This window comes from Rhipicephalus microplus, unplaced genomic scaffold, assembly GCF_043290135.1.
Source record: "Rhipicephalus microplus isolate Deutch F79 unplaced genomic scaffold, USDA_Rmic scaffold_17, whole genome shotgun sequence".
Lineage (NCBI taxonomy): Eukaryota > Metazoa > Arthropoda > Arachnida > Ixodida > Ixodidae > Rhipicephalus > Rhipicephalus microplus.
Window position 1 is genome coordinate 15,701,667 of NW_027464590.1, and position 72,089 is coordinate 15,773,755.

Genomic DNA, 72,089 nt, shown 5'->3' on the forward strand with positions numbered 1-72,089 from the left:
GCGACCTAGTGAAGTAGCGGTTACGGGGCTCGGCTGCGGGTCCAGGGTTCGATTCTGGCTGCGGTGATCACATGTTCTATTGAGATGAAATGGTGGATGGTCAGTGATAATCAATATTTCCAGAGCCCTCTCTCATAATTATCGTCGTTTTTTTATGTGAACTCTCGGATAATAACACTCAGTAGAGATACCTACAGTGTTTTGCGATGATGTACGTTCCCTGCTGCTGACTGTAACTTCCAAGTCATATCAGACTGGAAATATCTCGGATCGGTTCGTTCCATGTTTTTTCACTCCTTTCTTTTTATGCCTTAGTGCTTTTCAAGACATTCTGATGCATTCCAGGTGTAATTTTTGTGCAGCTGTAATTACAATCCAGCACTGACTCAGTCTATTTGTTGTTTCTTGTCTTTGCAACAACACTCTGGGCAGCTGCTACAAAATTTAACTTTTTATGTGACAAAGATTGATTTAAAAACCATTCCCATAGCTTTTACTGAAGCTGGGGCTAATGGCTACATCAAGGATAAGCAACATATGGTATTAAATGTAACAGCACAGAATACCAGGGTCATTTTACAGATTGTATTGATTCGAAAACAAAGAGTAGTGTTCCTGGAATGTAAGGTAATCTTCCACACTAAGGTGATCCTTCTAGAATGTTGATTATGAGTGCAAAGAAACAAGTCATGGTGGCAGAAAATATGAGTACTTTATCATTTTTGCATCACTTTTGCGTCGCCCCGCCGCGGTGGTCTAGTGGCTAAGGTACTCGGCTGCTGACCCGCAGGGCGCGGGTTCAAATCCCGGCTGCGGCGGCTGCATTTCCGATGGAGGCGGAAATGTTGTAGGCCCGTGTGCTCAGATTTGGGTGCAAGTTAAAAAACCCCAGGTGGTCTAAATTTCCGGAGCCCTCCACTACGGCGTCTCTCATAATCATATAGTGGTTTTGGGACGTTAAACCCCAGATATCAATCAATCAATCACTTTTGCGTCTTCTATAGTCCTTTGGTAAGCCCCATGATACAGAGTACCGGCTAGCCCAGCGGTCCTTTTAGTGGTTAAGTGAAGCTAAAGGAAAACTGATTTTGTGAGAAATCGATGCAGTGAAACTTTTGTATGATAAAGTGAGACAGGCAATGTTTGGTATTTGAACAACAGGCTTTCTTCGACAAATGTCAAGTGGCCGGAACCATATGGTATCAAACTGTGATTGTATTGTTCGGGTGACAGTCAATACGTGCAGCTCTTGCAACCACCCTTTTCCATCCCTTTTCATCAGTATGCCAAGGGATGCAAGCAACTTGAATGGCCAATGATCGACTGCTCTGCTTGGTAAAAACAATAAACGGGGCTCGTTTTAAGTTGCCATTGTAATGCATAGACCGAACCCAAGCTATGTGCCAGGAAGGAAAACGGACAATCTTGTCACATTGGCGATGCATGTTCGAAAAGCACCAACTGAGTGCATTGGACCTGTCTATTCTGTATATACATACTTTTGTGGTATTGATGCGCAGTGTGCGGTGCATGCCTCCTGTACTGTGTACTCGCCCCAAGATCAGAGTACAAGCGGCAGCACCAGCATCACACTAGTGTGGATAGGTGGTGCGCATTTTGTGAGCGGTGCAAGCTGACTGTTGGAGAATAAAATGCGTTGACTGCAGCCTACTTGTAATATGTATGTTGCCCATTACCGAATGAATGTACAAAGCTTGCCAAGTGTTAGGAACACAATCTGTCATTGAAAGCGATATTCGCACGTGACCACTGTAGTGGGACTGAATTCGTCATTTGTTTCATTCTTGGTCAATGAGGTAAAGTAACCACGAATATGACAATACAAAAAGGTAACAACATACAGCTTTGTTCAATCGATTATTTACACACAGTGATGCAACAATGTTTGGTTATTTGATAAGACAAAGGTTTTTTTCAAGTGAGTCAACCTATAACAATGCCACAAAAGCACTCAAAATAATGTAAAAAAAGACTGTGTTTTGCGGGACATTATATGATATAACCTAGGCATGCCATCTGGATCAATTTTTTTTACCATCTCGATTCCTTAAAGTGAACTCAAATCGAAGCAGACGAGTGGGCTCGCACAATGTTCAAAATGCGCCTGGTGACTCATGTTGAACTATGGCCATGTACTTCTATTCTTTTTAAAGGACAATGTAAATACTGAAGTGGCAGAATTTACTTGACACAAATATTTCATTGTAATGGGACCGTGCAATGCAAAAAGTATCTCTAGTAAAATCAAAGCTTATGGCATCATCAAATAGCACAACAGCGCCGCACTTACAATAAGCAAGATTTGGTCAACCTGCCTTCTTCGTCCTTGTTAATACTGACTCACTAATATGTTATCTAATATTCCTTATGTTTAGGATGACGCCAAGGGCACTTCAGTACAAAGTGCTTCAATGACAGAGTGGTATGTAAATCATCATAATATAACATGAATAAAGAAAACTTACACACAGAATAGACATCGCATGTGTGGTTCTGCAGCTCCATTTTGTCTTTTCGCGTAAATACTATGATTGTTAGGAAGCACCAACTCCCTCAAGACATTCGACAAAGCGAGACCTTTACCGACATGACCCTGGCAAATGGAAGGTACGACAACACCCAGTACTCGGCGAGGGCACATACTGGTCTTACTGCAGTGCATATACAGGCGAGCAAGTCGAAATGCTGGCATAGATAGTGCTAGGCAAACGTGCAAGCAGTTGAGCTTGTGCTAACATAGCGGGATGAGCCGCCCTTTGAGGATGAACATATTGTGCACACATATGCTAGCCTTACATGGCTAGCAGACAATGCAAAGACCAATCCACACAAGGCACGCTTTAACCAGTGGCCACCTGATGTTGACACATTTCGATCTTGGGGCGAATACATCTAGGAAAACTGTTGCACAATCAAGATAATTGCCAGTTAGCACTTGTCCTGTCCGTGTGTTTGTCTGTTTCATACCAAATTACATACGCTGAAGTTTATCGCTGTGTAAAGATTAACTGGTACAGCCAGTACAGTTGGGAAGCATGTGTGCTTGATCATTGTGGCTAATGTTGATGTGAAATTCATAATGCCATTTGGGTACTTTTTCTGCTTGTGAATTGTGTATTACAGGCAGTTTCTGTGTCTTGCACTCAGTCCTTGGAACACCACAAGTTCCCTGACGATGCCATCATACCGCAAGCCACCTACGAACAACGATCCTAGCATGGGAGGTGATGAGCAGAAAGCTGAGGCTAGCGAGGGGCCCCAGAGATCTGGAATTTCTGGGCTCTTCCACCCAGTGCCCAGATGTCACAGCTTTGGTGAATGCCACCCCTTGCAACAGCCAAAACAAGACGTGCCACTGAACCCTCCCTTGCGACGGCCAAGGGAAGACCTGCCACTGAACCCTCCACTTGTGCCCGGGACCACTACACCCTTGATGTTGTTCCAAGATGCATTTGCAGTCCTGAATGACTTCTGGTAAGCTTCTTTTTTACCGTCGGGAATATGTCCTGCATGACATGTGGTCCGCCGTCTTTTCAGCAACTAGGCCTGTATCGCTGGTGTTGTATGTGTCTCAGTTTTGTTATAGTTGCATCCACAACAAAGCTAACAGGGTGTGCATAAAAAGTTTGTTGTAGTGAAATTTCTTGTATAGACCACAAGTTTTGGGAATGACTTGTTCTCTGGGTCCAGAAAGCGACTGCATTATTTTTTACATCACTCTCACTGACTTATGCTTATTTGGCTGCACTGAAGGTGCCGTATTTTATCGCCTATAAGTTTGAACAAAGTATACAGACAATGGGTAGCCAAAGTTGGTTTGCAGCTTATGCGCTGATTTTAGTGCATAAGTTGGCTTCACTGCACAGGTTCACGGTAGTGTAAAGCCTTCATGTCGATTTGCAGGCATCGTTTTTCTATAATTTTTGTTCTATGGTTTGTAGGGGAGGGTAATACGAAAAAAAGATACAGCAATGAGACGACTCCCAAGTGAATGCCTGCTTTAAAGCTTCGAGGGTGGCAGGAAGCTACAAAAGCTACGAGCTGAAGTATGAACCACCATAGTTTGAAGTGAAGGACAGGAAAGCACTTTGTGCCTTTTTACAACTTTCGATACCTTAAGAGCTGTGTGGTAGGTATAGATGATCATGATAGTAGCAATGATGGAAGTGCTGCTCCAACTGCTCTAAACTGCTCTAAAAGAGAAATGCTGCTTCATGCAGCTTCAAAGTGCAATAATTGCTAGTAACTGCTCCAAACCTGCTTTGAAAGGATGTTGGCAAACTAAAAAGAATGATAAAGTTTAACCATGGGACCATCCCATGAGCCTAAGCGAAACCATAGGCAAGCTGTATACACTATCATCCTAGTATGTTACTCGGTGGCGTAAACCCAGAAAAACCTCAAGGGGTGACACATATCAGGCCATGGTGTCCATTTCATATTTTTAATATGTGTTGTATTTATATATATATAGGAATTAAATCCTGCTTTCAAATAAAATTAAAAGAAAAATGAGCATGGGGTTCGAGCTCGAGCAATTGCATTTTTCAATTCAATCTCTTTCTTTTTTCACCTTTTTTTCAATTTCCATAGTTCACACAGCTAAGGGGCACTTAACACAGGCACGCACTAAAAGATAAAAAGCCATTTTAAAAGCCTATTGTGCTATACTTAACTGTTAACTCGGTTATATCACGTGCTAAAGCTAAATCTCAAGTGGGACACTTGCTAGGGGTGTCCTCCTTAGCCTGAACATCAAAAAAGTCCGGACTCTCTTGACCCCATTTTCTCCGCCTATGATTTACGCCAACTATACTGCTTGTATACTAGCTGCATACCAGCATACTGCATGTTTATTTATACAGTTAAACCGCTTTATAAGAGACATGCTCTGGGCAGCAATTCTCGTCTCTTATATGAGATGTGTCTTATAAGCAGGGCACCTGGTATTCATTTTCTTCTCAGAATCAGAAATGATTTTATTAGGTCATCAGGAGCATTACAAATTGTTAGTATAACAACCTGTATTTTATTGTAGGCATACTTGTGTCGCTCATACTTGTTTGTTTCTTGTATCAGTGTCTCTTTTAAAAGGGTTCAGCTATAAATATGAATATTTATTAGATGCTTAAGTGATGTTTTAGACTTGAGGAGTTGTCAGGAACATGCATCTGCTCCAAAAACACCAATAGAAACCCTAATCTGTAGCATTTTTTTTGCTCAAGACACTTGAGGCTGCTCCAAAGCACCATTTTTTCTGCTCCAGAATCTTCTCCAAAAAAGAAAATGTCGCTTTCATCACTGTAGTAAGGAACCATGGTTTTGTTTGCAGTGGTCAGTTAGTTCAATCTTGGTGCGCTGGCCACACATGTGCCATCAGAACAGCTTCTATGACTGTGTCTACTGCAGTTTTGTTGGCAGAGGTCATGGCAGAATATAGTTTTGTTTGGTTCTCATGCCTCCTTCAAAGGCCTTGGTTGTTATGCCCAGTGGCAGAAACGTAGTCAAAGTGTGCCAGATGGGTGTTGCAATGCGCTGCTTGAGAAGTTTTTGTGAGGATATACAGCAATCACAGGCCTTTTCTTCACAAGATAGCACTTGCAAAATTTTCCAAGGTGGTAGGTAGCAACGTTACTGAAAGTTTTTTTTTTCCAACTTGGCTTTAGATCTTCCATTTTCACTGCTTCACAAGCCTGTTCGAAGGCCCGCAGTTGGTCACTGACATTAGTTTGAAAAATCAATTATATTCCTTGAGTGAGCCTCACTTAGCAGGGTGTCTACTACCAACCTGGAAAAGTCACGGAATTTCTGAAAAACTTAGTCAGGTCATGGAAACTGATTGCAGTCTGTGGGTTTGTTACAAAAATAAGCATTACCATTGATCAAAGCTTAAAAAGTCGCTCCTTCTAGAAGAGGTGGGAAATAAAGGCAGTGTATAACTGTCACCTCTTAGTGCAAACTCAAAAGGATACACCACTAAAAAAAAGTTTACTGAAATTTCGGCACCTCATGTGAGAGGCTTGTTCACAATAAAAGCCATAAGAAAGGCACAGCGTATTTAAAAAGATATTAAAGAGCAAAACTGTTTTTTGCATGTTAGGATAGTACAATTTCACAATCTCTAAAACACCATTCTTACCATGGCAGAAGGTTTGGTAAGCGAGAATGTGCACCACGAAAAAAGCGGGGGAAGACGCCACCTTAAGATTACTGTCCCAAGCGCGCTGTGATGTCATAGATTTTGAAGATGTACTGGGTCCTACATAACTGCTACCTAATAAAAATGAAGCACATTATCATCTGTAGGTGCCATATATCTAGCATACGAAGTTGCAGAAAATTTCCTTAGGCCAATGTCATGAAAAGACAAACAGTGCATTTTGAAATAGGTCTTCATGTGCAGATATTTATGAACAAAATTTAAGAATGAAACTTCAACTTTTATTTTCTTCTTATGATAGTGAAAAAAAAGGCATCAAAGTTCTCAGAATGTAGTTTGTTAATCTAAACCACGTCATTATTTCTAGCTATTTAGTGTCCCTTTAAGTACGCCTAAGTACATGACATAAGCTTTGAGAGTACATTATCAAAAGTGTCCCATCACTCCTCCTGTTCAGCATGTGGGAAGTTGTCTGTATGTGCAGGGATTCCACGGGCAGGCATGTTGCTGGCTTAACTTTTTTTTTTACTACAGCATGTGCGCTTGACCAGTCAGTTTGATGGCTTGTAGATTCTACATGTTCAGCAAGGGCGTTTGAGCCCCTGTGTCATTTGGTGACATCAAGTTCATGTTGTTTAACTCTTCTTGAACTCGCCAATTTCACCGTTACACAAGTTTTCATAATCGTGGGAGCCTATGGTGTGAAGAAGAACGAGGACATTTTTTTCCTTCACATTGACTACAGCATTTTTTAGCTTCCATATTGGTACATGAACTATTTGAATGTCGGCTGCATACACAGCATGTCTGAATTTGGAACCTGTACATTACTCATGTAGGTAAATTTGTGCATGCTTGGCTTAGTCGCGACTTCGGCCAGGCTTGAAGGTCTGGTTATGCTAGAACTGCCATCAGCAGAAGCTTGCCGGGGTATGTCGTGCCTCTTATTATTGTTATTATATAAGGATTGTTATTATTGGCGATGCAATGGCAAACGTCCTCACCTATGCACTCATTGCTGGTATCTGTGTATTTTCGACTAAATTTCTCATTTAAGTTTTTTGAGATTGTGTCCTTAAATCTGTGATTATTTTTTAGCGTCACGTTCATATAAGAGTACATAAACGAAAGTTCTTTTACCTTCCTCTTACCTTCCAAAGTTGCAGCGCTCCGGGGTGTTCTATTTTTTTACCTGGATATCTTTGACGTCGACAACCGTCCCCTGGGCCGCACAAGTGCTGTAACCTACTGCATCGGCACTTGCGATGCCAGTCCACTCCACAAACGCCCTTGTCGCCTGTCACATGCTGAGCACCAAGTTATACAGACGAAGGTCGCGAAAATGCTAAGTGAAGACGTCATTGAGCATTCATCGAGTCCTTGGGCATCCCCTGTGGTCTTAGTTAAAAAGAAGGACAACACTTGGCGCTTTTGCGTCGACTATCGCTACCTGAATCGAATCACCAAGAAGGAAGTTTATCCTTTACCCCGAATCGATGATGCGCTCCACTGCCTCCACGGCACCAACTATTTCTCGTCCCTTGACCTTTGATCCGGATAATGGCAAATTTGCGTCAACAACCGCGACCGCGAGAAGACAGCATTCATCACACCCCACGGCCTTTACCAATTCAAGGTCATGCCTTTTGGATTGTGCAATGCCCCGGCTACTTTTGAACGTATGGTGGACTATCTTCTTCGCGGTTCCAAATGGTCGACCTGCCTTTGCTATCTGGATGATGTAATCGTTTTCTCGCCCTCCTTCAAAGCCATCTGTCTCGTCTCTCGGCAACTCTTGACGTTTTTCGTTCCGTTGGTCTCCAACTGAATTGGTCGAAATGCTCATTTGGATGCCGGTAGATTAAACTACTCGGCCACCTTGTTGACGCCACTGGTGTTTAACCCGACCCCGACAAAGTCCGTGCAGTCTGAGAATTCCTGGTTCCGCGTTCTACACAAGAAGTTTGCAGTTTTATTGGGCTCTGCTCATACTTCCGCCGCTTTGTCTTCAACTTTGCAGATATTGCTAGGCTCCTCACGGATCTCCTCAAAAAGAATGTGGCCTTTTCTTGGGGAAGGGACCAAGAACATTTTTTTGCGTCGCTAATTACCACCCTCACATCACCACCTGCTCTGGCTCATTTTGATCCAGCGGCTCGAACAGAGCTTCGCACCGATGCAAGCGGCCATGGCATTGGTGCTATACTCACTCAGATACAGAATGGCACCAACCGTGTGATAGCCTACGCTAGCCGCCTTTTGTCGCAAGCGGAACAAAATTATTCCATCACTGAGTGGGAATGCTTAGCCCTCGTTTGGGCTGTTGCGAAATTCCGTCCGTACTTATACGAACGTCCGTTCACAGTCATCACGGAGCATCATGCGCTTTGCTGGCTGTCAAGGCTTAAGGACCCCACAGGAAGACTCGGCCGATGGGCACTTCGATTACAGGAGTACACGTTCTCGGTTGTTTACAAATCTGGAAAGCTGCACAGCGATGCTGACTGCTTATCCTGGCACCCCGTTGATCCACCCAGCTCCACTGATTTGGAATCCCATGCCTGCGCTTTAGCCATCACTGATTTTCTGAACGTGGCCGATGAACAGCGCCGAGATCCATCGCTGCTCACCATCATTGACCGCCTTCAATCGCATTATGCTGACCCTTCTCTTAGCGGATACCTGCTTCAAGACAACGTTTTGTACCGCCGCAACTTACACCCTGACGGCGCGGAACTTTTACTCGTCGTACCGCATCGCCTGCGAAAGAACGTTCTGCAACAATTCCACGATGCTCCAACATCTGGACATCTAGGAGTCTCCAGAACTTACGACCGCATTCGACGGCTATTCCGGAAGGGTCTCTACTGCTCTGTTCGATGTTACGTCGCATCTTGCGACTTCTGCCAGCGCCGAAAGAAGCGTACGACTCCCCCTGCCGGTCTTCTTCAACCTAGTGAAGTTCCAACCGAGCCATTTTATCGAGTGGGGTTGGACTTGCAAGATCCCTTTCCTACTTCTGCAACTGGAAATAAATGGATTACAGTGGCCACAGACTATGCCACTCGGTATGCAACCACTCGAGCGCTTCCAACCAGCTGCGCAACCGACGTTGCCGACTTCCTGCTGTACGACATTATTTTCCAGCATGGCGCTCCGTCTCACCTGCTTATAGACCGTGGTCACTACTTTCTATGTTGTGTGGTTGATGATCTACTCCGATCTTGTGCTACCCGTCACAACTTCACCACATCTTACCACCCGCCTTATGGAGCGCCTAAACTGCACATTGACAGACATGCTTTCCATGTACATATCTACCAACCACACTGATTGGGACATAGCTCTTCCGTTTGTAACCTTCGCCTATAACTCGTCGCGTCATGAAACAGCGGGCTGCTCCCTTTTTTATCTACTCTTCGGACATCTCTTACTGCCCTTTGACACACTGCTTTTATCAGACCACCCATCGTCCTCCGAGGGCGTGCGGTAATTGTTGTCGCAGACAGCACAGAAGTCCCTTTATGACCGTCGACATAGAGATGCCGTTTTTTCTGTGGGATCTCTTGTTCTCCTGTGGCTCCCATCTCAACGTGTTGGCCTCAGCGAGAAACTACTATTGCGATACGCTGGGCCCTACCAAGTCATTCGTCAGGTCACACCTGTGACCTACGAAATTGCCGCTACCACAAACTCATTAGCTGCTGCACCCAGACCGGAAATAGTCCACGTTTCTCGTCTCAAGCCCTACAACGGCGACTCGCTCATTTAACAGGCACCGACACGGCGCCTAATGGGCCGGAGTGATGATACGTGTATGGAACTGTCGCCCCGACACAGCTGAATTGGCACCCAAATGAAGAAGACGACAACGTGGTTGTTGTGGGTTGGACTCTCAAGCTTCTCCCGTTGGCCTGCATGACTGTGTGCTATTTAAGCCGTTGGCAAGACCAGCTCTTGGTGAATAAATCTTCTTCGTAACAATATTTTTCAAATGTCAGTTCTTCAAACGTTACTCCCAGTTTTTTCTTGCAGGCATTTGAGAACTTCCATCGGGATCCAAGCGCCAAAGTCCAAAGAATTAAAACACCAACATGCATGTGCTCGTTGGGGGAAAAAAGATAGATTTTGCAGTACCCCGAGACATGCTCGTAAACTTTCTGTGCTACTATAACCTCTGCTTCGCGTTTAGATAACTGACAGTGTAAAAACCGCTTCAGCGATTGGAGTGGTGTTTGTCTCTTTAGCCAGCGCTCACCTGAGTTATGCGACGTAGTGTCCAAAAGATACCATTTGTTAGTTTCACTAGGCTCTTTGCAAGAAATGCTATACCCAACAGTCTGTTCGCATTGAGAGTACCCGATAGAAGGATATAACAGACGTCTTTAATGCCTGCCGAATTAGCACGAGTGCCAGTAATCACACCCAAAGTTCTTAATTAACAAAGCCCCCCTCTCCTTGTGTTCCTAGTTCCTTCTTGCTTTTTGAAGATGGTTTGCGCGTTCCTCTCTGCTTTAGTAACAATCGATGGCACGCCTGGCACACGGGGTGATGCTATCACATCTGCACTCTGTGCAAAGGTGGAAGGTCAGCTCTTTTATTCAATTGTATGGGCAGTCTTCACTTGTTTTTTGCCGCCACCGCTGCTGTAAGTATCTGTATATGTTTACAGATCTACCGCCCGTGCTCGGCGCCCAGCTTGTCACGATGCGCCAACGAGCGCTTATCTTCTACTAGATGCTTCTGTGAGTGTGCTTATCCTTCGGTGGGAAAAATTGTGTGCCTTCGGCTTTCACCGGAACAATTGGGTTAGTTGCTGGGCCCAAGACAAAGGTCACTTCGCTGGCTGCACATGCCCCGTTTGTGAAAAGAGCATGCTTTTCATCCACAGTGAAGTATAACCACTGGGACATTTGTTAGTTTGCACTCGTCTGTACTTGTGACTACATTTCGAGCACTGTTTTTGTTTCAAACAGCGTTTTAAGTGTCGTGAGGTAAACGGTTTGCTATCATTCTGTGTATGTTGTTTTCGTGCTTTGTTTGTGCGTGAGGAGCACGCTGCACGTTCTGATCTGCTTGCCGTTTTCAGCGTAACATTCCAAGTTGTTGCTATCGCATTGATTGCTTTGTCCTTGTGAAGAAGAACATAAACTTTATTTGTCGAATCTAGGCGATTCAAGTCCGGCGTTTTTTAGTGGGCCTGGGCAACCACCGCGGATGCGGTTCCGAGACCTTGTCTCGAAGCGGCTTCCTCGGCACGCTGGACGGCCCAGAGTTGTGCTGTCAGGTTCGAGCTGAGCAGTGTGGCCTTCCAACGCGAGCGGAGGCTGGCGGTGGAATAGTGAGATGAATCGGCACTGTTGGAATTGTTTATTAGGCCCTGACACTCCCGCAGCATGTGACTAAGGGTGGCAACCTCGCCACATGACGTGCATCTGTTTGTAGTGTATATGTCTGGATACATGGCGTGCATGAGTCTAGGGTTTCTGTATGAATCTGTTTGTAATTGTCTGAAGTGTACCGCTTGCGTTCTGTTTAGCCTTTCGTGAGGAGATGGGTATTTGCGTCTTTGTCACTGGTAATGTGTGGTGATGTCGTGAAACCTGGTCATACGATCCTCCCATGCCCAGATGTCTGCAGTTCCCCGCGGGGGAACAGTTTCGTCCTTGTGACGAAACTGACTTTTTTATCTCTGCTTTATCTGCGTTCATTACCCCTGCTCCCTCACTTATCGGATGTAATCGATTGGGATATTACACAAAACATGAGAGCAACGGGGCCAGTGGCATAGCCAGGCGGGGCGTGGGGAGCTAACCGGTGATGTGCCCCCCCCCCCCCCCTTGAAATGTTTTTTTGGCATGGCATATATATAGCCCAATATTACCATTTGCATGCCCACCCTTCAGATCAAGGTGCACTCCACCCTTCCCCTCCCAAAAATTTACCTACGCCCCTGGCGATGGCAAATACCGGTGGAAAATGTTCTTGTAATTGCTATCGCAATAAAAACTAAGAGACTCTCGCCTTCTAGTCGTCTTACGCGCATGCATATGGTACACTGTGAGGTTCTTTTTTTTATGCACTGCTTTCTAGAACACTGCAGGGGAATTTCGGAGTATTGACGGAATGCCTCAGACACTTAAAACATTGTTTCAAAAGGAAAACAAAGTTTTTTGAATCGTGTAATTACAGCACAGACAGATGGAGGCCGGAGGAGGTTGGCTTTGTGAGACTAGACAAATTATGCAATGTTAAGCCCAGCCGTATAATTGGTTCTGAAAAATAATAAATATATATCCTTGGAGTCGTCTAAGGGAAATGCAGTTGCGACTATGTATGTCTAGTGTTGTACGTCATAGCGCTTGTCTACCATATATACTGATAACCACATAGGTGCATAGAATGTTATTTGATGAAGTACAGTTTCATTCAACCAGTACTTTGTTTATTTTCTTCAATAATAATCACTGAACTAGTTTTTTCAGTGTGGCCAACATAATTATGCCATTATTTTAGCATGATCAACTAAAATAGGGAGTGCTCCTAAAAAGACTGGCTTCATGAGATTTGAAGTGAAGGGAAATATTTCAAGCTCTTCATAGGAAACAACACCACCAAAATAATTATTCATGCCCTCGAATGTAAACTCAACTTGGTTCTTCTCCTGGACGTGAAGTTAGCTGCTCCAAATTGCTCCAAAATGAAAATTTTACTGTTACAATGTGCTCCAAAATCGAAACTTTTGCTTCTCCCAAGTGCTCCAACATGAAAATTTTGCTGCTCCATAAAGTGATCCAAATCAAAAGACCTAGGTGGCATCACAGAACTATGCCTACAGTTTTCCAGCTCCCAAGTTAAACAAAATATTGGTTTCATCGTGATTGAGAGGTCATTATTGTGGAAGTATTTTGGTGCCTCAATGCTGTCATGATGCACTCATCATTACGTGCTGCTGCGGCGTCAGCTTCTCTGATGATGCTTCCGTCGTCAGCTACTGCTCAGAATATGCAACTTGCAAAAACATGATGGGTATGATGGGTTGTACCATTGTCTTTCGTCTCGCACCTTTTTTGAAAGAGTGCCTTCAGTTGGAAATGAGTCAAGCGTGCTACCTCAATGATATTTCTTTAGGGATTCTCAGTCTGAGCGTGAAGAAAAGTTGCTATGCATTCAAACGAAAAACAAACGACATTATGAGCGCTCACACTCTCATCTGTTTTTTCCCCTTCTTGACTGAATAGCATCTTTTCTTCATGCTCAGACTGAGCTGCCCTAAAGCGGTATCGTTTTGTGGTTTAAAGTAAAAAACTCTGAGGTACTGTGCTGATCAAAGTAAAAGTTTAAAAACAAAAAAAACACTGAAAAAAGACGTTTCATTTTTTATCATGCAATAACTCGCCCAGTCAGCAGTATGTGCTATCTTGTTCGTCATGGCATTTGATAAATCATTGAATAAGGTTGCACAAAAGGAGCGACTGGACGTGTTAGTTCGCATTTAGGCAGATGCATAGGAATGCGTGAAAACTCGCTACATGACATGATTTTTTAGGCGCACTCTTGCTGAAGAATTGGTGTTTGCATTTAAAAGCTCCACAGAAGGACTCTCACGATCGAAAATCGTAGATATCAATGGAAAGGCCAAATGTCGACATGAAGTTTCTACGCGAGATCAAGCAAGAGGTTCGTAAAGCGAAAAACTGCTGCCGAATCCTCGACATTTGTAGCTGTGGCCTTCACGTTGTAAACGGCGCATGCAAAATAGGACACATGGCAACAGGGTGTCAAGTCGTGGAATTTCTGCGGGCCATTTACAATATGTTCAATTGTGTACCTGCCCGACGCACTGAATATGCACACATCACTGGGAGCAACATTTCTTCTTTACTCGCTGAAGTTTTGCGTGTCCGGTATCTTTTTCGACCCTGCATTTGAAGTTTTGTGCCATAATCATGGATGCTTACTAGGAGGTTCTATTACCTCCTAGGAACCACAAGAGGTGTTCCGAGTTGCGCTATATTCTTGCGAAAATAAGCAGAACTGCGGAAGTAATACAGTTTATTGATTGTTGATTGGCTTACCGCAGTGATAACCAGTTCTCATTGCTGCTGCCCTGCCCACGCTTTGCTAAACATATTTTTATGCACTTCTGTTATAAACTTATTCGTATCTGATGACATTGAGTTGAATCCCGGTCCGTCTGGTAAAGATCTGCTGGTGCAGCTATTAGCCGGCCAAAATAAAATTAGTGCTACCGTAGAAAAAATATCCAAGCCAACCAAAAGAAATTTGAAAGTAAGATTAATTACTACCTTAGCTGAAAAGATTAACTGGATAGGTCAGCAGCTTTCCAGTCTCAGGAAATAATAACTGAAGTAAATGACATGGAGAAGGTTATTTCACAACAGCATGCTCAGTCAAGAAGTAGAGGACGTAGAGAACAGATTTCGCAGAAATAACTTCTAGTGGGGAGCTATAAAAGCAAGTTGTAGAAGGTATCTTCTTGGAAAGACTGGAAATACCAACTCCAGCTATAGAAAGAATTCATAGGCTCGGCCTCAAAGGTGAAAAAACTCTGCCTGTAATCCTGAGATTTTTGAATTATTGTGAACAGTAAACCACTCTGAGAAAATGCTATAAACTAAAACGCAGATCACTCTCTCTTTCTCAGGATTTCTCCAAGCGAGTGTGAGAGACACGAGAAAGTTTTCGGGACAGTGCAACATAAGATAGAGCAAGGGGTGCTAAACTCATTCATGACAAACTTGTGTCGATGGTACTTTTTACACGTGGAATGACTAGAAAATTAACACTGTCTTCAAAATAAAGCACCTCGTAGGTGACTAGTAATGCGCCCTTGGCCCCCCATTTCAATTTTAAACATGAACTGCCGCAGTATATTAAATGTACTGAGCTGGAAGGTATTATACTTGCTCACGATCCCTGTGCGATCCCTGTACTAAAAAAACTTCGGCGGCTTCGAGCGTGTCCGTCCGTCCGTCTAGCCGCTTGTTTTGATGCTCTCGTTGTCACCCACTTAACTTGGCGTGAACCAAAATTTGCATGGGAGGGTAAAATGGTTTGACGAATATTGTCACGATCCTGGTCGTGTAAGGCATCAGACAGTGGCACATACCCATGGGCGGGTATGTGTTGCTGGTATGTGGGTATGTGCCACAGATGATTGACACCCAGGAATGACTAGGACACACATGGGCTATTTTAACATTGGAGAGTTATGAAATACCAGACATTGGCGGCGTCGACCCAACAAATGGAAAGAATAAATGTCAGGGTCCCAGCTGGAATCGAACCCAAGCATTGTGCATGGCAATGAAGCATTTTACCATAAAGCTACGCTAGGTCTCCGAACTACTTTTCAAATAGACGCTAATTTTCATTAAACTTTTATAGTGGTCACAGAACTGCCTATTCAAATTTGTGAACATTACATATGAACTTCTTGGCCACAGCCATCACGTCGGGTTAACATCAATTGTGGTTAGTTGCCATGCGCTGAAGTTCATTAATGTAGCGGTGTCGCGGGCCAGCATCCCCGTGAGCATCAGCGCTTCATAGCAGCATCTGGTGTCGCTAATATGCATGCTACAGTTGGCATCGTTGCGCAAGGGCAAACAATTATTTAGATAAACATTGGCAACTCTTCAACTTACGTTTGTACGTGTAATATTTGTACATATATTTAGCCTCATTTCATGGCGCGTCGCCCAATAAAAAAAAATTTGCAACATGGTAGCCTTCCCTCCGCATGCTTTGCATAACGTCGATTCCCAGGTACGCGGGATCTGTCAAATTTTTTTCTATTCACTGAAGCTTGGCTAAATGATTCGATCTTCGACAGCAAATTTGTCCCAGCTGATTACAATGTGTTCAGGAAAGATCGCAGAGCAAGAAAAAGGAGAAGGTGGCTCTTCGAAAATTCCTTGAACATTATGATACACCTAACGTTAAAGCTCTTTTCTGCTAAACTTATATCACGGAAATGTTAAATACGTTATTGGCATTATTTACAGGCCACTCTCCTCTGAACGCAACAATTTAATCGAATTACAGTTTCATGACCATTCACATAAAACAAGAAGATAAAGGTATTTTGGCTGCTGAGTTTAAAGCACCAAACATTGATTGGAACTTGCTGACTACCAGGAAGCAAAACAACAAAATAGGTGAAGCAATTATAGAGTTCATATTTGCATTTGAGTTATTGCAAATTGTTGATGATTTCACTAGGATACAAGGTCAAACTATATCCATGCATCACTTGTTTTTCATTCGTGGCTGTCCTGCATCTTGTGTTGCATCTGAAATTCATCCTGGCATTTCTTATCACGAATTGGTATTACTAACTCTCTCCGGTGTATCAATGAACAAACATTGATCAATTCGTAACTTTCCAAATTTTTTCAGGGCAGATGATGTTTCAATAATGTATCCATTGTCTTTTCGCTTCAACACCTCTGCAAGCAGTGATGCTAGCGTAAACAACCTCTGGCACCGCAGAAAAGGTATTATTATAGAATGCATGGACCGTTTTGCACCACGTATTGTCAAGAAACCAAAAAATAGAAACCCCTCGATTACTCGGCTTACACTAGAGCTCAAAAGAAAGCTTTAAAGATTGAAGAAGGGCTCTTCAACAGATAGTTAAAATCAAGAAATGTCTCTTTTAATTTTTTAACTTCAAAGTAAGGTTTCATTACATAAACAAAACTACCATAATGTACTACTGCCATGCTTTATCTCCACATCCTCAGACAAATTCTGGCGATCGATTTACCCTTCGTCTCGTTCTTCCACGTCTCCTGAAGTTAATAGTTTCATTACTCATGGCATCTTGAAGATAGCGAACGCATTCAATGATCAATTTCAATTTGTTTTCATCTATGATAACAATTTAATGCCCAATTTAATCTGCCAGTACCAGAAATTGTCGTTAGCGAAGAGGGAGTACTCAACTTGCTCTTATATATATATATATATATATATATATATATATATATATATATATATATATATATATATATATATATATATATATATATATATATATGTGTGTGTGTGTGTGTGTGTGTGTGTGTAGATATAAAAAAATCGTGCGGTCCCGATGACATTCCCAACGAATTTTAAGGCTATTTTCGGAATGGATGACTAAGTACCTTCATGTATTCTTTTCAAAATTTTTGCAGGAGGGCGAGGTCACTCTGGATTGGAAAATAGCTAAGATTATACCGCTACACAAAAACAGGATCAAATCTCCAGTTGAAAATTACTGTCCCATATGACTAATTTCAACAGCTTGCAAACTGATGGAACATGTAATGCATAACACATTTCAGTATTTCTCAAAAAACAAAACTTCTTCGACGAGCTTCCACAGAGTTCTTTGAGAGGCTTCTACACAAACTCAACTAGTAGAAAATATACACGATGTGCAACATCTATTTGGTCATCAAACTGACGCTATTGTTCTAGACTTTTGCAAAGCATTTCATATGATTTCTCATAAAAAGCTGCTTTATTAATTAAACTTAGTACTTCAAAACCTTGGGCTAACATCTTGGATTTCACGATACATAACTGGTCGTCTACAACTGGCTTCATTTAATCGACGCTGCTTGGCTAGAGATTCAGCATCGTCTGGTGTCCCGCAGTGTTTGATACTTGGACCACTTTTCTTCCATATTTTCATAAATGATCATCATCATCATATATTAACCCTTAAGGGCCCTTGATGGGGCATTACATAAGGGGGAGGGAAGTTGCGAAATATATGTAAAAGGTCACATTTACCAAGAAAAAAGGGCATGTCGGCTCTGTACACTGCTACGAAACCGGAAGGTAAAACAAAAAAAAAGACACATTTAAAGTGTTTCTGCAAGTGTTCATAAAGTATTTTCGTTGTGGTTTCAGAAGCATGAAACAAAAAAAATATAATAAACATCATAGTTCTAAGTGTTAACATTCTTATGGAGGCCCCGACCATGAAATCGTAATACTTTGGCGGTACTATATTGGAAGAAAAAGAATGAAAATTAAGAGGTACAGGGCAAAATAGTTATACACTAGGAAAAGGAGCAGCTCATAGAGAGCTTCCAGTTTCATGTCCGAGTTGAAACCTGAAATAATGCATTTAAATATTCTTTTTTCCCCAGAACGGTGAATGATTAGAATTTATTAACAAATGAGCAAGTGTCGTAGTCTTCACTGGCAAATTTTGCTTCTTGTGTCAGTGTTCATGAACCTGGTCCTTATTTATATTTAGTTTATATTTACTCATGTGTAGTTAGTACGTGTGCACATTTATTCTTGACACGTCTGTTATTTTATTTACCTGCACTCGGTACTTTGTTCCTATGTGCCAATAACTCCGTGTGCTGAGATTTGGGTTCACGTTAAGGTACCCCAGGTGGTCGAAATTTTTGGCGCCCTCCACTACGGCTGCGGCGTGTCTCATAATCATATGGTGGTTTTCGGACGTTAAACCTCACATATCAATCAATCAGTCATGTGTGCATAGCTGCATTGAGGATTGCTATATATGTATTTGCATACATGTGCACGTGTAAGTTCGAATGTGTAACCGCGTTTTATTTGTTAAGTCACTTTCTGTTTTAGGTCATGCGAATTATGGGACATGTTATGAAGTCACTTTCCGTTTTAGGTCATGCGAATTATGGGACATGGTTATGCCTACCACTTGTTTCACACATTTTGTTGTACCAGAACGTGCACTCTTCTTCTTTCTGCCCTACCAAGGTCCCAACTAAGGATTGTTGTATAAATAAATAAATAAATAAATAAATAAGTAAATAAATAAATAAATAAATAAATAAATAAAAACTGATTCCTAGCATGTCGCGCGGTCGGCAGTAGCGCCGATGGCCCTGTCATGGTTTTGGTTGCCCCGCGTGATCGCAACGGATAAGTGCGCGACACTTGGTTTTTCTCTTTATCGTACGCTTTTGCAGGGGCGGTGGAAGCCGATTTTCATCTTTATTGGGGCAGCTTTTAGCTCATTTATCATCGGCGCTCACGAGGTATTCTCTTTCTCCTTGATTATTGAGGTTACTCTGCCTAAGGCAGCCACACGCAGAGGTGCCCATGTGTGCCAATGCAACTCGTTGCTCCAAAAGAACAAACACATTTTATTTGTGTGGACTGTGAGGAGGCGCTCTGCGTTGACCCATGTTTCAAGCAATATCAAGTTCTGAAATACTATAGGTTCACATGAGATCATCCGCAGGGGCTGCTGGTGCGGCAGCCGCTGTAGTGTAGTCGCACACGCTGGTCATTGTATGACGACCGAGGTGCTTGGCTGCGTGGCGCCACCCCTGGCGCTAGTTGTTGTGATACCTTTTCTCATCTCTTCATATGAAATCAGAACATCATGCAATCAATCGCTGAAGAACCACAGCAGTGTTGGTCGAAGATAGGTACCCAGTCAAAAAAGTTCAAGTGGTTCAATTGGAAAAATACCAATTAACATCAATTGGTTTTCAACCCATTGGGATTTGGCCACCAGTTGGAAACATACCAATTATATATTATTGGTGAACCGATTCATATTCAATTAGTTATAATCATTTAGACAGAACTGGTAGATAATTGGTTGACCAATTGATGTAGGGGGGGACCAATTGGTGATCCAATTAAAGCTAACTGGGATCCAAATGGCTAACCAGTTAAAGTGAACTGGTGTGCAACTGGTAATCCAGTTAATCCTAAATGGTCCTCCAGTTGAAACTAGGTGGTGTTCAATTGGTTGATCAATTCAAATAGATGTAGTCATCCAATTGAAACTAGCTGGCTTCTAAAGGGTTTGTGGGTTGAAGAGAATTTGTGTCCAACTAGAAGGTCAGTCGAAGGTATGTGGTACTCAATTGGTTAAGCAATTGAATAGATGTGGTCATTCAATTAAAGGTAACAGGTGCTCAACTGGTCACCCTGTTAAAATAGACTGGTTTCCAACTGGTTAACCAGCTATGTGCAAATGGTCATCAAATTAAAGCAAACTGGTGCTCAACACGAAGAGGCTTTATTAGACGACAATAGTTCGGCAAAAATGTCTTGTACAGAGCGAGATTTATAGTACAACTCCCAATTCCTGCTAGCAAGGGCATATGTAGTTGAACTGCTGCTCGTTCTGCTGCAGTTTTTGGAAAGGGGGTCGTTGATATATTGTTGTTGCTCAGAGTTATTTCTTTGTTCCGCATTGCATCAGCAATCATGCAGCCAGGCTACATGAAAGAAAAATATGATGAGACATAGATAAAATAGACTACATGGCTGCAGTAAAGAGGTTAACACACCAGTCTAAAACTCTGTAACTGCACGCTCTGGCACTTTCCAGATTGGGTAGTTCGAGATAGTCCACTGGTGAGCATTCGTCCTAAGCAGCCATGCATTCCAACATCGATGTTGCGATTCAGAGTGCGTCATTAGAGTGTTCCAGACCAGTGTGGTTACCTCTGCACAAAGTATGGAAATGTTACCGATGTAACTAGACTTACCGTGTACAGTAGCTCCCACACTTCATGCTAGCTACGCCCGTGCACCGTGTCCGCTGCAGTCGCGAGCCAACACTAGTTAGTGTAACGAACAAAATGTTCAAAAGATAACAATACAGGTGTTAAGGTGGTTCAAAAGTAAAATACTTGCCTTTATTGTAAATAAAAAGGGCTGAATCAATGGATCATGCCAGCATAATTACTGCAAAGAGGCTGGGTATAAAACACGTCGGTGAACATTGCGACTTGTGCCCGCTGCGGCGGTCCATTAGTGATGACGATCCTGATGGCACGTGCTGCAGCGCTTTCACTGTGAGTGCATGCTCTTTTATGAAAATCTAGACTACACAAAGATTGCTTTCGTCGAAAAGCAATACAAAATTTTGTAATGAGAAATTAATTTGGAAAGTTCATTTTGACCTCACTTTATCGCTTCAAGTGCAGCGGTTTTGGAAGGGTTGTTAGTACTAAACCAATGCTTGCTCAACCGCTTTCTCAATGTGTTCTTGTATGATTGAACTGGGGTGGCTACTCGTGTCATAAAGATGTGAAGTGTAAAGAAACATTTGTAGCAGATATAGTACTATAGTAAGGTGTTTTATGATTTTGGGAAAAAATATTGCAAAATTTTACCACCTCACTCATTGCCAACTTCACAGAACTTGCACAAGGCACTCCATAGGGTTGACCAGTCAAAGAGAACTGGTCTTCAGTTGGTCAGCCAGTTGTAATTAAATGGTTTCTACCAGGTCAACCAGTTGAACACTTACAACACTCTTTACAACTAGAATATTTCCAATAAAGGGTCTCCTCCGATTGGAAAGTATTTTCCCATGCGGGTGTGCACATTCAATTGAACTAACAAGCATTCCAATTGGGAGGCCAATGGGAATTCACTGTTCCAATGGTTTACTAATTGGGATGTGTGCAACCAATTGGACTGACAAGCATTTCAATTGGGAGACCAATCGGAAAGTGGTGTACCTATATGAATGATCAATCGCAACTGCGTGGTCCGATTGGTCATCCGCATTGAAGCACCACGTCCCAGTTGCTTTCCAATTCATTCCATTTAGGACCAATTGCTATGAACTGGTATGACCAATTGAACCAATTCACTTTTTTTTGACTGGGTAAAGATGTAAGCCTATGGTGCAGTTTGCAGTCATAAATGATGCCGACACCAAAATACTGTTGCTGATGTTTTTAATAGAATTTTTCTATTGTACACATTTGGCCCATTCAAAATCTGCATTGAAGTAATTAGAAATTTTGGAAAGCTTAGAAAAATGTTGCACGAAATGTTACACATGCTTACTAGACAGTGACAGCATTGGGTGGCATGGTACCTTCTTGTATTGACGTGGCAGAAAGTTGTGTGCCACTCAGGGAATTTCGCAAAAATACTCTGGGAAAACCCGGAAATCTCGGGGAATTTCAAAATGCTGACTTGGTAGACACCCTGTCATAGTGTGTGATATTACGACTGGTTTGGGTGTGTGTGCGGCTACAGTTGTCTGAGGGCCAACAGCTGTGCCTTTTTCATCCATCATCTTCCTAGGCCTAGGGAAGGGTAGGTAGGTCAGTTAGCGGGCCTTGGTGAATTCGTTGCAGCTTGGCAAGTGTTCTTTGAGCTTTAGTGCTGTCCCATGGGCGATAGTCGCCGGCGTGAGCTAGCGCACCTTGGTATGCGCCATATGATTTAGGTTGTCTCTGATACTGCTCTCATGAGAGCGGCAAACCAACAGATTTTGGTTTGAAATCTATCTCCCACTGGACCTGGCTGTTGTGCAGGACTTGGACCGAATCAGGAAAATTATTGGTTTTAATGAGATGTTTTCTGAAAGCCATGGCACAAATCTCGTAGCAGTTTTCGACTTGTTCGCAGTCAGCTCAACAATTATTCATCTGTGCTTGTCTTCTTTGCAATGTCGTGATTATCTTGCAAGGATTAAAATATATTTCAAACGTTCTTGTGATAGAAAATGTTGGGCCGTCCTCTTTCGTTTTGCAGTGGAAATCTTTGCACCAAGATACCGTCCGTCCACCGGCATATGTACCCCTACTACAAGAGAGCTGTATGCAACTCTGAGGACTTGCTTGCGACGTTCGAAACCGTCGTTCGTGTGGCGGATTACATGGCTGTGTAAGTGCTTTTACATGACACCTTAAGCTTCCTTCCCGATTTTGGAAAAAGCTTTTAGGGTAACGGGATCTTGCAAAGGATTGCTTATGGTTGAGGAGATGTATATTGGCTGGCCTTGTATATTGGCTGGCCTTGTATATTGGCTGGCCTCCAGAAGACGTAGACAACTTGCGCATTTTCTGCGACAGATAGTGTGATACGTTTTAGGCCATGCAGTTGGGTGTTGCTGGCTTGCTTTGGACTTATGAGGAAAGGGTAATTCAAGTATATTACAAGTGATAAAATGGGCTCTAGAGCTTTTTTTTTTTTTGAGGCACAGGTGATCGACTTGACTGCTCATGCTGTGAAAAACGAAGTGAATGTGGGTGTGTATATACAAGAGCACTGCACAGGCTACGATTCTCGGCCTGGGTTCAGAAATTGTTTAAGTTTACCAACCCAAACCTGGCCTAGTGACCGAAATGTGAAACATGGGCCTGGTCCAAGCTTGAGAAAGAATTTAACCTGCTGGGTCCAGCCCGGCTTGACCCAACTGCTGTTGAGGCCCGGCAGGAACCCGAGCCTATAATCTAGGTGTTGTTGTTTGAACAGGGAATTGACAGTAAGTTGTTTTAAATGCCAAATATCTATGCTGTGTTGGTGTGTGCTTTGCATATGAGGATGCTTTAACCTTCTTGTCAATTGTGGCTCACGGTGGGAAAACTTGAGCAGACACGATGAACGTTTGTGCAAGGCACTGCATCTATTTTTTTCTGCAAATAGAAGGAGGGTCATCAATGACATTTTGCAGCAGATATTGTAGCTCTGAAAGTAGTTTGCATCATGAGTTCTGTTTCATTAGGCAACAGAAAGAGAGGAGCCAAAGAACATAATTCTGTCTTTATTTTGATTGAACTAATGCTCTAATGATCAAGTCAATCATATACCCTTTGGATATGTAGCACCAGTCTTCAGCAGTGCCTTGCCAACACAAGATAAACAGAAGAAAATAAGCCAAATTTGTGACTTTTGTTAATGAACTAACCTGACGGAATGCACTATGTGCAGTTTTTAGGAATACATATAAGCAGGAATAAGAAAGAAAAAACTGTTTTACTGTAGTTTTACTGTATTTTTAAAGTTAATTAAGCAGCCTTATCTGCGATGAGTGTGTATAGACAGTTCGGTGAGGAGACGACATGGGGCAGATGATTACATGTGGAGGGGCTAATCGACCTTTCTATTGGCTGAGGGGCCCTGTAGCCTCCACAGTGCTGAAGGATAATTTTGAAACAGAGTGTAGATTGGCCTGTACCTAAGCAGACTTCTGGCACCACAAGTAAGGCTGCTCAGTTTCCAGGCATTTGCACACTGCCATAATGACTGTGAGAAAAAAAAATTGAAAAGGCAGCTTGAAGCCAGAATTGTTGTCAACTTTCGAAGAGCAACCAAAAAATGCTGTCATGTGCGAGAAGCCATCAATGAAACAAGCAGTGATTGATATAACATTTTGTTGCATAAATTTTAAGTACAGTAGGCTCATTGAACAGAACATGAAAGGACCAGGTAAACGTGTTTCGTTTAACAAGAGTCTCATTTACTGAGAGATGAACAGGAGTGTAGAATGCTTGTGTGAAACCAATCACACCAAGAGCAATTGTTCGTTTAACAGGTGTTCATTTACTGAGAGCCCGCTTCATGTCAGAAAAGTCTTCTGCTTTTTCGGTAACTGGCAACAAGTCGGTCAATGATTTCGACGCGTGCAATTGCCGTGATGCCTTCGCAGGTATTAAAAAAAAAGCTAAGGCAAGGTGGGCGGCCAGTGCTGAATGCACCATTATGCCTCATTGTCGACAGTCTTGTCATGATCATCACCAGCTGTGTGCCTTGAACGCAACACAAGAGCACAATGCTGCCGTTTGCTGGTGTTAGGTTGCTTTCCAGGGTGCTCCACTTTGTGGACAAAAGCTGGCTGGCGCCCAACTGAGTAGCATGGGCACTGAGAAACTTCAATCCAGCGACCATACTGCATGCTTTATAGGTGACAATCGAAGTGAGTCACACCTTACTGTGTAAAGCTCGTCTTGCTGCTTGCTGATTCCCGAAGTGTGGATGCAACGTGCAGTGACTTTATCAAAGGATAGTTTAATATAACTATGGATACATGGTATACAGTTCATCAGCCCTAAGCACTTGTGGAATCCTAAAATTTTCTTCTTCGGTGGAACCTTCGTTTTAGAACACTTGCTGGCCTCTTGTGCCATGACCAGCATCGAGCTGACATATTGTGTATGTTTTGCAGCCATAATGAAAATCTATTGCAGTTAAGCCTGCCAATAGGGTTGCAATGCATGATGTTCATTTTTTGTGCATTTGCACTTGCTACTTGTGTTTCGCAATCATTATACCATTATTTGTACAGCTGTTCATGTTTATTAATGGGTAATTAGTCACACAAGATTGGCTGGTGACTGTGTACTGTGCAATTGCCTTTGCAAACTAGGGGTTCTCGTTTGCAACCATTTTTAATGGCTATATTGCGGGCTTTCTGAATACTTGGCCATTGTTGACATCTTCAACCTCACGAGGTGCAACAGAGATGTCGGTCTCAATGGATGATGTCAACATTTTGGAATGACCCAAACTCACTTCTGTAAGCAGGCTGTTGTGCGGGCACAACAACCATTGCCAGAGTGAAGCAGGGGAAGCTGCCACCCAGCATGTGTCAATAGCAGCATCCTGTCTAGGTGTTCGAGCTGATGATGCCTCGCTCATGAAGTGCATTCATTCATGCTCAAGTTGCTGTGCCCAGGGAGAACTTCTCCTTTTGCTCCAACATATTCCTCTGAAAGCTTTCCTGCTGTCATCCAAGCCATTGCATTACTTCCATATGGAGTCGGGCACCTTTCTTTAAAGCACCCTGGGTTCGCATACTGGCAAGCAGTGGAAGTTCTTGGCTTCCTCTTGCAATAATGCTTCAGAGGCAACCTAAAAGTTTCCTTTGCATGCTTCCCACAAGCATTGTCTTTGCCCTTCGAAACAAGCGCTCTATTAAACAGTACTTTGCAAAAGAGTGTCGACTTGTGTACGTTTGTAGTTTAGAGCTTTCTGGTAGGATTTTCCTTTCTAATTGTGAGCGTGCGCGCAATGCGAATGAGAGGGCACATTCGTGCTGTTTACCCCTTTTTTTTGCTCAAAAGACATTAGTTCAGTTAAGGGGGGCTTTGCTGATTCGATAGACTTGGCGGCTTGAACATGACTGGTCATTCAACAGGTTATCATTCATAACTCCTTCCAAATGTCTCATGTGACAATTACCCCTGGCAGCCAGTATTGTGGATTGGGCGCCTTTGTTCTGTTCCAATCACATTCCGGGGAATTGAAACTTGTAATTCTATTCTCTCATTAGAATGAAGAAAACCCTAGTTCATTCTGACCTTGGGAATGACCGGGCAGATCAACTCCATTCCTACATTTTCTCAACGTAGGAAAGGCATGCTTTGATTTTGATAGCTCTGTCGAGCTAAGAATGATTGTAACAACATAAAGCTGCTGTTGTCAAATTCATTAGGAATTGCAGAAGTATACAAAACACTGGTGGAGGGACAGTAGCTCGGTGACTTATCTCGGGTAGTACAACCACATTACTACCTTTGATGGGGCAGTTCTCTCGCTACCTATAGTATTTGCATGGTCAGCACAATCTTGAAAAGAAAAGTAAGTAAACAGTTGGCAATGCATCTATTGACTTCTTTCGAGCGTATTTTACTACCTTCGTGGCATTTCTTTACTCTAGCCAGCAGCTAGTAAAGCTTCAAACTTTTGCCGTTACTAACCAGGGATGCTTTCTCAGTCTTAACGAAGTAACTACCAAGCCACATATGTTGCTCGATCCTTGCAGTAATTGTGGCACTCTTTTATTTTGCCGATTACCTTGAAATAAAAATTTCGTGCTAAGTGATGACATACATATGTGCAAATAGAAGCCAGATGATCATGTATACAAATTGTTTGTTATTTTTCTAAATTCTATGAATGTTAACCAGTACACAGTGTGCTATTCCAAACTATATAGTAGCGTAAATATTCTCAAACGGCTTCTACAGTACGTACCGGCTAATCTTGACATTCTATATGCGCGTTTTCTTGTATTTCCTAGTCAGTGATTCGTTCATGCCCAATGTATGTTGCTGTGATGCATACTTGTCATGGTAATTGCATGAAGTAATTAGTGGCCACTAATTAATCTATGTGAACAATTTCACTTCGTTTATTCTCCTACATATTTTTCTGTAATAGAAGTATCTTGTTGTGGTATTGTAAATGCATATATCATCATCATCATCATCAGCCTGACTACGTCCACTGCAGGACAAAGGCCTCTCCCATGTTCCGCCAGTTAACCCGGTCCTGTGCTTGCTGCTGCCAATTTATACCTGCAAGCTTCTTAATCTCATCTGCCCACCTGACCTTCTGTCTCCCCCTAACCCACTTGCCTTCTCTGGGAATCCAGTTAGTTACCCTTAACGACCAGCGGTTATCCTGTCTACGTGCTACATGCCCCGCCCATGTCCATTTCTTCTTCTTGATTTCAGCTATGATATCCTTAACCCCAGGCCTCGTTATGCAGTTCCATCACCATGCGGATTTTTTATCCGGTTGGGAACTGCGCGGCACTGGGATTTGAACCACGGACCTTTTGCATGCGAGGCGGATGCTCTAATCACTACGCCATCGCTGCTAAATGCATGTATAGACGAGGGTAATTAAAAATTTAGTAGCGTTAATAATTGTTCCAGTCAGCATTATTCAGGAACTACTTAGCCGACTAGCAAGTTTCACTAATCTGCATTTTACTATTTTCACTTACTAGGAGATTAGTGTTTTTTGTGATAAGTTAATGGTTAGTATTTAGTTAGTGAACATGCAAACCTTTTTTTTCAAGAGTGCATGTTTGAACAAATGGTGATGTCTCGATATTGTTTAAGCTTGAATGCGTTAATGCTAAAACGACGACATGTTGTAGTCTTTTGTAAGGATTTGGGGAGGTGCCACCTTGGTTACGTGTGATTGCCTGTTTTGGCTACTCGCACCACTGCTTTCAAAAGTCTATTCTATACTGTATCTCTCTGTATGGTTAATCTAGTTGTAACAATTCGTGTACGAATGTGTGCTGTGCTAACCTGCAGACCTTTGCGATAGAATTCCTGGCAAAGGCGCTCATGTGTGTAGTTAGGGGGGAAAATATTGCAAAAAAAAATAGAGCGGGGGATAATATGGGATGAGACGGTGCGCAAGCTGGTATAGGAAAGCTTCCAGTAAACACAAGCATCGCACCAGCGTCAATACACATTATAACTTAGAGAAGCGGAAGGGTTTTTTGAAGGGCCAATCGGTACAAGATACTGAGGGGAACAGTGCAAAAGCGGGACGGAGAAAGATTGAACACACGACACAAGCGCTGATGGACAACTGTGTGTAAATTTATTACACCTGGAAATATGTAGCTGGAAACAAGAACAAAAATCATCACGTGCACGTATGAGTGAAAGGCAAAAAAGAGATAATGTTTTTGAGTAGTTAACTTGTTCTTTTCGACTCGTGGCAGATTCTTTTTTGCCTTTGGTTTTTCTTTTTTGTGTGACATTTTTTGTTCTTGTTTTCAGCTGTATGTTTCCACGTATAATAAATTTACCCACAGTTATTCGTCAGCGCTTGTGTCGTGTGTTCAATCTTTCTCCGTCCCGTTTTTTGCGCTGTTCCCTTCAGTGTTAGATAAGCGCTTTTTCCAATCTGTATCCAAGTCACCGATGGTGGCTCAAGCAAAAACAAAGTGAAGGATGGGGAGACAGCAGGCAGCTGTTTGCCACCGAGGGGGAAAGAATCTCATAGTGTAATGTGAGTATGCTGCCGCCGTTGTTCCGCATGACGAATACCATGGCATAGAGCCATGGTTATGCGAGGTATAGAGGGAAACATCAGAGCAACACAGTCTCTATAAGGACAGAATTACAGTAGGTGTGTTGCTTTACTATGCTTGTAATAGGCCAAGATATTTCAAATTACTATTTTGTTGTTCAATTGAAGGGTCTTGCTTACTAATGTTTGAAGTTTGAAAATCAGCTCGTCGTCAAAACTGGGCTATTTTTTGAAAAACATAATTTCATTCCCATTCTATTCCGAGCAAAATGTGCTTAGTTCCATTCTCATTTCATTCCTCGAAGCTTTATCGCCATTCCATTCTCATGCCACTTTGGGGTCGCAAAAATGTGGAACAATTCTGGATTAATTCCGATTGAGGAGTGGCAACTTCGCAAGACTGCTGGCAGCACGCTGTTTACTCGCCCTTCCCTGGCATATAGAGTTGCGTAGGTTTGGCACTGGCACTTATAATAGCCAGTGTATGATGCCTTATCTGCCCATCTATTGTAAATAATAAATGACAGCAGAATGGAACAAACAGACAGCAGATACTTTAGAAGAGGAGGAGCTGGGCAGCAGTCGACAGCCGGCTCAGTTGGAGCTGTCGCCTGGGTTCAAAAAGAGGGAAGTGCAACTGGGCCAGATAGAAAATTTAGTTGGGTGATGATGAACTGGAATGTGCTTGTGTAGGGTTGGGTGCAGCGGAGATCATCGGGAGAGGCCTTCTTCACTGCATAAAGAAAAAATACCTAGAAGGGGTGACGACTAGCGTACAAGCGTGTACATGGAGTTTGTGCTTTGGACTCGTGTCTGAAAGTTCTTCAGTGCATTCTAAACTGGTTCGAGGGGGCATGTGACTATAAATGTCTGATTGTGCATTTGAGAGTTTATAATCATGTTCTCTCTGCAGTGTGGAGAAGATGTTTGATTGCAGCCGGGACGACATGGTGGACGTTGCTGAAGCATTGATTGTGGCACTGATGAAGCTCCTAGAGAAACTGCGCCATGAGGTATGGCTGATATCTGCCACTTGAACATTGTCTCATTGTACAGGGCTGAGCTCATGCACAGTAAATACTGTATCTATTCGCATAATAAACACACCCCCTATATTCATCCGCTACAGTCCTTCTAACCGACATCTGGCATCTCCTTGATCGTTGGATCTCTTCCGTTTTTTATTATTATGCCAACCCCTCTCGGCAACCGCGGCTTGCTCCCTTTGCCCGCTGCCGCCGCCATATTGTTCCTTCTGCGCGTCGCACGTCCAGCCTTTTTTTTTTTATTATCCATGCGCCACAGCGGCGTTCACGAATGGGGCGAGTGTAGAGACTTAGCAGCTGATAAACCCACAGCAAGCGAAGGTCACGAAACTTAACGCGCAAACTGACGGCCGCTTTCTGCAAGTACGAAACTTTAAGGCCTACTTACATACCCGTGATTTCCGAGCGATAATGACAAAGTTTGCTGTCGCCATGGCTAGCCATAACTTAGGTGAAGGGCCATTCGTCGCCATCGCGTAGCAGGTTTGTGGTCAAGCAGGAAAAATTCCAGAAAAGATCGCGATGATTTTCGCAACCTAATAGAACTCCCAATTTCCGCTTCAATTGTAATACCGTATTTACTCGATTCTACCGCGCCCTCGATTGTAACGCGCACCCGATTTCCACCGCGAAAAAAAAACAAAAAACGTAAGACATCGATTGCAACGCGCACCCATTTTTCTCGCTGGCCCGCACGATCACACCACTCGAAAAAACGACTCCTTTCGGGAGCGTCTTCCATTTAAATATGTGGTACGGGCGAAGCTTGTGCCCATCTGACGTGTAACAGAGCATTGCAGTCACTGTAGTTTTACCGTGGACCGATGTCAGCACGCGAACTTGCTTCGCCCCCTTCTTCTCGATGGTTGTGGTGCCAGGCATGTCGAAGTAAAGAAGCGTCTGATCGGCATTCCCGATTTGCCCAAACAGGTAGCCGTTGTTGCGCCGCAAGTTTAGGACGAACCTCTGAAAACTGTGAAGCTTTTCATCGTACTCCTCCGCAAAACTTTTCGCATATGCATGTTCCTCTTTGGAGGGAAAAGCCTTTCCTCTTCATAAAGTTAGTTAGCCAGCACCTGCTCGCTTTAAACTGGCTCTGCATTAGACCTTTTTCTAAGACTAATTGCATAGCCTGCACTTGGAGCAGTTCTGTCGTCACGGGCCGCTGTGCCGCTCGCTGCTCAAGCACATACTTGCCGAGCAGCTCTTTAATTTGCGAAAACCAACCCTGCTGTGGTTCACTGAAACCTTTGCATGAAGCTTTGCTGTCGACAATCTTCTGCTTTTGTTTCCGCCGGTCCCGCACGCACGTTTCGGGAACTCCGAACGACCGCGCTGCGGCCCGATTTCCGTCCGCTTCTGCACACGCGATGACTTTTCTTTTAAAAGCGGCATCGTGGTGCACTCGAGTTTTTGGAGTCGGCCCTTCCACGCCGTTGATGCTAATGCACTACTAGATGACGAACTCCTCAGCACACGTACGAAGTGCCGCACATGGGAAACACATAGGCAGAAATGGCCGACGCGCCATGCCGACGCACGTAGCAACGTTACTAGATACTTTTCCAGTTGTCAAACTCCGCCGCGGCGCGTGACGCTTTTCCATTGAGCGCCGCGTGGGGGCGCGCGCGACACGATTGGCCCGGTTCGGTGAGAGGTGTAACCGCGAAGGAACCGGCCTGCGAGCGCAGAAGGCGACCGCATCGTTCTGCTCGAGTTGTTGTGCGCGTTTGCTTTTGTTTCCCGTGTATAGACGTAAAATGTCGATGACTGCTGTGACTGTGTAGTGAGAAGCAATGCCCCGTTGCTTTGTGACCGGCTGCAAAAGCGGCTACGACTCTGCGAAGAGCGCAGCTGAGAAGAGACACTTTTTCAAACCGCCCAACGAAACTTCGAGGCTTCAAGAATGGCAACACGCGATCCCAAGGAGTGACAGGGAGCTCACGAGCTCTTGTGTTGTGTGCGACCTTCACTTTCAGGAAGCAGACCTTGTGAAAAACTTCGTGCACAACATCCGCGGTGACGTCGTCGTCATACCGCGAGACAAGTGGAGCCTCAAAGATGATGCCGTACCCTGCTTGTTTCCCAACTGTCCGAAATATCTTTCGAAGCCTTTGCGGAAACGCAAAGCTCCTGCCGTGAGGTCACCCCTCCAACCGAAGCGTCGGAATGTTCAGGACGACGCCGAACAAGAAAACACAGCGCCGAACACCTTCGACTATGGGGAGAGAGACGGCTCTGTGTCAGGCAGCGTCACACTCGATAGTACCCAGTCCTTGTTCGAGGAGCTATCGACAATGGCGCAAGAGGGACGGCGGCTGCAAGGCTGGTCGACTGAACTCGTTGATTCTGTTGTCGTGCTCTACAAACTTGAAGTAGAAAACTCAGTTCCCCGAGTCGGCAAAGCAGTGACGTTGTCAAGCGACCTTTGTCTCTCAGTCAGTGCGAATGGGCGGCTTGTACCGTCAACTGTGTACACAGGATGTTCGCACCTGGAGGTGAAGTCATTGAATGACCTAACATGCTTGCTGGGCTATGTGGAAAAGCTAAAGCCATGTCAGGGCTTTCCTGCCAAGCTTTACCCACAAATATCATCCTCGTCGGTAGCAAGTAAAGAGGGTGAGACTTGGCGACGCAAAACATGCACCACGCTGAGCTTGGATGCCACCTGCACAGAATGCAAAACGTTGGGTAGACGGTTTTTGATGCGCACGAAGAACTCCCAAGTGCGCAAACCCAGACCCAAGAGTAAGTGCATGAAAACGCTGCGCCGTAAAGTGATCCGAGCAACGCTCAAGAGAGAGAGGCTGAGCAAAGAGCTGGCTTCTATGAAAAAGCAACTTTGTAACGGGACTGAAGCTAAAATTGAAAGTGTGCTTCATGTTCTTCCTGCAAAGCAGCAACTTGCTTTTAAAACGGCGGTAATGGCAGCAAAGGCAAAAATGAAAAACGGAAGGCGTTATGACGACGAATGGCTGATGACATGCCTGTTGTTGCAAATTTCCAGCCCAAAAGCTTACACCTTGATATCAGACATGCAACTGTTGCCCCTTCCCACTAAAGCCCGCTTGCGTCAAATAATCAGTGGCATCCCATGCACGTACGGGTACAATGAAGTTGCGCTAAGTACAATTAAGGCGCACTTCCAGGGCAAGAGTCACATCAGAAGGTGCGGCGTTCTACTGCTGGACGAGATCAAACTAAAGCAGTCGGTTGCTTTAACAAGGCGTCGTGCAAAATGGACGGCTTCGTCGACTATGGCGACGTAACATCCACAGCGACTGATAAGCTTGCTGATCATGGCCTAGTCCTCATGTTTGTGCCGCTGTTTGAGGACTGGGTGCAGCCCATAGCAAGCTTCGCCACAAAGGGAGCAGCCCCTGGGAAGGTACTTTCGGAACTCGTGCTGAGCGCTGTGCTTGAACTGCACAAAAGCAACGCCTCTGTGCTTGCTATAATAAGTGATGGAGCCGGGAACAACCGCTCAATGTGGACCCAGCTCGGTATATCGGGCAAGCTGGACTCGTCGTGCCATCACATCGAACACCCTTGGGAGCCTTCACAGAGGATTTATTTCATTTGTGATGTGCCGCACATAATCAAGTGCATCAGAAATCATCTGAAGAAACATATCTATGGATTGATAAGAAAAAAAGTGCAAATGTTCAGAGTTAGAATTTAATCGTTCTTTTTCTTACTTCCAGGCACGTGACCATAAGATCAACTTTGGTCACTATGTTACACTGTTCGACACAGAAAAGGACAAACACCTACGAGTCGTACCAAAACTGACGCGAGCCCATGTTGCACCTGATAACCTTCAGAAGATGAGTGTCAGGCTTGCCACCCAGGTATTTTGACTGCTATAGTCTGTGTGTTACTCGTTGCACGTTGTTTGTTTTCGTGTACCTTTACACCGAATGCACTTCTTTAACAGCTGTTCAGCCGTAGCACAGCAGTTGGCATCAAGCTGTACAGAGAAGCCAAGGTGCCAGGCATGGAAGACTCCGAAGGCACAGAAACATTCACCAGGATGGTGAATGATCTTTTTGATGCCTTAAACATCAAGCTACCATCGAGAGGAGTGAGGCGCCACTCGAAAGAAATACAGGTGACTGCTAGACCCCTTTTCATTTCGATTTAGCCTTGTATGTTCTTGAGCACTCACTTTGTTCAGCATGTTAACACCATGACACTAATATTTTCAGATCCTGAAAGACTTCCTGGAAATGCTCAACACGACGGAGCGAAATGCAGTCAAAGAGAACCTGAAGCTTTTTGCGTCACAGCAAACAACAGAGTCTTTACGAGTGACTTTGCTGTCCACCATAGACGTCATTGCATTTTTGCTGGCTCAAGGTGCTAACTATGTCCTTACAGCAAAGTTAAACCAGGACCCTTTGGAGGTAAGCATGCTGTTCTTGTTTTTGCTTGGTGCATTTTGTTAGCACATTTCAGTGCAGTTCAAAGCCATGTCTTTTTCAGCGACACTTTGGACTGGCACGGTCATTTGGAGGTGACGAATCTCATCCAACGGTTGTCAACTTCAGTCAGATATTCCGCCTCCTCAGCCTCTACACACCGGTAAAGACAGCTTTGCGTGGCAGTGTGCAAGGCACACCCTGTTCTGTGCTCGTTAGTGTGACTGACAAGCCGCCCAGTCTGCGTTTTCTGGTTTTCTGTATAATAGCAGGCAACTTGCCTCAAATAGAAGGAAAATTTTAGCCGAAAACGCATGCAGAACCTATGAACAGCACCCGCTACTGCGCTGAACTGCAGGGGAAAGTTGCCTGTTCAGCTGCGCGCCGACGCGCTCGATCGGGCCGACCGTGGCGCGAGCGCCCCTGGCGGCAGTAAACAGAGAGGGGTCAAGTTTGTGCGGCGGTCCAGGCGGAGTTTGACAACTGGAAAAGTATCTAGTAACGTTGGCACGTAGGGGGCGGCCATTTTGGACTTGCCGATGGCAATAGATTGACCATAATTTTTTTTTGTTCGTACTCGATTCTAACGCGCATGCAATTTATGAACTCGCTTAACCGGAAAAAAAGGTGCGCGTTAGATTCGAGTAATTACGGTAGGTGGATGGCTAAATTGTGGCTCACGCAGAGGATTGTGGGCTACGGGGCTCGTCTGTATCGACTTCCGGTTCGAGATGCCGTTCCGTCGTATGGTACATCTTGCCAGGACTGTCGCTTTCTGTGGGTTCCACCAAGCAGCTGCGGTGCCTTTTTCTCACAAATTGTTTCATAATACCTTGTAGAGCTATGCAGATTAATTGAATCATGAGTATAATGAAAAAGACTATATTGAAAAAAAAAGTAATACGTCATTTACTCACGTAATCCTCGCACTCTCATAATTCTCGCACCCCTCCACATTGCCCAACAAAACTAAGATTTTTTTTTTCCTCGAGTAATTATCGCACCCCCGAAAATTGCCGCAATAATGTAGTCTGCTATTTCAGCCTTGATGACGATAGCGTGTGCCATCTGGTGCCCTCTCTTGAGCAGCAAGCGTACTAATATTGCATAGAGATTCAATCAAATTCAAGCCAAACCAAAGGGGTAAGTGCGCGTTGCAGTGTGTTTTGTATGTTGTGTCGGTAATCTTGTCACGTAACAGGGCGATACTGAAGCTACACAGCTGCTTTCAAGTTTGAAGTGATTGATCATGCACTAATCAAGGACAACAGGGCCGCCGGTAGGCCTTTCGGAGTCGACGAGTTTTGTGTTCGCTACTGGTGACGGCAGCTGAAAGCCACCAAGACGCGTTGGGCCTGCGTTGTGCCTAAGACTGGGATTGATGGTAAACTTTATTTCTTCAGAAGGAAACTGCGGACCATTCTGTTAAATTGGCATCAGCCTTATACTTGCATCCCACACTTACCTTTTGAGGGCTCCTTTGAGCAACAAATGCTACCGCTATGCCCGCAACGTCCACAAGCTTTGCGTATGGTATTCTAAGTCATGACTATTTGCTTTCACTTTTCGTGTCTCAAATAATTATTGCCTTGTGTTGAGCCTCTGCTTTTAGGTTGAGGTAAATTTTTATTAGTACTTCTCAAAGCTTGCTGTTAGTTGCTGGTGTGGGAATCTCAATTTGCGGCCGTTTTGTTTTCTTTTTCGCCCTGTATGCTTTCATGAAAAATTTTCCCCGCGTAATTCTCGCACCCTCCATCTTTGCATCGGTTTTCTGCCGAAAAAAAATGGGAGAATTGTGCAAGTAAATGCGGTGCTGCGACAGATAAATTGATAACTCCTTACAATTACCTATCAGGAAAATGCAGTAGTTGCCATGCTTTTCGTAGCAAATCGGACCAACAAGGAAATTTCATTTCATGACACTTTTTCACGCATCCCCTGAATTTTGTTGTGGGATTCATCACACGACTCAAAAAGGCTCCCTTTTGCAGTTGCAGGCAGTAAGATCATGCACTCATACCACTTTGTAGAAGCTTTGTTGGACCTAAAGGTCTGCCGTCTACCAGGCTGTTATGCAGGACAAGAGACGGCCCGTGTGAAAGAAATGCTCTTTCATGGAATAATGAAAAGAAACAGATGGCTTTGTGCCACTCTAGCAAGCAGCAGCTTGAGAGGAGCACTGGCAATAATGATGAACGGCGTCTGCTTCGTTGGTGAACTACAGAAGCGAAGCAACAACACCAACTTCCTTCATGACATCTAATTTTGCTGTTGGCAGCAAAAATTGTGTGTGGTAGTCATCAGTGTGGACTGATTAAACAGAAGTCTTGCAAGTGAGTTTTATTCGGCCCATCTACATGACCTTATGAAGTGATGCCTCAGGGGAATCAGTAGGCTGCTCAAATGCAATATTTTGTGGCATGAACAAGCAGTGCATCTGCGGTCATTTTCTTGAGCAAGTCATGGATAGCTTCTTTCTATTGTGTGATATCCCAAAACAAGTGACAATGCCCTATTTCTTCCTTAGGGTGATCACTTGCAAAAAGCTAGGCTTGTTGATGAGGCGGCATTTATTTTTTCTCAAGGCTGCTTTCGAGATAACTATGAAGGCCTTCTATTTCAGACTACCACACTTGTCCTCCCCTGTCACACAATTTTAAAGGTGGGCGTACACAAACGAAAACAAAACTGCATACGCAGTAGTTTGACATCTAATGCTTATAGTAGATTAACTTCTTTTAATTAAGAAGTAAACTGAAGTGTTTGTGATTAGTTTAGAGCATGGATAAGTGTGTTTGCTTATAGTGAGACAATTTTATATGCTAATTTGTGTGTACAAAAGTATTTTTTATGTGCACAAAATTATTATAAGTTCTGTATTTCCTTATGTACTGAGGTCTAACTGTAACTGTACTGTATTTTGGTATATATTGAGGTCTAACTGTGCTTTTTCTGGAAGCAATACTCTTTGTGCTATGAACAGGCATTCAATTCGGTAGATATATTTAGGGGTGATAGTAACGCGAGGTAGTTTAATTACTATACTGGCCAGCCTATATTTAATCACCTCTCTTTCATTTGGGGACACATGATGTAGATGTTGGCAGTGGGGCTGTGCCGACTCTTTGGTAACAATGCAGAGTTTCATAACGGCATAGTTCTGACCTTTCTATGCTATGGAGAAGCCCGAAATTTCTGTGGCTTGGCAGCCATAGGATTTGTGGGTCTTTTGTGGTTCTTGCAAGTCATGATTAACGTGAATGGGGTTGCCCTAGTCAGCACAAGTTTTTGTATCCAGTGAAATCATCTGCAATCTGCTGATGTCAAAAAAGTCTGCGATCTTGCTGAGAAAATCGACAGTGGTTCCTCTAGGGATGTGCTGAAACTTATTGCTGAAGTTGGTCAGCAGAACTTGGGAGCATTTATTCTGTAACAGAACAAAGCCTTCAGCTATGCAGATCTTTCTTTTGAATAAAAGCGGGCAGGTTATTTGCCTCTGCAATGCCCTCATAGTCATCGAATTCATCAAAATGTTGCAGGTTACTAATGTGAACACACCACTCTTCCGTAGTAACAGTCGTCTGGATGTGGCGTGTGCAGTGAAAAATGTCACCTGCAACTCTCGCAAGTTCATCACTACTCAGTAATCCTGGAGAAAGTCCCGTTCGAGAATTAGGTCTTTTGAGGAACTTTGGAGTATTATGAAATCTTCGGGATATATAAACACTTGAATGCTAACTCGTGTCGTGCATTGTTCCACCGGAGTTAAAAAATTACCTCCTGCTGTGCGGGTCTTGGACCTAGTCCACTGGGTAGAAACCTTAATCAGTTTTTCTGGAAAGATCCGCTCATACCGGTCATTCGAAGCACTCGCTTTTAAACAAGGGAAAGATTTGCAAACCCATGCAGAGGATTTCGCAGACGTGTACACATCTGGCAGATTAGCAGGAGCGGTGATTCCTCTGTCACCCCAGTTTTTCACACGATGGATACGCCATTCACTTTTCGAGAGCTGGATATGGCACTTAGCAAATTAAGAAGACGCTGTGCCGTGGGTCCGGATTTGATCAGCAATCAAATGCTGACAAATCTGCCATATGAGCAAAAAAGGGCCCTTTTGGACATATTTATTCATGTCTGGAGCACGGGAGAGATCCCACTTGTTTGGAAAACAGCATGGGTGGTGCCAGTCCTAAAGTCCGGAAAGAACCCTGCGAGCTTTGCATCATATTGACCGGTATCTCTTACATCATGCGTATCTAAGTTGATGGAAAGATTAATGTGTACAAGATTAACTTGGTACGTTGAACAAGGAAGGCGATGGCCATCGTGTATGATGGGATTTCGCCCATGACCGAGTGCCCAGGATAGTGTTTTGGACCTATTAAGCCACATCGACCACCACTATGTCAGTGGACTATCGACACTCACCGTCTTCATGGACATTGCCAAGGCGTATGATTGTGTGCTTAAGGCAGGCATCGTGAATGAGCTCCAAGCCATGGGTGTGTCGGGAAGTGCTCTTCGGTTCCTACACGAATTTCTCAGAGATTGCTGTGTCCGGGTTAAGCTTGGAAATGTAACGAGCGAAGAGGGACGCGTTTCTCTTGGCGTCCCACAATGGAGTGTTCTATCTCTCTTGCTTTTTAACGCTGCCATGGCCAGCCTTCCTGACACTCTGCACTTAGCTCTGAAAGAAGTCAATATATCCATCTACGCCGATGACATCTGCATTTCGATCTCAGGGTACCAGCACAAACGTTTGGCCTGGATAGCACAGAGCGCTATTTCAATCATTGAGCGACACTTGTTGACACTTGGCCTGTCTTTATCAGCGGAAAAATTGGCCTTCATGCTCTTCCTGGGAGTGAGACGGAAGTCAACGCGTCTGTCGCTGAATATTCGAGGCCACTTTATTCGTTGTGCAACAAGTTTCCGTTTCTTGGGCATTACCATCGACAACAAGCTATTATGGCGACATGCGGTTGATGGTATAGTCACTGCATCAGTGCAAAGGATCAACGCTCTTCGTAGCATGGCAGGGGTACGTCGGGGAACAATCCTATGTCCATGCTTAAATTGAATGCTACGCTTATAACAAGCCGCTTTCTTTATCTGCTGCCACTGATATCACCATCACCGAGCCAGTTCAAACACCTAGAGGCAGTGCACAGAAAGGGTCTTCGCAAACGCCTAGAGGCAGTGCACAGAAAGGGTCTTCGCTTGGCGATAAGAGTTCCTCAGGCGGCTTCAAACATGAAGGTCACCAATGAAGCCGAGTCTCTTCCACTTCGCATTTTGGTGTCTCAGGCCTTATTGACGCAGCTGTCAAGACTGGGCCAGTTCTTCGCAGGCATGGCGCTTCTCCGGCGGCTAAGAGCAAGGACTGGCTCACATTTCAATGGGGCACTGAACACATTTCGATATTTAGGCTTGAAACTGCCAAAACGGCACCCTATGGACCCGCCATGGTCTTTTGTGAATGTTGCGTGTAACTTCGGCATACCCAAGCTACCAGCGAAGCACACCATTCCAGCCGCAGAAGCAAAATTTTTTATGCTGAACCACTTGAGTACGATGTACCGCAGCCACCTACAAGTGTACACCGATGGATCAGTGTGCACGGATAGCTGTGCAGCGGCTTTCTGCATACCCTGCCTTGGCGTGTCATGGTCAGACCGCCTGGATCGCGTGGTTTCATCCACAATAGTAGAAAGCACTGCAATCACGGCGGCTTAGTGAAAATTGTGATCCTTTTCTGCACGAGATGTTGTAGTGCTGGCGGACTCCAAATCGGCGTTACAAAGACTGCATGGTGACCTACCTCAAGAAAAGTTCACCAGGCAATGTCTGGCACAAATTAAACACCTAATTGGCAAGAGCTTTAATATAAAGTTTCAGTGGATCCTATCCACGTTGGCATTGAAGACAATGAAAGGCTGATGCTCTTGCATGCGAAGCATGACATCTGTTCCAAAAGTAATAACTCCCAAGACTTACCAGAACAACAAAGATGTGATACGCAAATATTTCAAGGCGATCTACAAGTTTCCACACCAAGCATGTGTAATTCATGAACTTTCTCGTGAACAAGCGACGCTGTTGTACCACATAAGAACCGACTCCGCATACACCCCGGACGGGTCATTCAAGACTGAGAGATACGCTTCCTCATTCTGTGCCTTCTGCGGTGACATCGGAGATATTGAACATTACATTTGGCTTTGCCCACAGTTTGATGTGCAAAGAACAGCAATGATCCGCACCTTGCAAAAAGGCTGTCATAGGCACTGGACAGTTGATGACGTCATCTTTCCTGAAGGACCCGCGGCAACTAGGAGCAACATGCAATGAATTTTGTTGGTCTTCCTGCGAGACACTGGGCTGTCTGACACGTGGTGACAATTTCGAAATTCAGAATATGCTCAGGTGAAACAATTGCTGGCCATGCAGGCCAGGATAATCCTGCCTGCTGCAACACCACCTTCACCACCACCTTCGTCAGCTTGCAGGCGAGGCCCGTGCTCATAATGGAGGTGTCTGCTTTATTGTCAATTAGTGCCAATACTCTGTCATCCAAAACGTTTGACGTCACCACCCTTCGTATCAATTTTGACTGCGTCTGTATATTTCCCTGCTGTCCTCACTGTTGCAGGGATGGAAGTGCTGCTCCAATTGGTCCAAAGTGCTCCAAAGGAAAAATGCCGCTCCATGCTGCTCCAAAGTGCAATATTTCCTAGTCACTGCTCCAAACCTTCTCCGAAAGGATGTTGGCAAACTAAAAAGAATAAAGTTCAACCATGGGACCATCCTGTGAGCCTCAGCGAAACCAAAAGCAATCTGTATACACTATCATCCTAGTATGCTACACAGTGGTGGGAATCCAGAAAAATCTCAAGGAGGGACACATATCAGGCCGTGGTGTCTAACTCGTATTTCTAATTTGGGTTGTATTTTTTATATATCGGGAAAAAATCATGCTTTCAAATAAAATTAAAAAAAACGAGCATGGGGTTCGAGCTCGAGAAATTGCATAGTTCTATGCCGTTTCTTTTTTTAACCTTTTTTCGATTTTCATAGTTCACACAGCTGAGGGGCATTTAGCACGGGTAATAAAAAGCCTTTGATTGCAGTATACTTCACTCTTTCATTACCAAGCCTATGATCGACGCTTTTGAATCGTCGATATTGGCATGTTAGTTTTGTTTTCCGTGCACCCAGCATTTTCTAGTAGTGCTTAGTCCAGCCACTCAACCTTCAGAATCAATTTGAATTCGCCCGTTTTGTCAACATAGTAATTTTTGACGGACCTTTGAGCAAACCAATGTGCGTGTATTGTTGGAAAAGTGCAGTTAGCTGGCGAACTTGACAGAAGTGCGTGCCCCTCGTGATTATGCTACAGTAACATCAAATTTATGTAATCAAAAGAACTTTTGCAAGCCAAATATTCAATAAAGTGTCAGCTTCGCAATTTCACAACATTAAGCATTTGTTATTGCCAGAAGTTTATGCCAGCTATTCAATAGAGATCTGTTCGTAGGAGTCCAGGAAGATTTGTTCTACAAAAAATATTTATGAAGGTCTGCAGCATGTTTGAAGTGTCGAGGTGCCCTTCTCTGGCAGTTTCCAGCAACTTTGGTTTTGCTTGCATATATCAGGCACAGGGTCTCATCTAGTGTCACTAGTTGGTCCTACTATGTCTTTGTCCCGCGCGTAAGTACGCACCAGTTCTGTAAAACAAATGCGCTGCTCAAAACTGTCTGGCAACCCCACCTGGATTAAGTGAGGGCGAGCTTAGAGTTCGAGGATGACCGCACCTCAGCTTCAAGTTTTATGGCTACGATGTTTCACGTCAGCCTGAGACATCTGCAGCCGTTCATGGGTTTGTTTTGTTTACATCCTCAAGTCGTCTCCTCCATGGCAAGTGCGTATAGCTTCTGACCTTTGTGCGCAATCTTAAAGCTACTCCGGTTACGTGCGAGGACTACACTTCGCTGGGGCGTGGTGCGCTGGCGCCAGCTGTAGGCCTTCTCCAAACGAGAAGAAGGTTCCCAAAGCACATTTTGGCCCTGACTACAAAGTAGTGTGGAATGTTTTAGAACTGCGCGTAAGGTTGTCTTTTCTTTTTAATACGATATGCTCAAAAATGCAAAGAATTGTGCTTGGATGCATATATTAGAAAGCCAACCTATGCGAATTGAGGTGGCTCATGGAAAGAGGTGACGCTAGATAAGATAACGAAGTTCATTGGACATCGTATTTAATGAGGGATCATTCACTTCACGGGCATCCATCTATGTTAGAACACCTGGAGACTTTTACCGCAACACAAAAAATATTTTCTGAGAAAAGTGTACGGGTTCACTTGTGCCTCACGAAAAACCATGCCATGCTTTACCGCATGGCACGAGCAATGAAGCAGCACCTTGGTTTAGATTTTCTTATTTCATTATTTCTTATTCATTATTTTTATACTGTTCCTGGGTCAATCATATACAAAATGTATATTCTGAATTTTTCTTGTTATGAATTTTGTTGCAAGTATAGTGTTTCTTTATTGTACTGTTTACCAGCTAACAACCAAAAACTACATACTTCTCACATTTTTATTCATTTTAAAATATTTTGTTAATCTACAGCATATAATTTGTCGAAAGAGCATTTCATTGTGCAAAGTTTGGTATTCTGCAGTGCTCGCTGGAGTAATTTACAAACTAGCAAATACGATCATTTAGAGACATGAAAAACAACCATTTTTGCGTGGTAACGAAAGAGTTAACTGTTAACTCAATTATATCATGTGCTAAAGCTAAATCTCAGGTGCGACACTTGCAAGAGGTGTGCTCCCCAGCCTGAACGCCAGAAAAGTTTAGGCTCTCTTGACCCCGCTCCCCCACGATTTACCCCAACTATACTGCTTGTATACTAGCTGCATACTAGCGTACAGCATGTTTAATAACAAATATATATATATATATTAGATCCTTAAGTGATGCTTTAAACCTCAGGAGCCGATATGAATATACATCTGTTCCGAAAACACCAATAGCAACCCTAAGCTGTAGCATTTTTTCTGTTCCGAAGACACTCAAGGCTGCTCCAAAGCACCATTTTTTCTGCTCAGGAATGTGCTCCAGAAAGCAAAATGTCTCTTCCATCACCTTTGCCGTAATGGAGGATCTTCTGTACAATCAGCGCCAGCGGCCTCGCCTCTGAAGGTCGCTGAACTCAGTTTTTCTAATCGGCAAGACTGGGCGAGCGTCGTCCTGTAGCGTCGTATGAGGAGGCTGTGCTTGGTGACCTGTAGCAAACAGGCGATGACAAACTGGGTTCGTGCAACCAATGTTCAATGTTGCGATGATTGGAGATGAAGCTGTCTGTTGCTCGCCAGGTCGGGCACAAGGGGCGTTTTGCAAGAATCCATAGAGACCCACAGTGCATTATATTCGGTAGATGTTTTCAGCTTCCCCACAGTGCAAACAAAGGGCCTGTGGTCGGGTGTTCGCCAGATGTCTCGTTTTGGTGACCAACAGGGGCCTGTGAAGACTGTTGCCTATGGTACTTCCAATTGATGAGCACAACGCTCAATTGGGTGCACCATGCTGCAAGTACTGCATGGTGGAAAATGTCCACTGCTCCTGTGTAGCTCATTTTGGCGCTGTTGTGGCACTTCGTACTGTTAGGGAACATGGATAGCCTGGTGTAGCTCTGCATACACCATTTCCATAACAGAGCTGCCCCTTAGGTGGAACATTAACCTGCATCTTTTGTAGCTAGATGACAGCTCTGATGAGCTCTCGCAAGGCCCTTATGTCATTGCCGAGAGTGACAGAAGTTACCTCACTTGAGCGTATGACATTGCAATTACAATGCCTGGCACGCTGTTGAGGGGCCTTCTCCATGGCATTGCTTCTTCATGGAACTGCACAAGTTTTGCAGGTGGGTTTCGAAGTATGCTAGCTAAAATCTTCTTTGACGCCTCAAATGAGGTGGCAAACTGTTTTGGCTTTAGTCATAGAGGGGTCCGCATGCCTGGAAAGCCGATCCATGTCTTCTATGTAGGTTGTCACCCTTGCCTCTATCACCTACTGTGCCCTCTCCTTCTTGTCCATTCTGGCAAAGGCCTTGAGGAACTGCTGTTGAAACTCATCCCACACGGAAATGTTACCTCGTAGTACTACGTTTTTTCAGAATGTTCGAGAGCACAGTAGACGTAGTGTAGCTTATGCTAGTGTGTCCAATCATTCATGATGGTGACCCGCTCAGAAGGCTCGAACCAGTTCTCAGCATCTTCAAGAGCAGCTCTGTGAAATGTCTGCGGCGTCTTGGGTTGCTTGATGACCAGCTCCGTTGGTGCTGGTGTGGTGATGATAGGGGGTGTTTGGTTCGTAGCCCTCTGTCATTCAGGCAGCAAACCGTGCTGTGGCTGGAGGCCCTGGAGATGACGACCGGAACGCACGTGCACAGGAATAAGGCCAGTTGAGCTACTCGATAGGCTTGCTTCTGGGGTACTCTATGGAGACTGCATCAATTACCGTACCCCACAGCTCCACTAGAAAATGTCCCCAAGCTGGCAGATGGGTGCTAGAATACACCGGGATGCAAATACAAAGCAGGATTTTCACTCGAGGCAAAATAGTAAAAACCAGAGCATGCGCACAATAAACAACTTGGTTGTCCTCCTTTGAGAGGCTGGCCACTATAGTTGCCAGCCTACCTCGCATCAATATAACTTCTCTTCTGCTGACTGAAAGCTGCATGTCTAATCTTCTCAACTGGGCAGCTTTTCGAAGCAGTTATTTTGTCGATTGTGGCAATGTTTAATGTGTTACTGCTCACTACTCTTAGAGAAGCATACTGGTACTTTGTCGTTACAGCTGTAATGCAGCTTTATTTCCATACCAGTATTTATTTATTCTAGTGAATTTTTTGTTTTGGCAACATGTCATGGAACTGAGGGAAGCAGCTACAAAGTCCTATGCTAGAAAGTGTGCTTAAAAATGCTCTCAGCCATACCATTCACTGCATACGTGATTTTACAGTCTGTTTTGCTTGTTTACAGGCCATTCCTAAAGAGAAAACTTGGCGGGTTGACTTGAGTGACATGGTCGACTTTTTGGTGGACCCGAACAGCAGGTAAGTTCAGTAACATCAATGACCTTGTTGTGTGTCATGATATCTAAGTTGGTTACAAAGAAAACAAAAGCCTGTAACTCTGAGAATCCGTGTTTAGAGAGCTCCGCACACAACTGTGCTTTTCGCTTGTACATTCACCTCTTATCCTCTTCGTATAAAAATACAGTTAAACCTGGATATAAGAAAATTGATAAATTTCGTTAAAAATTTGTTTTAACGAGAATTTCGTTATATGCAGGTTCGATACGACAATTCAAAAAATAAATGCACGAATTGAAAAAAAAGGGGACTAGAGGTAAATCTAACCACAAACACCTATTTTACAGTAAAGAACTGCTTTATTATTGCGATAGCAATTATGGACACTTTCGGTAGGTTTTCCGTTTCCGCCAATTTTCGTAACAAGTCGAAATTGATAATATGCCCCCGCGCATCCTAACTGTCACAAGCAGGTAGAAGCACGCGAGTGCTGCTGAAGCAGAAATCAAATGAGTTGTCCCATCCCTATCGTCGCCTGGAAAGTGCATAAGATAGCATTTCGCGTGTGTTAGGACTGCTGTCGATTGCTAAAACAGAAAGTAAACCACATGTCTTAAACGAGCATGAAACAACGCGGGAAGAGGGCGGGAAATTGCTCGAGTGGCAATAGTGAACTTGGATTAAAAGGGCGGCCGCGATCCCTGGCACGCTTGCTATCTCGGCGAATATTAGTGCAGTTCCAACGTGAAGGGACTGTTTGAAAAAAAGCACTTCTTCCTGAGTGACCGTATTTGCTCACACCAACGTTTTGTAGGAGTTTTGCGATATCGGATCCAAAAACGTTGGCTGCTAGCCTTAGTTCTTATGGCATTACAATTTTTTGCTATCGCATTCATTGCATTGCATTCAACGTGCCGTCGCCTTCCCAAAACTAATCGGCTAATCGCAAAAGCTACCAGCCTGCCAACTCGTCGCGGCGCAAGATGGAAGGGTGTGACGAGTCAACCTTCGCAGAAGATCTGTTGTCGCCGTGGTCTCGGAGAGTTTGCATCAGTGCCTAATCTGACATCCCCTCGGTGGTAACGACACGGTCGTCTGAAAATAACAAACGTCAGTTTCGCCGCAAGAGCAGAACAATGAATGCAATGTGACAAGCCTACCGTTGGCCAAGCAAAGGAAGGTCGTGTTTGGAAAATCATTGGAAACACCCCTTTCCATGGTTGTCACTGCGTTGGAATACCATGCAATAGCCAAGCATGTTCTTGGCATGGAAGCCAAGCATTTTGGGCCAAAATTTTTGGCCAATGCAATTTCTCGCTCATTTATTTCAATTTTTTGTCTTGACTACACTTTCATGCCCCGGCTACTTTTTTCTCAATTTTTCATGCCCCCTTCCCCCCCACCCACGAGAAGTAACAAGAGAAATATTTTTAGTGCTTAAGGTTTGCTTTACACGTATTATGTAGAAGGCAATATGCCATTTTTCCATTTCGCAAACTCTTGTGATTCTGAAGGCTTCTCTTGAAGTCATCTATCGTAGCCGCATGCCTTCTCGCATAGGTGCACCTTCTTGACCTGAAGCAAACACGAGCCATCCTTTTGTTACGTCTGAAACAGCTGCGTCAGTTTTGATGAACATGGTATGTCTCATCTGGAAAGGGGGAAGAAAAATACATGAGATCCTCTTCTTTAATAAGCCATCTCTTAGGCAACGGCTTTCATCAATTTTCAACAAAACACACAGTAGGAAAATTTCTTGGGAAACTGATTGGTTATGCATGATTATGAGGATGACAGCACTTGCATAGACGGGAAGAAAGTACTGGTTGGATTGCATGATGTATTTTTATTACTAAAGTAGTGTGCAGCCATGAGAGAACCCCATCAATGTGAAAAAATGAAGACAAACAATTAAAAAAAATCTCTTTATCCTCGTACATTTCAGAACATATATTCTCTCAATTGAAGAAAAGGCAGTTTTTTTCACTGATAGCATTCTGGAAGCAGCATTGGTGCAGAAGCGCTGTTTAGTGTCCTTGTTTTTTTCTTGTATATACGTATCTTTATATTTATAAACATTACTGAGGTAGTCAATGCACCTTTATTTACAAAGGTTATTTTTGTTGAGTAGCTTCTGTTGTCTATGCTTTATTTTATTTCAATGCTCATTATTGAGCAGTCCTGCCGCTTAGTCCTGAAGCTGACTGTTTAAATGAGTAAATTGGTTATGTGCTCTGGCTCCCACAATTCAGCAAGCTGATAGAACAGGAAATAAGATTATACAACATTTAAGTGGTGAATATGGTGGCAGTGAAACTGTTTCAATGCTCAGTCTTGCTCCACTTGGCAGAAGTTTGCTTTTTTCAGGAGGGCAGCATATATAAACTAGATAAATTGTATTAGTAGGTCAAGTTTTCAAACAAACATCAGTGAAACATTTTCTAAAGAACAGCAACCAAAATAACACAGCATCGAGAAGTCTACATAACAAAAAGTCATCAGGATGTTGCGAATAAAAGGTGAAGCAAAACCAATTTATTTGTTTTCTGTTGATGCTCGCCAAGCAGAAGCACATTTGCAGGCTTTTAAATGAAAAATTATTCTCAGCAGCCCAGCAGTACTTCTTTGTAACTACATTAGTACAATATGATGGAGCTTTGTGTGCACAGCGTATTCAGCACTGCTGACATTTTTTAGGAACAAATAGCTGACCTGTAAAAAAACCAATACATAAATTACAAAGTTGATAAATGTAGCACATGTTTAGAAGCTTAGAAAATTGAAATTGCTCCAGCCACAGTTCAAAAAGAGCCCGACGTTTCGGGACCGACTCGGTCCCTTCCTCAGGGGGTGACTGTCTTGGTCATGGAAGTGTCGTCGCGTCGTGTTCTCTCACCACGGCTGCGGCTTTCCCTTTCCACCACGTTTCGGAGACCGTGAACGTACACCGAAGGCATTGTTCCCAGCGAGCGGTTCACGTTGGCAGGCGTATGCTGAATGTGCCAAGACTCGAGCAAGAGCCTCTTTCCCAAATTCCGTTCTGTTTCAATAACAGAAGTGCCGTCTAAGTCAATTTTATGGTCGTGCTTCTCGCAGTGCTCCGCCAGAGCGCTACGTTGCACTTCCATCTTCCTGACGTCGTTCTTGTGTTGGCGCATTCTTTCCGGGAAACACTTGCTCTCGCCTATGTAGCAGGCTGGACACCCAGAACACGACACTTTGTAGACAACGCCCGGGTGTAGCTCCCTCGGAGGTCGGTCTTTCGGCCGCGGTAGCAAGCAAGCAAGCGTCGAAACAGGTTTATGGATCACCGTGACCCCGGCTTTTCCTAGGACTCTCGAGAGCTGTTCACTTATGCCCGGCACATATGGAATGGCGACGCGGTTGTTTGGCGACTTCGTTTCCCTCGTGTGCGGTGGTGTGGCCAGGGCGGAAAGGGGGTCGGGCGGTGTGTCGCCTGCAGGTGTCTTTCCGCGGTGCGGTGGTTGTCGTCTCGACAAACGGCGTGACGCCCGGCGGATGAACGCTTCTGTGTAGCCATTCCTTTGTAGCTCGGCGACAATCCTCTTTTCTTCTTTCTTCCTCTCACCTTCCGACGTGCAGATTACTCGTGCACGTGAGAGGAGTGCCGAAACCACTGAAGCTTTGTGGGCAGTTGGATGACAGGACGAAAAATGCAAATACCTGCCGGTGTGAGTTGGCTTTCTATACACCGAAAAGGTCATGCGCTCGCCCTGTCGTCTGACTAAAACATCGAGAAACGGAAGCGCCCCGTCTCGCTCTCGTTCCACCGTGAACTGTATCGCTTGGTCGATGGAGTTTAGATGTTCGAGGAAGCTGTCTACTGCTGCCTTCTTTATTATGCAAAAACAGTCATCCACGTACCTCACAAATACTTTCGGCCTGTCAATAAAGGAGCCCAGTTCCGTCTCTTCTATGTGTTCCATTGTGAGGTTCGCAGCCGTAACGGAGATCGCCGCTCCCGTCGCGGTCCCGCTGGCTTGTCTGTAGAAGCTCCCGTTGACGCTGAAATACGTCCCCTTGAGGCAGTATTCCAGTAGGCGACACAGTTCGTCGACGCCCAGGCAGGTTCTTTCATCCAAGAGCTCGTCTTGGTTCAACGCTGCTCGTGCGCTAGATACCGCTAGTGCTACGGGCACACTGGTGAACAGGGATACGACGTCGAACGAGACGAAGCACTCATCGCTGCTCACGGTCACATCTCTCATGCGCTCCACGAAGTGGCTGGCGTCGCGTATGTGGGTTGGTGTTTGCCCCACGAGCGGCGCGAGAGTCCGGTGGAGATACTTGAACAGATACTTGTTTAGAAGCTTTGAAGAAGTCTCTACTATATCCAATGGTTGTGGTGTCAGTAGAAGGATAATCTTGCCATAACAAAACAGCATCAATGCAACAAAATGTTCATTGCATATTCGACGAAGTACTTGTAGGACTTGGAAAAGTATGCCTTCGTTGTAGAAAATTGGGATTAAAATTGGCCAAACCCTATAAGTATTTACGCCTGATTATTTCCTGTAAACAGCATTTTTTGGTGTAAATTTCATAAAGTTGCTGTTGCACAACTGAAAGAATCATGGGATTATGTGTAATTAATAGTCTGACAAGTGGCTTTTACTTCATGCAAGAAAATAGAACAGATATACGTAATTAAAGATACATTAAGCTGATGATAGATCATTTGCAACAGATTATACAATGGAAATTCTCAAGAAATGCATTACAATCAGAATAACATCACTTGCCAACATTGCGTACTTATTGACTAACCATAACTCTTAAACTGTGCCAACATCTGAAATGACAATTTTCTCAATATCGATCATTGAATTCCCGAAGTTGCTGAAGCTAAAATTGCATCACATGTTTTTTTTTCAAAAGTAGAAAGTAGAATTACACTAATGTAGACCCAATAATACCGAGGAAACTCAATGCATCAAAGCATTACGTAAAAGAAAAAATACAGGCGCAGCCGAATTTGGATGGTAGATGCAAATGACTTTCTCGCATTCGGCACCAGCTTGCATATCTATTTTACCTTTCAAGTATGACCCCACGCACAAGTTTGCAATTTCGAATTAATTAATAAAGCATTGGCACCAACCCTAAATTGCTTGGTGCATTAGCGAGATGCACTCGTCGTCAGCGACAGGCAGTCCCGCCAGAAGGGAACAAGAAATGGCCGCGCACCACGCATCAATTAACATACACAACCGGCGGCTGGGCGCCCGTCCTTTGTACCGGGTCGTTTTAGTTAATTTCAATTTCAAGACACCGTGGTCTGAGATGCCATAATGGACACCAACACCGTACCACAAGCAACAGCACACGTGGGCGAACCTCTGCTATCCTCGAAAGTTGCAGAAATTGCCATTCTTGGCGAGGTCGCCGCCCAAAGGAAGGAAGATCCATCAGCGCCATCATCGTCCTCGTCAAGTGAGGAAGAAGAATCGGTGCGGATTTTGAAGTCTTCATTCAGCTCGGAAGCACCTGCGAGCCAGGCACACGATCAAGACCAGCTGACACTCGAAGTGATCAAGCGGATCATATTAGTGCAGCGCCTGCAGAAGCTTGACATGAAATGCCAACAACAGCTCAAGGATAACGAAGGTTATCAGAAAACTTTCCAAATGTACAAGATCAGACGAAATTCGTACTATGAGAAGCGACGTAAGAAGCGCAAAAGCCATCAGCGTGAGTTGCGGCATCGTGTCGGTGCGACCTGCAGCGCTAAGAAGAGAAGCAAGCGCACCGTGTCTCGAGACGAAACATTAAAGATATCAAACAACGTCATTGCGAAGTCATCTAAACACAATAGCTTGAATGCATGGCTCCCTTCATAAAACGAGCCACCGCAAAGCACTGCACCGTCTCCGTGTAGCACCCCCCCCCCGCCCCTTCACTTGTTCGCATCTTGTTCGCACATGTCCACCTGAACTTCTGTTTCTGTAAACCAGAACATTGCCGCGAGTTTGGCAGCCGCGGGAGTGTGTTGCAAATAAACGAGAAAGGAGGGATGGCGGGCACAAGCTCAGTTGTTCCGTTCATCTTGGATGAAGCCAGATAATCGGGTCCTGGTCTCCTCTTCGTTTCTCACAGTTTTCATCAGGATTGATGTCAAACTGTTCTGTTTTGCACCCAGCAAACTCGCCGGTCTTCGCAAGAGGTTTGTGCATCTTGGTACAATAAGCAGTGTATGCGACATAAAACATGTGAGGAAATACTGCGCGTGTTACACGTGTGTGGTGCATGGCATTCTGTTAAGTTATGACAGGTTTTTACGTTGGACGATCTGGTTCATGTGTCAATGTTCGGCTGAAGGAGCATGAAAATCTTTTACCCTCAGGCACTGGTGGTAACTTGCCGTTGCACTGCAAGTCGTGTACGCCTTTCTTTGATAAGGTGACAATTTTGGGTAAGGCTAAAATGCAGCGTGAACAAAAAAATATTGAGGCATTCCATATCTGGAAACTGGGTCCAGACATATGTGTTAGTGCAGCTTCAGTTTATCTCACCGGGAAAGAAAGTTTGTTTCTAGCATAGAGGTGATTTGCTTAGATTAGCTTGCTTGGTCTTTTGGTTTGTTAGCTGTGCATGCGTTGTACGTACTTTAGAGAAAGGTTTTTTTTTTCCGAAATAAAGGTCAGTGTTTAGTGCCACACCTCTGCTCTCTGCCTCTGTTTCTGCTGCTCAGCTTTTTTGTTATTTCGACGTTTTGTGGCTTTTGCTGTTAACTAAGCCTATCGGCCAATTTTTTGTTGTTGTCCTTCACCTGTAAAACTATATATGACGGAAATAAATGTTTAATTTGAAAATAATAAATCTATGGTGATGCAATTAGCTTCCAAGTATGCTTGAAATTTTGTCACGTGCCTTATTGATCACGCTTCAGCACGTAAACACAATCAAGTGGCTTTTGTTTAGAGGTGCATGAAACCAGCATTTTTGTTGTGCAAAGCGATAATAGGGTTTGAACAGTCATGTCACGTCTCACCGTTAGCTGGTTGATGGTTGCGCTCTTAAGAGCACCACTGCTGCTTTTGTAGCCGTCTATTGAAGCTAAAATACATGGACACGAAGCAGGAGCGTCAGCTTGCTTTATACCTGGGCCACTTTTGCTTTCGTACGTGTGAGATTCCTTGGATGCACTAAGCCTCCAAAGAGCGCAGCCATTCGCATGGCCTAGCTAAGAGTGAGCGACTGTGTTCATGTACTCCTTGCCACATGCACAAGCGGCAAGCACTTCATTCGTGCGCAGCGTTCGGGTCTACTGAGCAACAGGTGTTTCTGTACTACCCGCGGGTAAAGAAAACAGTACCTACAATTTTATCAGTGCCGGTCACGCACGCAAAGTCGGTGAGAATATGCCATGAAGATAGATACACCCTCCCCCCTTACAAAAGTAAATGATTCTGTGCGGTACGTGAACTCGCCTTTCTTTGTTTCGTTTTTCCTGAATCCTAACCATGGCTCGTGCATGTATTTGCACGATCGGCAAGTCGGCAGGCACAATATTTGGATAGTGTTCACAAAGCTGTACGTGCATTCCTTCACACCTCAGCAAACGATGTGCCAGTCATTTCGAACTTATTTTCTTTCAATAATACTCCGCACCCATGTTTCTCACCACACAGTGCAAAATATAATACTTGCCAGAGTCAATGACCTTCTAAGTGAAGCCTTGACAACACAGTGACTGCAACTGAAAATACTACGCAGTTCTAAGTGACGGGCACACCAATGACAGCCACCGACGCCATGATCCTCGTAAAGATAGTAGAGGGTAGTTTCGAACCCCTGGTGCATTTCAAAATGCACTTCATATGCACAGAATATGTCAAAACACATGCCGTCAGCCCTTGACGAGATGTTGCGCACTGAACTGTGATAGCCCCAGTGATGGTGTCCCAAGCGAACTCTTTTACACACCACCTACTCCAGAGGTGTGTGCATCGGAAGTATCCGTATGGTTACATGGGATAAAACCAGACAGCCGTTTTCTTGTCCACATTCTATAAATATCTTGAAGTCAACTGTAGAAGACCAGCTGCACTTTGTTGCTATACAGTCGCTCAGTATTCCCATTCTTTGAAGCAGGTGTTGCCATAAAATTGTTGTAGTGTCTTCAATAAGCAATAAACATGATTATTGTATTGTAAAATATGCATTATTATTTGTATGCACAGTAACGTTATAAGTAAAATAACTGCAAAATACATGTTCTCTTATCAGCGGGTTGTGTCTGCTGCTCTACAAACATTGTCGGGAAATGTGACCAGGGAATTTTACTAGAATCGTTCGAATAAATAAAGCGGTTCAGCTGGCACACTTGCATCATCACCGCTCGCAAGCCCAGCAACGTATACTATAATGTTACAAGAATGCCAGCAAACAAACAACAAAGAAGAATTGAAGTGCGCCTGCAATACCTTGATTTAGTTACCTGAATTGAACTTATGTTTATCTTAATCACGAGCAATGTTGGACACGGCAGAGTACATCAATCGTGCACTCACATCTTTAAGATTTTTGAGCAATGATCGCGTGATATATGTATGCCATGGCTCGCATACTGGCGTTCACACTTTCTGCTTTTGGGGCCTACTGGCACCTTACAATATCAACCCATTGCATCGAGGTAGTTTTATTTCACCGATTGAACGCTTGTGAAACTATCTTAATGCATAACCAGTTCACGGATGATCGAATGTAACTCATTTGCTAGAACAGCATTATTTTGTTCAGTAGCATATGCAAAGTGCCGCACACAAGCATCTGTTACATATGCATGTGGATATAGTTTTTTTTTTTCCGAATGGGGAGCAGTTTCTAGGAGAGTGTGCTCTTCTTGGGTTGTAAACGTAAGTACAGTAAGGGATAACACAGGCTGTTTGAGCCGTTATAGCACATAAATGCTTCGGAAATATGAATATTGAAGCAATCTCTGCAGAGTATCTGACCAAAGGCTACCTACTCCGTAATCGGAAAAAAGATACAAACCCGCTCCATCAATCTGTTGCTAAGATTCGATAACGCGCATGAGCTACCACAAACATATCTGATTTTTATGTATTAAGCATAGCAATGTAATAAAACATAGTAATAGTATGAGAAGCGCAGACATGCGCCAACAGCAACGATGCAGCTTTGAAGCAATCCGCCGTGGTGGTGTAGTAATAACGATGCTTGGCTGCTGGCCCAAGGGTCGCGAATTCGATCACAGCCGCAGTGGTCGTATTTCAATGGAAGTGAAATGATAGAGGCCCGTGTGCTCTGTGAAGTCAGTGCATGTTAAAGAACACCAGATCGTTGAAATTTTCGGAGCCTTCAACTACGGCGTCTCTCATAATCATATTGTGGTTTTGGGGCGTTAAACCCCAGATATTATTATTGCAGCTTTGAAGCTTGATCATACAGAAAACTGGCTCATCTGTGCCTGCAATCAGATGGTGCAAGAACTGTCTCATTTTGGCGCGACACTAAAGAGTGTTCTCTTATGGGTGCCGATGCTGTCACATACCACGTTTATTACAAATGTTGAACATAAACACAGCATCAGTCTTAAAGGGACTTCTTTAAAGGCAACTCCTAAGTTCACGATGGTTGTTAAAATATAGTGCTTCTGAAACCTCGTATTGTTAGATATGTATGTGTCAAGGAAGGAATTATTTTGAAATAAAATTGCGTTTTAGTGGTCCGCATCAGGTTAGCACTCTTCAAATTACCTGCCTCAATGGCACATCTCAAGTCACTGTTGCCATGCACGGCGTTGCCCAGCCTTAATTCGCGGTCGCCAACACTATAGTAGCAGCAGAGGGAAAGTAGCGGGAGCCACGGCAGCAACAATGGCCATTGAACAATTTTTACCTATCACCTACAAAATTGACACATGCTTGGTTCAGCTGGGTCCTGCTAGATGGCACGACTAGTCTAGTTTAACCAGGTGAAAATTGAATTTTTGAACCTCCTGTGCCATTTTCTATAGTAATGTTTGGCAGTTCTTTTTTCCACGAATGAAGCGAAAACAAATGAGCAGCATTTAAATAGAGCTTTTTATGCACACAAGGCTCTTTATTTAGGGCAGCTAGATATATTACTAGTGATTTATTTATTTTATTTATTATTTATTTATTACATACTGCTGACCTGTTTACCAGGTCTTAAGCAGGAATGGGCATACAGAAATGTTTACTACAAAAAATAACATAATTGACATCACACAGCATACTGACAGTGGTTACAATTCAACACTTTTGTATTAATTTACAAAAAAACTAAAGAAAAACATTACAACAATGGCATATCTTTGCTGACTGAAACGTACTAAAAAAATGGAAGCATTGCGTAACTCTGGGCTGCATGACTGTACAAAAAAAACTGTTAGTGGTTATTGAGAGCATGTAGAAATAAGTCAACTGTTGGACACTGTACAGCATCGGGTGATAGGCAATTCCACGCACGGGCAGTTATTGGAAAAAATTAATACCTGAATGTGCCTGTGCGGTTTACGTAATCTGACTTTCTTTGAATGATGTGAGTGCATAGCATATTCACTTATTTGTGTAATGTGCACTGTTTTGTTGATACCAATTTTGTTGTGGAAAATGAGGTAAAAACGCTTCAGCCTCTCTATTCTTCTTCTCTCCTGCAGTGTTTCGAGATCCGCTTTAATTAGTAGAAGTGAAGGGGAAGAACGCCAACTATAACAAATAAAAACAAATCGGACAGAAAATAAAAACAAATCTTTGGACCATTTCTAATTTTTTAATATTGGACTCAGTGAGGGGATCCCACACTGCAGCTGCATATTCTAATACTGGTCTAATGAAAGTTTTGTATGCGAGAAGTTTGATGTGTGGTGTGGCATTCACAAGCCTCCTTCGCAAATAGGCAAGCTTTTTCAGTGCCTTTCATTGAATATATTCTGTATGTTCATTCCATTTTCGGTCTTATGTGAGTATGACTCCTAAATATTTGTGTTTAGTGACTTCGGATAACGCATGGCCATTAACGTGATAGGTGAACAGAAGCGGCTGTTTCTTACGCGTAACTCGCATTGCTACTGTTTTTTTATAATTAATTGTCATCTGCCAATTTTAACACAAAGTTTGTAGCGTTGCTAGTGCATTATTTAATGATTCTTGATCACTGTAACTATAAATTCCCTGATGTAGTATACAATCATCCGCAAAAGAGCTTTATTTTTACGGGCAAGTTTAAAACAATATCATTAATAAATAACAGAAAAAACAACGGCCCCATAATTGACCCTTGAGGCACACCCGATGTTACGGGGGCAGAACTTGAGGTGACACCATCAATGGCAACAAATTGGCTCCTCAATGAAGAATAGGCAGTTATCCATGCAATTTCTCATTCTTAAGAATTGGGTTGAGCTTAATAATAATTTCTTGTGACTCCCACGATTGAAAGCTTTCTCAAAATCCAATAATATAGCATCTACTTGACCATTCATATCGATCGCTGCTGCTAGGTCATGAAACGTCGCAATAAACTGGGTTGCCCTAGAATACCCTTTGCGAAAGCCGTGCTGAAGGGAGTGTGATTAGGTTATTTCTTTCGACAAACATAGACAAATGTTTGAATATTATATGCTCTAGAATTTTGACCCTAGATAATAGCAAGGAGATAGGCCTAAACGAGGACACAAGCGAATGGTCATCAGTTTTTGGTACTGGAGTGATCTTAGCGTGCTTCCAATCACTCGGAAGTTCAGTGCGCAGGAGAGATGATTTAAAGATCGAGCATAGGTATTTGGAATTCCATTCAGCATACCTTATCAGAAAGGTGTTAGGTACAGAGTCAATGCCTGGTGACTTGTTTAGATCAAGATTAAGCAGAAGCGATAAGACACCCCCTGTAGTGATACAGGTGTCATCCCTGATGAAATCAGGGGTAACATCGTTATGACACGTGTACACCCACAGAAGTAATCATTCATCGCGTCTGCTATTTCCCTCTTGTCGGTTATAACATCACCGTTAATAGGTAAGCTTGATACTGGACTTTTTTTCGGTGAAAGATATTGCCAAAACCTATTTGGTGTCGTCAAGAGAAAGTTTGTCAAAGCCTCACTTTAATATTTTTCCTGTGCACTTTTCAATTTGGCTTTCAGTGTGTGACGCATCTCTGATATATTATCTAGTCGAGACAATGATGCTCGTTCTATTTGTCGCTTTCTTGCCTTCTTTAGCTTGTGCCCTAGGCGTACAATTTCTTTCGTAATCCAGGGGCTAGACCGGTTTAATACCTTGTGTTTGTGAGGAACAAAGTTTTGGATACATTTAATTACTAGTTCTTTGAAAAAGCACCACAATCAGTCAACAGATCATTCACTTTATTAGGAAAGCGTTACGAAATCTAAATAAGAATGATCAAGAGCGACCTTTATGTCCACATCACTAGCACGTGAGAATACGGGTACAAAAACGGTCTTTTTATCGAGCATTTTAGCATAGTACAGTTAAAAGCTTAATGACACAATTTTATGGTCCGAAATGCCGCCGTAAATTTCTATTACCGGACTGCGGTTATATATAACTCTACTAACAAGAAAGAGGTCTAAAATTGTGCTAGATTCGTTTTGAATGCGAGTGGGCGTTTTCACAAGCTGCGTCAAGTCATGAAACAGCAAAGCATCAAGAAAAGATACAGATGCAGCAGAGATGGCATGTGGAAATTCATCCGACCAATTTATCATGGGAAAATTAGTCACCATCGATTAAGACGTAGCAACTATTCGTTTTATACTGACACAAAAACTCATTTAATTGTTCCACAAACTCATCACCACAATTGGGCGGACAATGAAATCCCCCAACGACAATATGTAGTTCATCAAATAACATTTTAACGACAACACATTCAGTTCCCTTAATATAGGGTAATCGTGTCACATATAGCGATTCTCAAAACATGATTACAACACTGCCACCAAGGGAATCTCTGTCATTACGGTACATTTTGTAGCCTGGTGACGTTATTTCATCATCACCTATGTCTCGGTGTAGCAACAATTCTGTAATTATTAACATATGCGGTTTGTGGGCTATTATTACACTTTTTAATTCAACGACCTTATTAATCAAACTACGGGCATTTATGTTAAGACAACAAAACTGCTTAGTTTCCTTGCTTTTATGTCGCTTCTTATCTCGCAGCCTGCTACTGCGTCGACTTTTAGGAACCCTCTTCATGTGAATACTGTCCCATTCATACGTTTCATTATCAATTCGAATTTTATCATATGACAGTTTCATCTTTACTCCCACTTTCCTGCTATCAGAGGCACTATTCCATAGGTTCTTTCGGATTTGCCTTGTGGCTGCCGAGAAGTCCTCAGACACAGAAATGCCCATTCCTTTCAGTTTAGAACAGTTCTTCCGCACGTGCCTTTTTTCCCTCTCATCTAAGAACTATAAGATCACAGGTGTAGGTTTTTCGGGTTGCTTTTAGATTTTACCTCTACACCAAGCTTAGTTTTGAACAAGTCTTCAGCTATTGCTTATTCCAACGATTCTGGTGTTCCTTCCGGTTTTTTCAGGAATGCTAAGAACCAGAAGATTGCTTCTTCTGCTTCTGTCTTCTAAATTCGCCAGGCTTTTTTCTAGTCCTTGCACTGTTTTTTCGAGATTGGCAACTTTGGTACTCAGTTCCGTCACTGATGCTTCTACCTTTTTAAATTTCAACTCTATAGTATCAAGTCTTTTGGCCTTCAAGAAGTTCTTTCGACACTTGTTCGGTAGTCGGACCTGGGTTCGATTCGATATCGCCACAAAGTTTCAATAGAGACAGTACTACAGGTAACACATGCATAAGGTGGTGGGGCACTTCAGCTGGATAAAGCAAGGATCACTAGTTTTGACACAGGAATACTTGCTACTGACCTGCATAAAGAAAACCAAAGGGTTGGTCATGGCTGTTACAGGCGGCCAGCCGACGTGCCCACTGAAGGAAAGCCGTGATGTTGGGCTGCCTATATAGGTGTCAGTCGATGACGGTGGTGGCATCCAAGAGTTGAGAACAAGCGATGCCTCTTCTGCGCAGTCGCCGAGATAGATCGGCGCAGCGCCGATGGAATCCACTATCTTGTTTGATGCATCGGCCGTGAATGTTGCCCGTGCCAGAAGCAACTGCATACAGAAAACCAAAGGGTTGGTCATGGCTGTTACAGGCGGCCAGCCGACGTGCCAGCCGACGTGATGAATTGTAGGCGGTTTGTCTGACATCACCAGTATAATTTTTCAAAATGCGTACTGTGGCGCATTTGTTATCGTGCGTTTGCCTAATTTCTCGGTAAGTAGGGCACTGCTGTTAATAATGTCATTTTAGATGTCGTTATGCATTGAGATTTCACTCTGACGTGAATTATTACTTGACTTTAGTGTCTCTTTAAGCAGTAGCTGGATCATCGGAATGATTAGGTGACTGTGTATCAGGGTCTTTTTCAAATGCAAGTAGCATTTTAGAAACAATTGTGCGCAGCTCTTTTTGTGGCGACTTTTTTCTTACAGGGACCACCTGACTGTGGCTCAGCAGCAAATCAGAGATATGCGCGACACCATTGCTGTCACCTTGACTTCTGCCAATCCACCAAGTATGACTCGGCGGCAGTGATTTCAAAAAACATCAAGCCTGGTCGAGTCTGCAGAGGCCTTGCAGCTACCAAAGTGCCCCCTTTTTTTTTCTTCAGGGTTTGCAGTGAAACACCTGTTGAATTCTCCGGCGTATTTCTTAAAAGGAATGCAAGTTTTGTACATTTTTTCTTTTGTGTGCCAAATAAAACAACAATCTTGGGGGAAGAGTGGTGTCAAGTGTCTTTCTTCAGCCTGTGTTGGCAGTAGTTTTTTCTGGCACGATAGCTAGGTGCTTCTTTTTTGAATAGTTGTGCCAATGAATATCTCCACCATTGCAAGGTGCATTCAATACCTGAAAAGCACATTTGTGCAAGTTCTGGTTGATATTGCGTATCTCATGTGCGGCGTGACCTCGTGCTTGAGCGCCACAAAGCATCTCGCTTCTCGTGTGCTTTTCGTGGCATATGCTGGCGCTCGTGCTTGCGAGGGCACAGGTTTTTGTTGTGTTGGTGACCTATTTACAGTGAGGCAGTCTAGCGCTAAAATGGCATTGTACTTATGTTTAATATAATAATATAATGCCAACAATCTGTGGCTGGAACATAGCGTTTTATTGAGACAGCATTGATATGGACAACGGCCAATTTCTCCCGTTGGCGTCTCCGTTTATCGGCGCTGTTTGTCCATGCCGTCAGGCCCCGTCTATGTATATAAATATCTGCGTTGCCAAATGCCGGGGAGCAAAATGGCTAGATGGCAGCGTAAAAGCAGCTGAAAATAGCTAAAACGTCCAGCAAGGACCTAAAAAGTAGTTAAATAATTTCTTCAAGCATTCTTAGGCATATTCAAGAAGTGCAACAAATTTACTGGCAGCTGTTCCATCTTGCAGTTAAGACCAATTTTGTTTAAACAACTATCAAACGGCGTTTTTTTTTGCGCGCAACTATGTTGAACATGTATATAAAGAAAAAGAAAAGCGTTTGCAGTTTCGTTCAATAATTTGGAGCAGGTGGGGTGGTTAGAAAAGCGTCCAGGCTTCCGCACTCATCTCATCATAGATGAGCTGCGTGTGCACATAGCTTTGTAAACATTGGGGTGTGCGGATGTTCGAAATTTTTTGAATAAGAAATAGAATAGGGCATAACCGAACAACCGTATATTTCAATATTTTTCAATAACGACTACGGAGGAGAAAATTACAATGGGGCAACGTGTTAGGGAATTAATTAGTTAAATCTGAAGCATTTGCATTTCCCTATGTACTGCAAGCACAATTGCCGTTTATTTGGGGGTCTATCTTTTCAGCCGCCTACATGAGGTGCTGTCGTGATCACCCCCTTAACTTGGTGTTGTAGCACCGTGGCAGACGTGACAGAAGAAGAGAGGCGCGTGGCTCGTGATGAGCATGGAGATGAGAGCTCTTGGCCCCGCGGGATACGTCAGCTGCAACCGCTTGCTTTTTCTTTTTGCCAGCGTCCCCATAACGAGCTGCGACCACGGCATGGCCTTGTAGCGTGCGAGGTGGGAGACGCAAGACGACGTCGAAGGTGGCCGCCGGGGCCGTGCCAATCTCGCCACTTCAGTCCTGCGCTGAGACGGAGTGGCGGCGGCTGCCAGCATTCCCGGCTCGTGAAGAAGAACATAAACTTTATTTGTCGAATGCAGACGATTCGAGTCCGGCGTTTTTTAGTGGGCCTGGGCACCCACCGCGGATGCGGTTCCGAGACCTTGTCTCGAAGCGGCTTCCTCGGCACGCTGGACGGCCCAGAGTTGTGCTGCCAGGTTCGAGCTGAGCAGTGCGGCCTTCCAACGCGAGTGGAGGCTGGCGGTGGAAGAGTGAGATGAATCGGCACTGTTCGAATTGTTTATTAGGCCCCGACACTCCCACAGCATGTGACTAAGGGTGGCAACCTCGCCACATGACGTGCATCTGTTTGTAGTGTATATGTCTGGATACATGGCGTGCATGAGTCTAGGGTTTCTGTATGAATCTGTTTGTAATTGTCTGAAGTGTACCGCTTGCGTTCTGTTTAGCCTTTCGTGAGGAGATGGGTATATGCGTCTTTGTAACTGGTAATGTGTGGCGATGTCGTGAAACCTGGTCATACGATCCTCCCATGCCCAGATGTCTGCAGTTCCCCGCGGGGGCTCGTCGTCCTCCGGCGATGCTCGGTAAGTGAGGCCTCGAGCAACAGGGTGAGCCGCTTCATTGGGGGTGCTCAGTCCGGTATGTGCCGGGATCCATAACAGGTGCCTTCGGTTACCGAAGTCGACCTCTCCTGGATGTATGGGATGTCGTTGGAGTATGTGAAACGCCTCTTGCGAGATGCGTCGTTGGCTAAATTGCGAATTGCTGTTTGCGAATCACTAATCACGTATGTGGCATAAATCTGTGTTAGGGCCAGTGCTATAGCCGCTTCCTCTGCCGCTTCAGCGTGTGCCATTTCACAGTGAGGCTTGTGATGTACTTGCCACGATGGCCGGTAACTACCGCCACGAAAGTCTTTTTATTGGTATAACGCGCAGCATCAGTGAAAACTGCTTCGGTGTCGTTGGAGTAGCTTTGAGTAAAGCGTTGTGCCCTGGCTTTACGCTGTTCCGTATTGTGTTGGGGGTGCATGTTGCGAGGCAATGGGGGTACGTATCCCTGCTCGCGCACCGATCTTGGAATTTCGACTTTGATGCCGTGCTGCATATGGTACGTGATGCCAAGTTTTTCGATTAGGTGTCGGTCTTGGCGGGTCTTGGATAGGCGCTCGAGCTGGGAAATTTGTTGCGCCTCCACGAGTTCCTCGAGGGTGTTATGCAACCCTAGCTCTAGGAGTTTGCTGGTGCCAACTCCGGGTGCCAGTCCCAATGCGAACTTGTACGTCTTGCGTATCAGGGCGTTAAGCTTGTCTTTTTCCGCAACTGTCCATTTGTGAAACGGTGCCGTGTACATTAGTTGTGAAATAACAAAGGCTTGTATGAGTCGTATGACGTTGCCTTCGCGCATGCCCGCATGTTTGTTCGTGATGCGTTGGATAAGTTGCATCGTGCTGGAGGCCTTCGCCATTATCTTGCGCAGTGCTTCACCATTGCCGCCGTTCTGCTCAATCATCATCCCCAGTACCCGGATTTTCTTTACCATTGGGATTGGTGAGGCGTTTGATGATGTTGGTTTGATTTCTTGATTTTCTGAAGGTACGTAGTTTTTGGGCTGGCGTCCCTTTTTCACCGGTCTATATAGCAGTAATTCGGATTTTTCGGCCGAGCAGGTGAGTCCCGTGCCTACGAGGTAATGTTCCACGCATTCTATGGTTGCCTGTAAGCGATCCTCAATCTCTCCGTCACTGCCAGTTGTCGTCCAGATCGTAATATCATCCGCGTATAGCGTGTGCTGCAGTCCATCAATTTGATGTAATCGCTCGGGTAACCCCAGCAAGACGAGGTTGAAGAGCATCGGCGAGATCACCGAGCCCTGCAGTGTACCCGAGCTTCCAATGTTGATTTAATTTGATTCAAGCTGTCCCACTCGCATGCGTGCAGTTTTTCCCGTGAGGAAGTCTCGGACGTAGTTGTACACTCGCATTCCGAGGTTCAATCTGTCTATTTGTCGCAATATGGCGTCGTGACGAACGTTATCGAAGGCCTTCTTCAGGTCCAGGCCAAGGATGGCTCTCGTTGAGCACCCAGGATTTTCGATGATTTGATGTTTTAGTTGCAGAAGAGCATCCTGTATGGAGAGATGTCTTCTGAACTCAATCATTGTGTGTGGTAATAGGTTGTCTTCGAGGTAATCTGTTAGTCTATTGAGGAACACATGTTCCATCAGTTTACCTACACATAATGTTAGGGAGATAGGGCGCAGGTTCTGCAGCTGCAATTTCTTGCCGGGTTTCGGTATAAGTATGATCTGCACATCTTTCCATGGCTGGGGTAACTTTCCACGCACCCAACACTCGTTAATATAATTTTTGAGTTTCTCTAGCGATCTGTAATCGAGGTTGCGCAGTGCCCTGTTCGATATTCGATCTAGGCCTGGGGCTGACTTGGTATTGAGTTTGACGAGGGCCGCCTCGATTTCGGAAATTGAGAATTCTGCGTCTAGGATGGCGTGGCCTTCTCCCCTGTAGTCCGGATGTACTTGCGGGGGCGTTTGGGATATGTATTGGAGATCCGCTTCCCGTAGGAAATCTTGCTCCGTTCCCCCGTAAGCGTGTATGATTTTGCATATGCCTTGCCTCTGTGAGGTCTTGGTGTTCTCTGGATCTATGAGGTACCACAGTATCTGCCATGTGCGACTCGCAGTGAGCTGACCATTCATCTGCGCGCATTTCTCTTCCCATTGCTGTTGTTGCAGGTTAAGTGCGTGCTTTTCTATTTCTTTGTTGAGCTGTGCTATTCGTTTTCGCAGTCTCCTATTATGTCGTTGTCGTTTCCAACGGCGATGCAGTTGGGTCTTGGCTTGCCACATGTGCAGTAACCGGGTGTCAATTCTATCAAGCCCAGCTGTTGACGGCAGCATTCGCGTCGCCCTCTCGATGTCACGCCGAAGTTGCTCAGTCCATTGCTTAATGTCTTTGATGTCTTCAATTTGTTGCTTGTCTCAATTTTTTCGTAGTAGTACCCAATTGGTGATCTTCATTTGGCGACCGGCATTGTGTTCTTGTGGGCCGCCTTCTGCTTCTATAGAGATAATGTAATGTAAGGTGTTTCTCCAAGTCACCTTTCGTGTAATGCACGTAAAGGTAAGGTCAGGCGTGGTGTCAGTGCTGACGCTGTTGCCCTGCCTAGTTGGTGCCGCTGGGTCAGTGACCAGCTCGAGGCCGGTGAGTTGCGCCGTTTCCCACAAATGCCTGCCTTTCGGCTGATCTTGTTTGTAACCCCACGCCGTATGCACCGCGTTGAAGTCGCCTCCAATGAAGAGTTGTTGCCCCTGGCTGATATCGAGTGCTCATTTGAAGAGGACGTGAAAGCGGTGTTTGCGGCATCTCGGACTGCTATAGACGTTGAGTACGAAGATGCTGTCGGGCGTCTTACGCGGTGGAATCAGCTCTACGAGGACGTTTTCAATATCCTTGACGTGGGTGTCGTGTTCGATGACCGTGAGCTCTCGCTTGACCAGTGTGATGACGTTTGGATTTTCCTCCTTGCCTGGTATAGACTGGTACCCTGAAAGTTTGGCGGGGCCGTTTGTTTCCTGCAGTATGATGACGTTTGGGCGTTCGGGGATCGTTTTAAGGTATTGTTGTAGGTGCGCTCGTTTGTTTTTGTAACTTCTGCAGTTTCACTGCCATATTGTATGTTTTTGTTTCGAAGGGTGTCTTGCCATGGTTATGTGGTACTACAAGTGTGGCGCCGCTTCGCTATGCGACGTCACCAGCGCGCTGTTGGCAGCTTCTAATGTGGACAATCTGAGATGCTCTCCAAGCTCTGTTGAATCGTACGCGTGATAGTCGCTGTGATAGTTTCCTCGAGACTACTCACGCGAGCCTCGAGTACCTTCACTCGGTTGTCGTCTGTTGCTGCGCGCGTACGCTTGGAGCGTACTGACTTTTAGGGAGATAGCCGGCCCGCGTTTAGTATCAGGGCCTTCGACCTCACCGTCCTCTACGAGTTCTTCTTGTGTTTCCTGCATTTCCTGTTGATCAGTCTCGCTGTGAGCGGCAGACTGGAGCTTTTGTATGAATGAGTTCGTCCTTTGCGTGAATCTGTGCCTGCATGCATTCAATTTGTTTTTCCATAGTTTGTATCGTCTGTGTTAACTGAGCTATCTCCGCCTCTATCTTAGTGTGTATTTTGCCGCCAGCCTCCGCGTTTGTTGCGCGTTTTCCTTTGACCGCATCTGAAAAGCTCACCGAATCAGTTGTCTTCGCGTCCCTCGTTGGGGTCCATCCAGGTGTTCGGCTGCGAGCTCGGCGTAGCTGCTGCTTTCGGGGTCCCGGTGTGCGGCTACGAGATCGGGAGTAGCTTCGACTGGGTGTGCTGGATCTTGAGCGGGGCTTGCTGGTGAAATAGTTAGTGGTAGTGGCCTCTGCCTCCTCGTTGGCCCTGCGTCGTTCCCATTGTCTCTTCGTCACGATGTAGGGCGTTTTGTACCTTGCATGGCAGTTGCGGTCCGCCGTCATGTGTGCGCCCCCGCACATCTTGCAATGGGGGGAACACTGGTGGTTGGGGCCTGGGTTAGGGGCGTCACAACCACGACACACTTTGTCCGTGGGCTTTGGGCACACGTCCAAGTCCATGCGGTGACCAAGTCTCCCGCAGCAGTAACACATGTCGATTTGCTTGCGATACAAGGTGCAGCGAAGGAGAGCGCCGCCAAAATTGACGTAAGTGGGCACTCGCGATCCTTCAAACGCCACTATGATGGTCGTGGTGTTACTGAGCCGTTTGGCTGCCAGGGCGTAAGGGTTACGTGCGTGAACGATGCTGGTATGAATGGACTTGGCGTCTTCTTCCAACGGGATTCCCTTGATTATTCCCTTCACCGTGTTGTTGGGGCCCGTCTCGTACGCACTAACCTCGTGGTGGTGGTCGCCGATGGTGATGGCTTGAAGCTATCTGTACTTATCGGCGTGAGAGGCATGTGGTGTGCTCACGACGATGATGTTTTGATGGTTGTTGGAACACACCGTGTCCTCCCCTGCTTCATGAGCTGGTACGTTGGCCGCGCGGTAAATCACCGATGCGAGGCGCACGGTTCCAGTGGGGGCCACGTCGAGGCCACCTCGTGGTCGTATCACGATCTTGAAATCGCTCCGTGGTAGTGGCATTTTGCTCTTTCTAATGACTTGCTGCTTGATGTTACGCGGTTGTCGAAGCGAACGCTGTCGGTTGAAGTCCGCTACCTCGCCGGTGCAGGAGGGGGCTCCGTTCTGGGTGTTGCTCTGCGCGTTTGCGCGGTTAACTTGAGTCTTAGATCCGATGGTGCACCAATCCGTGCCCTCCAGAAACTCTTCGGGGGAGATATGCTCCCCGTTCACGTGGACTTCCATCGTTGTTGGGTGAAGAAAGCGCCCGCGTCAGAGGAGACGCTCAGCGCGTCTCGTCGGGTGGCCGGCTTTCGTGAGCGTCGGGCCAAAGGGGCGCGGGTTGAAAACCTCTCAAATCCGGCAAAAAGTCTTTTCCCACCTTGAATTTCGGTGTCAGTGGAATCCTGGTCACTTTCCGCACGCGTTGTTGTAAAATTGATGGGCTGAATGACTGAAAATCACTGGCAAATAGTTATTTGAAGACGTAGCCGACGTGATGCGCGTCCGCTCTCTTCGGCGACCAGCGCGCCCTCCCCCGGCTCGTGAAGTCAATAGAGTTTTAGCACGGCGTCTGTATCGTACGTGACGGCGTTGCGTATGGAAAGACGCCACGTTTTGCACAGTGCGCATGCGCAGACCGCAACGCGCACGAACGCGGCCGGCGGCCGCGCGCATGCGATGCGTGCGTGCGTACGTATGCGTTGGTCGTGCCGCTTTCGAACACGTTCGCGACAGCGCGAGACCTTGTTTCAAAAACTCCCAAGCATTTCCCCGAGGGTGAACATGGTTAAGTGTGAATGCACGGAGTGATGCTATGAGGGGTATTTAATAATTCTCACTATTATATTTATTAATCACACTATGGTGCCTTTATCTGACGCTTGCGTTGTCGTTCCGCTTCTTGGGCCGCGTTCGCGGCTCGATGCTGACGCCTCATCTCGGCCTCGCGAGCGCGCAGTTCACCATCCGCTGCACGCTTCGCCCGCTTGTCCTCGGCCTCGCGAGCGCGAAGTTCGGCATCATCTGCACGCTTCGCCCGCTTGTCCTCGGCCTCGCGAGCGCGCAGTTCGGCATCCGCTGCACGCTTCGCCCGCTTGCACTTGGCCTCGCGAGCACGCAGTTCGGCACCCGCTGCACGCTTCGCCCGCTTACGTTCGGTCTCACGAGCCCTTCGCAGCGCCGCCTCGTCTTCCAACGTCGGCAAAACCACCGCGGTGCCGTCACCTCCAACGACGGGTGCAGTGCTGGCATTCGGTTGTACTGTATTCGTTGTTGATGGTAGCGTTGCCTCCGGGACATTCATCGCACGAACAGCTCTCGACGGTAGAGTGAGAGAGAAGGCGGGCGCGCGAGAGAGAGGGGTGCGCGCGCAGCTGCAGGGAGCGAGGAGAGCGGAGGAGCGAGCGAAGGGGGAGGGGGACGCGCGCAGCGGCGTTAAAGATATAAGGCGCGTTAATGACACCGATATCAGCGTCGCGTCCGTGGCTTATTCGGTAGAGCGTCGCGCTGCGGCCCGCCAAGTCCTCTTTCTTTTAAAGATAGAGAGAAGACTGCGGACGCCGCCGACGGCGGTGGATGGTTTGGGGTCGCTTATAAAGTCTATTCACACTTAAAAAATGGCGGCATCAAAGGCGAGCACCGGCAACGGTAGTGTTAGTGTTCTAGCAGGGGGTTGTGGGATCAGGGAGAGCGCGCGGGTGCCGCGTAGGTGCCGCGTAGAAGCCGCGATCTGGCGTAGATGCCACGAGATAACGCAACCAGTGCGTGGGCTCTACGGAACGCGAAACGTAGAGCTATGGGTCCTTCTAGCCACCATCGTAGAGCCTCAGTAATGCGGAGAAAGCTGTGTGAGCCTGGTGTTTCACCGAAAAAAGGAAGTGCGGGGTTATTTATCATGTTTTTAAAAACTTCCTTTGAGTTAACACAAGTGCAGAGAAACCTAGACAGGTGCACGTTTTAAGCTAGGCGGAAAATAAAGCTGACCCAGCAAGTGCAGAAGACGGGCGCAGGACGATGCGGCCGAATGGTAAACTAAAGGTTCGCCAACCCTGTAGATGTAAAAATTTGAATGGTTAAATTGTCCGATTCATTTGCCATTCACAATTGTCATACGTTAGGTTTTAATTGCATTCACAAGTACGAATAAGCCAGGGAGCTGCGACGCTGCATGTACTAACACATTCGGAACATATGCCCAATATCAATTTCATTACGAGCGGTTTCGTTTACGTTTGTAGATATCCACTGAGAGCTTGGGATTTAATTATTCCCAAGATGATGCCGCTATGGCGCGGCTGTAGTAGTGACCCAAGATAACGAAGATTTATGACGCAGTTAAAAAATAAAAACAAGATTAGTAACAAAAAAAATTTACTGGCACAAAACACCAGTCTTCTCCATTCATGACTTCTTTGTGCAAACACGTACACGGACACAAGGAAAAGAGGCAAACAACACGGGCGCAGTGGAGTCCGGCACTACGCAGAGTAAGAACAGCTGCCAGATGAAACACAGCAAAAAATACCGGTCTTGCAGAACAGCAGTGGTATACCAGGTTCCATTCAGCTGTGGCAGATCTTATGTCGGGCAATCTGGAAGGTGTGTAAACACACGGTTGAGGGAGCATGACTCGGCATTACGTAGTTCAGGACTAACACATCTGGTGGATCACTGCAAGTCTTGTGGGTGCGTACCAATTTTTACAGACACAAAGATTCTGTCAACTCACAAGAGAAAAATTAACAGGGAGTTGATTGAAGCATTCCATATTAGAAACATGGGAGAAAAATTTGTTAGCCAAGCTTCCGTCACCTGGTCCGATAAAGAATTTGATTTTTGAAAGGCACGTGCAACAATCCGTCTGCAGATGCGTGAACTCTTCAATTTTTTGTCGTTTTTGTGGTTCTTATCATGACGTAGCGCTGAATAAACTTTCTTTAGGTTATCTCGTCTGTTCCTGGATCCACCGATGGGGGGGGGGGGGGCGTGTGGGCTACGTGAAGATATAAGTACAGTTCGTTGTTCAAAATAAACCAGTTGTGAGATTGCGCCCGTGTTGTTTGCCTCTTTTCCTTGTGTCCGTGTACGTGTTTGCGCAAAGAAGTCATGAACGAGTACCAACTCGCCCAACTTTCAGTACTGTTGGTACCAGTCTTCTCAAAGCACATGGGTGCAGCGAGATAGGCATTAAGAGCAGCGGCTGATCTTTGCATGCAATTTCTTTTGACGCCATTCATGTAGCGATTTGTTGAGCCCTCTTACATAAAAATGTAGCATGGTCAGCACATAGAACTTGGTCAACTTTGTCGTGAACGCACGTGGATGCTAGCTGCAACCTAGGGCATTACAAAAGTTCTCATTCACCAGCAACATCAAATTCACTGTGCTGTCCCTGCAGAGTTTCTTTCGGCTGAAAAACACAGTGAAGATGTTTTAACTGCCCTAAAAAGCTCCCGTGAGGGATACAACAAGCCTCCCTTGTCACAAATCACAGTTAACTCAGTGTTTCTGCTTTCCGTATTAGGGGCTTCCAAAAGAAGGGTCTTGCAGGGCATGCAGTCATAACGCTTCAGAAACTTAATTTCGAGCAACATAACCTTCCATATATCCTCCCGAGTACCAGCAATGAAAATTTTGTCCAAAATATTGGACATCGAAGACCAAGCGATTACAGCTTTTCCAAAGCTCCTATCACCATAAAACCGGTTGTCCAATACTTTGGACAACTGGTGCTGCCATCTGTACCGGGGTTTTGAAATTAGAGGTTTCGAAGCGCCGCTAGGAGTATTCGTAATGGCGGCGTTCAGTGGTGCGGCGTTCTACGGTGTCAACCGCAACCGTCAGTACTTTATTTCGCACTTTGAGCCTATTTAATGTCATTTCATCGGTTAAACGTCACAGATAATGTTGCAGAGAGAACACGCAGCTAAATATTTCAGCTCTTAACGTCCTTTCTTTCGCCTACGTGGTGTGAGCTTTGACATGTCCAAAAGATTGGACGTCGGGACTGAACCAAGTTGCTTTGTGTGAATTACGTGGCGCGCTGCAGTGTGAAGAGAACGTGCTTGCTTACGATTGCTACTAGGTTGCGGTATGATATGAATTTTTTTTTTTCATTTAGGAAAAAGGACACGCGTCAGTGATGAGATGGCCGAAAGAATCTTTGAACGAATCGCTGGAACGGTCACGTTCGACATTGATCTTCCGAACAGTGACGACGACACTTTGGTAGACAGTACATTTTCGGCTCCACTTGATACCCTGAGCTCTGAAGAGGACGAAAATCGCGACGATGAACGCCCGCCCACCTCAAAGACGACAAAAGGGCAGTCATGGAAACGCCATGATGGGTAAGGAATAGTAGTAGAATGCGTTTTGGGAAGGGGGGGGGGGTGCTCATGTACTGCAGGAGTGTGCATTGTGACGGTCGTTCATTGCCATGTGAACGGATCAAAAGCAACTCTACTCTTTTACGCTCTTTTTCTTCATTCATGCAGGCCGCTTCCGTCTTGGATTCCTGACTTCAGATCGACCCCTGATGTGAGTCAACAACAGGTTTCGTGGAGTCCAAGTGACTACCTCGTTCAGTATGTGCCACAGGAAGTCTTCGAGATGATGGCTTTTGCCATGAACACGACACATGTCCAGGAGACTGGAAAAAGTCTGGAGACCTCAGTAGAAGAACTCAAAATGTTTTTTGGGATTTCACTGACAATGTCCTGCCTGTGCTACCCGCAGACTTGCACGTACTGGATGAAAAAGACAAGAGTGCCTCTTGTTGCGGATAACATGTCAAAGAACCGGTACTTTCAACTTCGCTCCCGGCTGAAGCTAGTTAACGAACTTGATGTAAGTGAGCAGGAAAAAGAGAAAGACAGGCTCTGGCACAAAAGACCACTCGTGTCATTTCTACTGGAAGAGTGTCACAAGCTTCCTCGGGAAGAGAATGTCAGCATCGACGAACAAATGATCCCGTTCAGTGGACGAACGCAGCTGAAGCAGTTCGTACCGCGCAAGCCAAACCCAGAGGGGCTTAAAAACTTTGTGCTAGCAACGTCAGGTGGATTAATCCTCGATTTTGAGATCTATCAAGAAAAAAAGGCAGCATTGTATCCAGGCAGCTCTGGAATAGGAGAATCCGCAGTGCTGAGACTCACTGAGACGCTCCCTCCCGAAACGAACGTCTACTTCGACAGATACTTCACATCAAGGCTGCTGCTGGATAAGCTAGCAGAAAACGGAATCGCTGGCATGGGAACAATTATGAACAACCTGATCCCAAAAGGGGTGAAACTATCCAGCGAGAAAAAGCTAAAAGAAAAAGGAAGAGGGACGTCGGAGATGTTTGCGAGAAACGACAAAAAACAGGCAGTTGTACGTTGGTATGACAATAAGCCCATTACGTT

The 72,089-nt window shown here is 44.8% G+C and overlaps 1 protein-coding gene and 1 pseudogene across 2 annotated transcripts; both read left to right on the forward strand.

Moving 5' to 3' along the window:
- The first annotated feature begins 2,015 nt into the window (after positions 1–2,015).
- Positions 2,016–60,172, forward strand: LOC119175690 (uncharacterized). 2 transcript variants are annotated; one of them, XM_075883462.1, is made up of 10 exons: positions 2,016–2,628; positions 3,145–3,495; positions 22,721–22,852; positions 29,664–29,763; positions 33,501–33,647; positions 33,734–33,907; positions 34,005–34,202; positions 34,282–34,380; positions 45,280–45,353; positions 59,885–60,172. In XM_075883462.1, exons 1-10 carry the CDS (start codon positions 2,549–2,551, stop codon positions 59,985–59,987), a joined length of 1,458 nt encoding a protein of 485 aa, XP_075739577.1. In that variant the 5' UTR covers positions 2,016–2,548; the 3' UTR covers positions 59,988–60,172. The 2 variants fall into 2 exon arrangements, with proteins under 2 accessions (XP_075739577.1, XP_075739578.1); XM_075883463.1 differs by lacking the exon at positions 34,282–34,380 and having other exon boundaries at positions 2,022–2,628.
- On the forward strand, positions 30,639–33,478 carry LOC142785040 (uncharacterized; annotated as a pseudogene).
- Positions 60,173–72,089: the final 11,917 nt, after the last annotated feature.

Coding starts and splice junctions, on each gene's coding strand:
- LOC119175690 (XM_075883462.1), top strand. CDS start 2,549: ATGATTGTTAGGAAGCACCAACTCCCTCAAGACATTCGACAAAGCGAG. Junction 2,629..3,144: donor ATGACCCTGGCAAATGGAAG/GTACGACAACAC, acceptor TGTGTATTACAG/GCAGTTTCTGTGTCTTGCAC. Junction 33,908..34,004: donor GCCACTCGAAAGAAATACAG/GTGACTGCTAGA, acceptor TAATATTTTCAG/ATCCTGAAAGACTTCCTGGA.